Genomic DNA, 72,089 nt, shown 5'->3' on the forward strand with positions numbered 1-72,089 from the left:
CTAAATGTCCTTTACAAATGAAGTAGTAAAATCCATTGGTCCATCATGAAAAAGAATGAAGTTCTTATATATTGATATAGAAAGATTATCAAAACAAATGTCTAAGTGAAAAAAGTTACAGAACAGACTATATTAGGTGGGGGAGAATTTACAAGTATGTATTTACTTAGGTGTTGAATACAGATGGAATTGATAATGCTGGTTACCTCCAGGGAGGAAAACTGGAGTCCTTGGGTGGTTAGGGACAAGTGATAAATTTTTATTATATAAGCCATTGTACCTTTGATATACATATGCATTTACTAATATAAATATATTGCTATTAAAAATTTTTAAAAGAAAAATTAACAGAAATAGAATTCATATGGAAGGGCAAACAATTGGCATAATAAAATCTATTAAGAAAACATTCTGTATCCCACTTTGGAGAGTGGCGTCTGGGGTCTTAAACGCTAGCAAGCAGCCATCTAAGATGCATCAATTGGTCTCAACCCACCTGGTGCAAAGGAAAACGAAGAACACCAAAGACAAGGTAATTATGAGCCCAAGAGGCAGAAAGGGCCACATAAAGCAGAAACTACATTAGCCTGAGACCAGAAGAATAGATGGTGCCTAGCTACAACCAATGACTGTCCTGACAGGAAACACAACAAAAAACCCCTGAGGGAGCAGGAGAGTACTGGGATGCAGACCCCAAATTCTCGTGAAAAGACCAGACTTAATGGGCTGACTGAGACTAGAATGACCCCGGAGGTCATGGTCCCCAGACCTTCTGTTAGCCCAAGACAGGAACCATTCCTAAAGCTAACTCTTCAGACAGGGATTAGACTGGACTATTTTTTTTTTTTTTTTGGGACAGACAATAATGCTGGTGAAGAATGAGCTTCTTGGATCAAGTAGACGCACAAGACTATGTTGGCATCTCCTGTCTGAAGGGGAGATGAGAGGGTAGAGGGGTTCAGAAGGTGGCTCAATGGACAGGAAAAGAGAGGGTGGAAGGAAGGACTGTGCTGTCTCATTATGGGAAGAGCAATTAGGAGTGTATAGCAAGGTGTTTATAAATTTTTGTGTAGAGTCTGACTTGATTTGTAAACTTCCACTTAAAGCACAATAAAAATTAAAAAAAAAAAAAAAAAAGCAAAGGTCCAAACTAGCTAAAAATAATTTGGGGGGAAAGAGGGAGGAACTTCACTGTAACAGATAGCAAGACTTATTTTAAAAAATGGTTAATTAAGACAGAGTGATATTGGCACAAGAGTAGACAAAAATTAATAACTAAACAGAATAGAGAGCCCAGAGACTGACTTCCATATATAGATATGGAGGTCTGATACATAACACAGATGGTATTACAAATCGTGGGTAAAAGACAAGAAGTCTGTGAATGCTACTGGAATAATTAGCTCTATGAAAAACAAAGTAATATCAGATTCCGGTCTCAAACCAAACGTAAATTTCAGGTGTATTTGAGGCCTAAATGCAAACACTTTGAGACGCCTAGAATACAGAAGACTATATCCTCAGGGCTGGGAAAAACTTCTTAAGGGTACAGAAAGTACAAACGATGAAAGTTTGATAAATTTAGAAGTAAAAACCTCTAAAGAATAAAACACATCATAAACAAAATTCTTTAAAAAAAATCAAAGCCTTGCACAAGTTATTTGTGATTGCTGTGTGATTACTTTTGTGGGTCCTTTCTAGCCACGGTCTTGTGACTCCCACCTAGGTGTTAGGTGGGGCCGTGCATATAAGATAATCACAGCCCATGAGGGGATTGGTCGGTTTTGTCTTAAAAGAGAACCAATTCCAGAGCAGAGAGGAGAGCCCACCACCACCAAATAAGAGACCCACAGAGGACAGAGACAGAGTGAGAAAGTTGAGTGCCTTCAGACAGAGACTGAGGGCCAGGGAGAAGTCTATGGCTGACCCACAAATTTGGGACTTGCCAGCCTCCACAACCCCGTGAGCCATTTCCTTTATACGGTTTGTGAGTTCGGTGTGACATTGCAGCTGAAAGACAAGAGGGAGAGTACTGAGGTGAGAGGCAGTAGCTGATGTGAGAGATGATGGGGTGGTACACTGGCTTGGAAAAGTTAGATGTTAGGGACATCTTTAACCTCTGCTTCATAGGAACCAGCTTAGCAATTCTTATAAATTATTTGTTTAATGATGGACATGACCAAAAAATTATAATATCCAGCATACTTAGAGTACTCTTACAAATCAAGAAAAAAGCCCAATGGAAGATGGATAAAGGCTATGAACATGCATTTCACACAAGGCCAGTGAACACATGAAAAAATTCTGATGCTCAGTGGTTATTAAGAAAATGCAATTAAACCACAGATAAAATTCTATTTTACACCCATCAAATTGATAAAATTACAAAATCTATCAACTGTTGGCAAGATTGTGGAACACACGAACTCAGGTACATTGCTATTGGGGGTTTAATTGGCAAAACCAGTCCAAGAGCAATTCTGCATTATCTAGAATAGTTCACTACCACGTCTGTCAGTTTGTCGTACTGCGGTGGCTTCCATGTTGCTGTGATACTGGAAGCTTTGCCACTGGTATTTCAAACACCAGCAGGCTTACCCTTAGTAGACAGTTTCAGCGGAGCTTCCAGACTGAGACAGGCTATGAAGGACCTGGCCGTCTACTTCTGAAAAAATTGGTCAGTAAAAACCTCATGAATAGCAGTGGAACATTGTCTGATACACTGCCGGAAGATGAGGCCATCAGGTTGGAAGGCACTCAAAAGACAACTGGGGAAGAGCTGCCTCCTCAAAGTAGAGTCGAACTTAATGATGTGGATGGAGTCGAGCTTTCGAGACCTTCATTTGCTGATACGGCATGACTCAAAATGATAAGAAATGGCTGTAAACATCCATTAATAACTCGATCGTGGAATACAAGAAGTATGAGTCTAAGAAAATTAGAAGTCATCAAAAATGAAATGGAATGCAAAAAGATCGATATTCTAGGCATTAGTGAGCTGAAATGGACTGGTAATGGCCATTCTGAATCAGACAATCACATGGTCTACTATGTGGGGAATGACAGAAGAGGAATATGTTGCGTTCACCATCGAAAAGAACATTTCAAGATCTATCCTGAAGTACAACGCTGTCAGTGATAGGATAGTATCCATATGCCTACAAGGAAGACTAGTTAATAAGAGTATTATTTGAATTTACATGCCAACCACTAAGGCCAAAGATGAAGAAATTGAAGATTTTTACCCACTTTTGCAGTATGAAATTGACCAAACTTGCAGACAGGACAAGTTGACAACTACTGGTGATTGAAATGTGGAAGTTGGAAACAGAGAAGGAGGATTGGTAGTTGGAAAATAAGGCCTTGGTGGTAGAAATGATGCTGGAGACTCAATGACAGAATTTTGCAAGACCAATGACTTCTTTATTGCACATATCTTTTCTCACCAACATAAACGGAGACTATACATGTGAACCTCTCCAGATGGAGTAAACAGGAGTCAAATCGACTATATCTGTGGAAAGAGATGATGGAAAAGCTCAGTATCATCAGTCAGAACAAGGCAAGGGGCAGACTGTGGAAGAGACCACCAACTGCTCGTGTGCAAGTTGAAGCTGAAGTTGAAGAAAATTAGAACAAGTCCATGAGAGCCAAAGTATCACCTCAAGTATATCCCACCTGAATTTAGAGACCATCTGAAGAACAGATTTGAGCACTGAACACTAATGACCAAAGACCAGATGAGTTGTGGAATGACATCAAGGACATCATACATAAAGAAAGCAAGAAGTCACTAAAAAGATAGGAAAGAAAGAAAAGACCAAAATGGATGTCAGAAGAGACTCTGAAACTTGCTCTTGAACGTCGAGTAGCTAATGCCAAAAGAAGAAATGATAAGAGCTGAACGGAAGATTTCAAAGGGGGGCTCCAGAAGACAAAGTATTATAATGAAGTGTGCAAGACCCAGAATTAGAAAATCAAAAGGGAAGAACATGCTTGGCATATCTCAAGTTGAAAGAACTGAAGAAAAAATTCAAGCCTCGAGTTCTAATATTGAAGGATTCTATAGGGAAAACATTCAATGACGCAGGAAGCATCAAAAGAAGGTGGAAGCAATCACTTTGCCAAAAAGAACTGGTTGACGTTCAGCCACTTCAGGAGGCAGCACATGATCAAGGACCAATGGTACTGAAGGAAGAGATGTAAGACGCACTCAAGGCAACCTGGTGAAAAACAAGGCTCCACGAATTGAGAGAATACCAATTGAGATGTTTCAATAAACGAATGCAGCCCCTGGAGGTGTTCACTTGTCTATGCCAAGAAATTTAGAAGACAGCTACCTGGCCAACCAACTGGAAGAGATCCATATTTGTGCCCATTCCAAAGAAAGGTGATCCAACAGAATGTGGAAATTATCGAACAGTATCATTAATATCACACGCAAGTAAAACTTCACTGCAGATCACCTAAAAGCTGCTGCAGCAGCACATTGACAGGCAACTGCCACAAGCTGGATTTGGAAGAGGGCGTGGAAGAGGGGGTATCATTGCTGATGTCTGACAGACCTTGGCTGAAAGCAGAGAATATGAGAAAGATGTTTACCTGGGTTTTTAGACTATGAAAAGGCATCAACTGTATGGATCATAACAAATTATGGATAACCTTGCAAAAAACGAGAATTCTGGAACACTTAATTGTGCTCACGAGGAACCTGTACATAGACCAAGGGGCAGTAGTTTGAACAGAACAAAGTGATACTTAGCGCGTGGTTTAAAGTTAAGAAAGGTGTGCATCAGGGTTGTATCCTTTCACCGTACTTATTTAATCTGTATGCTGAGCAAATAATCCGAGAAGCTGGACTACACTGCATGAGGACTGGAGGAAGACTCTTAACAATCTGCATTATGCAGATGACACGACCTTGCTTGCTGCAAGTGAAGAGGACTTGAAGCACTTATTGATGAAGATCAAAGACCACAGCCTTCTGTATGGATTACACCGCAACACAGAGAAAACAAAAATCCTCACAACTGGACCAGTAAGTAACATCATGATAAAGGGAGAAAAGACTGAAGTGGTCAAGAATTTCATTTTACTTGGATCCACAATTGACGCCCACGGAAGCAGCAGTAAAGAAATCAAATGATACAATGTACTGGGCAAATCTGCCAGCAAAAGACCTCTTTCAACTGTTAAAAGCAAAGATGTTACCTTGGAGAATAAAGTGAGCCTGACCCAAGCTATGGTGTTTTTTTTTTTATAAGCAGCCTCAATAGCTTTTTTTTTTTTTTTTAATTGTACTTTAGATGGTTTACAGAACTAGTTTCTCAGCAAACAATTAATACACATATTTTGTGACACTGGTTGCCAACCCCACAACATGTCAACTCTCTGCCGTTCTCGACCTTGGATTCCCCGTCACCAGCTTTCCTGTCCCCCCCCCCGCCCCCCAGCCTTCTCATCCTTGCTCCTGGGCTGGTGTGCCCATTTAATCTCGCTTTGTTTTATGGGCCTGTCTAATCTTTAGCTGAAGGGTGAACCTCAGGAGTGACTTCATTACTGGGCCAAAAGGTGTCTAGGGGCCACATTCTTGGGGTTTCTCTAGTCTGTCAGACCATTAAGTCTGGTCTTTTTTTTTTTTTTTTGTCTCAAGCCATGGCGTTTTCAATCACCCCATATGCACATGAAAGCTGGATGACGGATGGAAGACTGAAGAACTGATGCCTTTGAATTACGGTGTTGGTGAGGAATACTGAATACGCCATAGACTGCCAGAAGAATGAACAAATCTGTCTTGGAAGAAGTACAGGCAGAATGATCTTTAGAATCGAGGATGGTGAGACTACTTTTCACATACTTTGGACATGTTATCAGGAAGGATCAGTCCCTGGAGAAGGACATCAAGGGTCATCAAAAAAAAGGAAGATCCTCAATGAGACAGACTGGCATAGTAGCTGCAACAACAGTCTCAAGGATGGCGCAGGACCAGGTAGTGTTTGTACATAGGGTCACTATGAGTTGGAACCGACTTGAAGGCACCTAGCAACAAGAACAGCATAGTCCGAGACCCACACAGCTTATGACTCAACAATGTCACCTTTTGGTACATACACTACAGAAGCTCTTGCACGTGAGCATAAGCAGACACATACAAGGAAGATTACAATGGTAGAAACCTGTGACAAACTCTACATGTCCAACAGCAGGAGAATGACCACATGGTACATATAGTATCCATATAAGTTACTAAAGAATGGATTACTATATAATAGTAGAGCTGCAAGAATCAACTGTATACCACTAAAAAACCATGTGGATTAGAAAAAAACTTCCAAATGACATTTTACATAAAACTCAAAAGCATTTTGCAAAATCATACTACCTATTTTTTATGGCAACATACATTTGTTATAAAGACCATCCAGAATGATACACATCAAAATCAGGATAATGGTTACCTTTGCAAGGAAGAAGGGGCAATGGTAATCAGAAAAAGGTACACAGGGCTCAAACTCTCTCATTACCATTTTATCACTTAGACAAGAATGGGAGCAAATAGGGCAAAATGGTAAGATGTGACTAGTGTTGGGTGGTGGGTATGTGAGAACTCATTATTTTATTTCTCTGTATGCTAGAATTATATAATTGAAAATTAAAGGGGGGGAAAAAAAAAAAGACCAGAAGGAAATTTCTCAGAATGACACCCATTAACTCTTAGTGGTAGGTCTATAATTTCAGGTTTAGTTCTTTTTGCCTATGCACACTGTCTAAATTTTCTATAAAAACTATGCGTGGCTTTTATAATGGCGGAAAAAAGTCAATGCAAGTTATACATTTTAAAACTCACCTGATCAATGCTTAGGGCAGTGGGGCTGTCTGCTGCTACCTTCCTTTGTGTAATTCTGTATATACTTGTTCCTCTCTGAGATCTGGCTGGGAACATGACTGACTCCCCAGCTAGAGACAGTTCCCAGCAGCCCTTGCAGCTAGTGGAGGCTATGTGACTAAATACTTCCTAATTGCATGGGCCCTCCCACCCTCTGGCAAGCCAGCTTCTAACCATGCATAGAAAAACAATACTATCCCTTAGCAGGGTGAAACAAAAGAAACTTTGAGCTTACAACCACTTAATGAAGTGTAGGAGCCCACTCACCCTATACCAGTTGACTTCTTTAATGTGTACAAAGAGAGCAAACAAACTATCTTATTTGGGCCATTTTCTTTTTGAGTTTTCTGTTGGCCCAGATTAGCCAGGATCCTAAATAATAATGGCGGAAAGGACTACTACAGAGCTGTACTTTCCGTCCCTTCTACTGAAGGTACCACTCAGGAATAAAGAAGAGCTCCCAATCTTTTAAAAAGCAACCTAAGCTTACATTAGCAATCAGTAGCTGAACGTCCACAAATTAGTCTATAAATTCAAGGTGATATTCCAATGTAAATCCTAGCAATAATTTTCATGAAACATGGCAAGCTGATGATTAAATTTATATGCAAGAGTAAAGGTGCAAAAATATCCAAGAAAATTTATCAAAAGAACAGTAGAGATTAGCCTTATATCAAAATATATTATAAAACTAAAGTAGTTTAAAGCATGATATTAGTACACAACTGGACATATAAGTAGAACCCATTTCTGAAAAGATGTGTGTATATATATATATATGGCAAGAAGCAAAAGCCATAATGGAAAAAAAAAGCATTAAATTGACAACATAATTAAAAATATCTATGACCAAAAAAAGGAAAGCAAAACAAAAAAACCAACAGTCTACAAAACCACCATGAACAAAATTAACACTAGCAATAAACCGGAAGAAAATATTTACATACAACTGATGATTAGTATACAAAACTATATTTTTTAAAAAGCTAATAAATCAATATAAAGAAATTACCCAATTAAAAAATGAGTAAAGGACACAAACAAGCAATTTACAGGAACTACAAATGACCAATAAACATAGACACTTAACCTTATAATGTATCAAGGAAATGCATATTCAAATGAAGTTTAATTTTTTGCCCATCCAGATGACCAAAAATTAAGTCTGATAATACCAAAAGTTGACAGCGAAAAAAGTCATATTCTCGTACACTATTGGTGGGAGGGGAAATTAGTCCAGCCACTTCGGAGGAATTTGTGTCTATTGAAATAAAAAGAATGCACAGAACCTGTGTGTTCGACCCAGCAATTTCTCAGCATGCAGATCTGCAGAGACACATAAAAGGATGCTCACTGGAGCACCATTGGTAATACCAAAAAACCAGAGGTAACCTAATGCTCAATAACAGAAAAACGGCCAAAGAGGCAATCTCTGGAAGAATACACAGCACATTAAAAGAACACTCTATTTACGAACAGGGAGAATTCCCCAAAACACAATCTGGAATAAAGAAGTTGCAAAATGTAGGCCTTATGAAAAACATGTTTACATTTATGTACCTGCCATGCCAAAGGTGTGCCAATTTCAACTAGAGATATTTAAATTGATGATCTTGCGAAAGGGTAAAAACTTAAAAATTGTATACAAATATCACTGAAGGTAAAAAAATCAAATAGATCCGCATTTGTAATCCCACTTATACTTGCTCATTCCAGAAATAAACTTTGAGGTAACAGTTTGAGTGACAGGGTTGAACTGAGCAATCAGACACAAGCTTTCATTAGTTACGAGAAATGAGTTAACTGTTCCAATCTACAATTTTAGCCCATGAGTTACTGAGTTCAAATGGCAATGACAATTTGGAAAAATCAGTCACTTAGTTTCGTAGTATTGAATTAAGTGCCCTCATCAAGTCACGACTTGCATGCAACATACCAACTGTAAGAGTGCTTTTGCCTTTCATGACAAAAAACCCCAAAACCAAACACTGCCATTGAGTCGATTTCGACTCACAGCAACCCTACAGGACAGAGTAGAACTGCCCCCTAGAGTTTCCAAGGGGCACCTTTTGGTTAGTAGCCATATTCGCTGAGTCAGAATCAACTCAACCGCAATGGGTCTGGGTTATGGAAACCCTGGTGACGTAGTGGTTAAGTGCTACGGCTACTAACCAAAAAGTCAGCAGTTTGAATCCACCAGGCGCTCCTTGGAAACTCTATGGGGCAGTTCTCTGCTTACAGGGTCACTATGAGTCGGAATGGACTCGATGGCAACGGGTTTGGTTTGTAGACTAGGTGGCCTCAGCGGTCAATGTGATGGGCTGCTAATCCACTGTGCTCTCTAAGAGTAGGTTTGAATCCCATCCTCATCAGTCCACAGCTACCGCTGCTTACGTCTGTTCACGACAAAGGAATCAAAATAACAAGCACTTGGAATAATGACAATAAATTTAAAACAGAGGCTTTGAAGGCCAATAATCAACTGTCTTGAAAAACACCCAGTAAGAAAGTTAAATAATCCTAAGCTCAGGTGTGTGAGATACAAGGCCAATGCTAATTACACACATTTTGAAAAGTCAGTGAACAGAAATACAGTATTTACTCTACCCCAAGAAAATATACACGCCCACGTCCCTAGGCTGCTGACATGAGTGGAGCAGCAGCTGGGGATAGATGCAAAAATGGTTATGGTTGGGACTGCTGCACGCTAGGCCCGAATGAGTTATCAGCAATCATTTATTATTCTGAGTTGGTTGCTTCTCCTCTTCCACAAAACAGATGGTCAAGACTCAGCAGCATGGCTTCCAGGGGCGCTCACAGCAGCTCTCCCTTAGCTGTTCTCTGTCTGGCTTCACAGCCCACACAGCAGAAATACGAAGAGATCACCTCCTTTTGTCTACTCCATATTTCTAAGGGGGGGAAAAAACCACCCAAGCCGCCCTGCATTTCAGTAGGGTCAATTCTAAGTAGAACAGTTTCTGGCCCTCCATATCACATGGACTGGGTGCTCCCCTTGTGACTGCTTTGCAACCACCCATTCGGAGTAGGGGCCACCCTTCCGGAGCTATTTTGGATTTTCCAAGCGCACTTCAAGGAACAAGCTACACACACGGCTGTGTAGGGAGACAGTTTATAACGTCATTTTCAATAAGAAAAGTCAGTGCTTTCCTTTTCATCAAGTCTGAGAAAATTTAAATCTGAACTCACTAGGGTACTTCATAGAAGAAACAAAATAATTTGCCAGAATAGTAGTTTGTTGTTTTCTAACTAGATCTTTTCTTAAGCTAGAAAAGGTCATTTAGAACACTTCTTCTTGTCCTACTGAAATAATGAAATACAGTACTCATGCATCAGAGAGCAACTATATTAACGAAACACCAACAAGTTACAGATAAACATTTTAATTGATTAAATATATTATTTCAAGATCTTTTTGAAATCGCACTTGTACTGTACTAATCAACAGCCAAAGGCAATAAAAAAGTTTAAAACCAAAAATGTTCTGACATGACACATGACAGGAACCGCTGCTATGTAAAGTAACATACTGCTCCCAAGAACAATGATATTTTTAGAAGGTAATCCATCTTAACATGTGTAAGGACAAAATCTGTAATTCAAAGCCTGGAAGAAATATATATTAGTGCCTGCTTTTTAAAAGTTTATTTTACATTTTAAATACAGTATTTTTCTTATTAAAAAAAATTGCCAGGAAGTGCCTCGCCCCATGGTTTCTATGCCATATGTACGTCAGAGCTGAGGGACAGCCTGATGGATGTTCTGGAGGCAGCAGTCTGGCTGGACACCTATGAGCTGGGACTACTTCTGAATCAAAATGAAAAAAAAAAAAAAACACAAATTAAGCACTTCTTAGGAGAAAACAATCCAATTTCTGAACAACCAAAAGAGAAAAGAGATATGTATGAAGCCAGGTATTAAAAAACTGAAGGAAAGGCGGTACGTCAGAAACTCAAAACAGCTGATTATGTAGTGAACTGAATATACCGCAGCTAACCAACAGAAACCCTTCTACAAGTGATGTGTGATCTGAACTACAAACACCTAAGTATTGCAGTAACAACATATAACAACGTTAAGTGCATATTGCCATCTTTGTGATTTCTATCTATACCACACTCTCTTCTGAAAACAAGAATCTCTAGACTAGTCAATCACTTAAGACAAAATTTGAGGCAATTAATTCATATTTGTTTTCAGTGAGGAAAACAAAAATGTACCTCTTTCCATCAATAAAGACATAATATAGATTAAAGCTATAAAATTTAAGCATGTGCACGTGTATTTCCAATTTTCTTTAATAAGTAATTCCAAACTGGAATCATGTAGGATCTGTGCCTAACTAGTGACAAAACGAAAACGGACTGTCTCTGGCAGTGATTTCCATACTAGTGTAATGTTATTCCCCATCACTAAATTATATTAAAATGACTGTAAATATTTAAATTCAGTAGGTGCCAATGTAACTACAAAGTCTCAAACTGTATGGCTGTGCAGAAAACGGTTCCAACGTGAGATGATCTATAAAAGCCAAATTAAGACAAAACTAATTTTTCTTTGCTACCAGTAGCCTGGAAAACAGAGAGAGAGAAAACGAGTGAGAGTTTGGGGCCGCTCGCTGAGAAGGGTGCTGGACGTGTTCTATGCATCTGGGCCCTTCGACTGTCAGGTGGGTTTGAACATCCTAGGTCAAGATTATCTCAGGAAGTACTTCTCTGTAGTGTAACTGAACTAACAGCTGCCCCAGAAGCACAAACAATGCAGATTGTTCAGAAGAAGACCAAGTTGAGACCCCTTCTTTTTCTATTTGAATCAGTGAGGTCTTGAGCTTTTAAGGTTGTAAAAATGGTGACCTGCCGTCAAAGCCAGCTGCATCTCACGGAGCCTACTGAACAGAAAGGTGTCAAGTCAGAGGGCAGTGTAAGTAGGGGCTCTCACAGAACAGGCGGCAATGGACTAACCATCAGCCAAGCAGGGTCAGCGCTGGGAAGTTTTATTTTTGAGACTTTAGAGATTTAACACGTCGTTCATGTAACTTCAGCATCCACTAGAGACTCTGCTGGTCAGCACCCAAGGGCTGGATGAGTCTGAGGAATCCCTTTAACCCCGAAGTGTTAATGTTAAAGGGTCTCAGGGAAATCCTGATTCCCAACAAGAGGTCAAAAGCCATCAGACCAGAATCAATCGAGTAAACACTGACTCCAATGCTCCACAGAAGTCAAATGAAATTTCCAAATTAAATGCCATCTTCTGCCCAACCCTAGACTCCAGGCTGTGGCAACATCTTTATCTAGTATAATAGACTCTGTAGTAGACGGATTTTGACCTCCATAAAGAGTAGGAGTTGTCAAACTTGAGGAGATAGACTCCTCTCCCTGGATACTGGTGGCTGCCAGCGTACACTTCTTCATGACAGTCCCGTCGGTACACAGGCACAATCTCATCCAGCAGAGGCTTGTTGGCATTCTTTTTGGCTTTCTCTTCACTATTGATGTTTTCTGTGAGAAAGAATAAGGGAGACGTCAATGAATGGATCCAGGAGAACCATATTTGCAGCAAGCAATTATATGCCATCCTTTCTTTGAGAATGACTCCTTCAGGAATTCTTTTTACTCACTCTGCAACTTACCTGCATGCAAGCATGTGTTTGTTCATGCACGCGTTCATCCACACCCCTGAGCACCTGTTCTGTACCAGCACTGTTCTGGGTCCTGGGAGCCCGGTGGCGGAAACACCTGGCTGTGTTAGCCACCAGCATCCTATCCCTCCCTGCGCTTTGACCACTGCTCCTATTTCTGGGCCCAATTTTTGTTCTTCCTTATTCATTCAATTCCTAATTTTTCCCAATAGGAATAAAACCAAGGAAAATGCTGCTCTGATATTCCCTCTTTTCAACAATAACAGTCCCCCCCCCCCCCAATTTAGGAAGCGGAAAGGAAGTCTCTGAGGACTATTACTTTCTGTGTGTCTGGCATGCAAAGCACAAAACGAGGAAACCACAGGGGAGGCGGGCATTCAGAGACACCATGACAACAGGCACTCGCTAGACCTGTGTAATCCAGAGATGATCCAAGTGGCAAAAAATGAGCTCTGATTATAGGTGTGCCCCGGTTATAGTTTTCTGAATGGTAATGAGATTAGGGAAAAAAAAAAAAATACCTCTAGAAATCTACAGGAGTAACGGGCTAACTATGAGAAAATTATGCACCAGCTTAGAAGTTTCATTTAACGTATGAAACATAAACAGCCTCAAGGAAATAGGTCAAAGGAACATTCAGCACAGAAGAGAAAAGATTTTCAGGTTTGTAACATAGCAGAGTAAATTTTGGTGGCACAAGTCAACTGGGAGATGTCTGTCAACGGTTGCTATCAGGAAACAAGGAAAGTCTGAGAAATTCTCACAGTCCAGAGGCGCTGAAGGAGGTATGGCTACTAACTACAATGTGGTATCCTGGAACAGAAAAAGAACATTAATAAAAACTAAGAAAACCTGAATAAATGCTGACCTTAAGCTAATACTAATAGATCAGTATCGGTTCATTAGGTATGACAAATGTACCCAAGTACAGCGAAACCTGTGAGAGTCAGAACTCGATGGAATTACCTTGTTTTTCCAGGTCTTGCAAGTTTTCCACCTTTGACAGGGTGCAGTCTTACCAGTCTTCTATCATTCTCTATTACCCATTGCTGCTGAGTCAATTCAGACTCACAGCGACCCTAGAGAAGAGAGTAGAACTGCCCCATAGAGCTCCCAAGGCTATAATCTTTATGGAAGCAGACTGTCTCATCTTTCTCCCTCTGAGTGGCTGGTGGGTTTGAACCACCAATTTTTCAGTTAGCAGTTGAACACTTAAGCACTGTGCCACCAGGGCTCCTTATAGCTCTCTATCAGTGTCCTTCTCTGACAGTTTTCCACCTTACACAGGTTCTGGCTTTCGCAGGTTTTACTATACAATGTAAAATGCTAACAATGGGGAAACTGAGTGTTGGGCATACAGAAACTCTGTGCATTTTTGCAACTTTTCTATAAACTATTCTAAAATAAAGGTTTATTGGGAAAAAAAGGGCAGAAAACACTCTTACAAAAGTAGGCTTTACCATGGCAATACCTAAAATTACATGTTGTTCATTGACAAATGAGAGCTATATAATTGTCTATCAGGATATCCATGAAATAGGCTGGTCCATTAATTCAAGACAAAAATTTTGTTCCAAATCTGCAAAACTAAAGGTTACTGCGATAGGTAATAATGCATCTTTCATCAATTTCAACCAAGACTTGAGACTCAGAAACAACAGAGAAAACAAAGAATTAAAACAGAGGAGTCTGGGCTACCATTCATACTGCAGAGAAAAATTCTTCTGTCTACCTTTTAGGACCTAAGACCAAACCAGATCAGAAAACCCCAAACTCTTCTTCCCTCCTAAGTCAAGCCAAAAGGGCTCCTACAATGTGGACAGGATACGGTGGCACAGCAGGCTCTGAAGGGATCTGGGTTTGTCATGCTCCCTCTTAGCAAACAGTTCTGAGGAGCAGTTAAGACCTCACTGTAGATGCTGCTAATACAGAGGTTCTAATGGATTTGTTTCAGTCGCAAATCATTTTATGATAAGGAATGGGTACATAAGCGGGTAAAGTTCTCTTCCATTTTAGGGATACATATTAGGCATAGCAATCAAGAGCTACGAATGCTAACCAAATGGCTGGCAGTTCGATTCTACCAGCCACTCCTTGAAAACCCTATGGGGCAGTTCTACTCTGTCCTATAGGGTCGCTAAGAGTTAGAACGGACTTGGCAGCAATGGATTTGGGTTTTTTTTTTTTTTTTTTTTTTAGGGCTAAGGTCAAGGATATTGAGGTTCCCACCTCTAGATAGGCACTGGACACCAGTCATTTTTATCAGTGCTTGTCCCAGTACAACAGCCCCAAAACTACAACCAACTCAGAGCTTAGACTAGAAAGTACTTCCTTTTAGAAGCTCCCCCAGCTGGCAACCCAGGAAAAATGTATTACCTCAATCCATTTCTCAACAGGGAATTCTTCCATTTACTCACAAAGCTCTTGATAAGTTCAATAATTTGCATACAAAAAATTCTTTCCCAGACATTGACAAATAGCTTGATTTTTTTTTAACTTTTATTGAGCTTCAACTAAACGCTTACAAATCAAGTCAGACTGTCACATATAAGTTTATATACACCTTACTACATACTCCCACTTGCTCTCCCCCTAATAAGTCAGCCCTTCCAGTCTCTCCTTTTGTGACAGTTTTGCCAGCTTCCAACTCTCTCTATCCTTCCATCCCCCCTCCAGACAGGAGATGCCAACACAGTCTCAAGTGTCCACCTGATACAAATAGCTCGCTCTTCATCAGCATCTCTCTCCTACCCACTGTCCAGGCCCTTTCATGTCTGATGAGTTGTCTTCGGGGATGGTTCCGGTCCTGGGCCAACAGAAGGTTTGGGGACCGTGACTGCCGGGATTCCTCTAGTCTCAGTCAGACCATTAAGTCTGGTCTTTTTATGAGAATTTGGGGTCTGCATCCCACTGCTCTCCTGCTCCCTCAGGGGTTCTCTGTTGTGCTCCCTGTCAGGGCAGTCATCGGTTGTGGCCAGGCACCAACTAGTTCTTCTGCTCAAATAGCTTGATTTTAATGAGTCCCTGTAATGTGCTCGGCTGCTAAGCAAAAGGTCAGGAGTTCAAACGTACCAGCTGCTCCTTGGAAACCTTATGGGGCAGTTCTACTGTCTTATAGGGTCACTACGGAGTTGGAATCGACTCGATGCCAACGGGTTTGGTTTTGGTTTTTTGGGATGCATCCAAAAGTCTAGTATGGGATTTGGCAGCTCCTGGTTCTGATGTTGTTGAGGGGCACTTCAGACAATGGTAGTAATGGTTGCCCAGTCTGCTAAAGCCTTCATCTCTTCTCTGTTTTCACTCTTGTATTTTTTCTAATTCAGTCAGTAGTACTTATGGGCAATGCTCTATCATGCTAGTGGTACTCTGAAATAAAGAATGCTGAAAACCAAATGCCATATAAGACAACGCAACTCCTAAATGACACTGGCCCATGGACATGGCTCCACATTTGTCAGCTGAAATCTGGACCTGCGATATAATACCGGATACCTGATCTGTCTCTGGGGTAAGAATCCATCTGCAAGGTGTACTGGCATTTCTGGGATGCTCTAATGAAGATACTGGACAGGTACAGACAGTGGTAGGTAATGGTACAAAAACTGGTTTTGGAGGTAAAAAGCTGATAGTTAAATTAAATACGATGAATACTAAATTAAGTATTAAACTTAATTTCAAGAAATGCTTAAGGCACACCTGCTGTGTTTCCATACACGACACCAGAGGTCCCAAAGTGCTGTATGGTATAGTAAAATGAATGGAATAACTGTGTACCTCAAAATTTGGTTTAGGCTGTCACGGATTGAACTATGTCCCCCCAAAATACGTCAACTTGGCTAGTCCATGATTCCCAGTATTGTGATCTAATATAACTATCCTATGTGTTGTAACTCCTAACCTCTATGATGTAAACAGGAGCCCTGGTAGCACAGTAGCTAAGAGCTTGGCTGCTAGCCAAAAGGTCGGCAGTTTGAATCTACCAGCTGCTCCCTGGAAACCCTATGGGGCAATTCTACGCAGTCCTATAGGGTTGCTATGAGTAGGAATCCACTTAACAACTCAACGGCAATGGTCAATGGGTTTATGATGTTAATGAGGAAGGACTAGAGGCAGTTATGTTAATGAGGCAGGATACGATCTATAAGATTAGACTGTATCTCAAGTCAATCTCCTCAGAGATGTAAGAGAAGCAAGCAGAGAGGTGAGGGACCTCCTACCACCAAGAAAGAAAAGCCGGAAGCAGAGCACATCCGTTGGACTCGAGGTCCCTGCACTGAGAAACTCCCAGCCCCATATGAAGACAAGGACCTTCCCCAAAAGCTGAGAGAGAAAGAAGAACTTCTCCTGCAGCTGGTGCCCTGAATTGGGACTTGTAGCCTCCTAGACTGTGAGAATAAATTTATATTTATTAAAGCCATCCACTTGTGGTTATTTGTTACAGCAGCACTGATAACTAAGACAGGCTCTCTTCACTTCCCTAAACATTACCTCTTTAAATTTATCCCTATATAATCCTTATGGAACTACGACATTATCAACCCTCTTCAAGACTAAGCAGTCTGTTTACAAGCTACCTGAAAGGATGGTCCCAAAGAAGTGTGATGGTGCTTGTTCCATTCCCACAGTTAGGGCACTCCTTCCCTATCACTCCCAATCAAGTCAACAAATAATTTAAATGCTTACTAGCTGTGCAGAAAAGCTTCCAGTTCTGACTTTTCTGAATAACAAAATAAAGGAGACCAACTTCTAAATCACTAAGTGCTACCTTTTGTAACCTACTTATTAGACCAAGACAGTTTCAACTGTCCTTGAAAACACCCAATTTTGTCTATTTATTCAGAGAAAAATAAAAAATTACACTTTGGAATTTCCAAGGAGAAGAGCTGAAGAATTTTTTAGGGTGGGATGTTTTCTGTTTACATAAAAAAAATCTTAGAATAATGACCTAAAGTATATAAATTTAAATAAATTCCAAGGCTGACATAATTTCTTACTTAATCCTTTAAAATTTTTCAAAATGACTTCATACGTTTGTCTTTTCAACACACAAGGTTGAAAGCAAAACCGTTTTCAGAACGTAGTAAAATGACAAACTGCCACTTTCCTGGCATTTAGAAAATTTCACTTTTAGGTCTCATTCCCCTTTCTCAGAACCTTTTTGTTACTTTTTTTAAAAAGACAAAGAAGATCTCTGATCCCATTCCCCATAACCTTTTCAGCCTAAGATTCCACTAATGAAGAGGTTCTTCCCTTTGCAGTAAGAGTTAATCAGGAAGCATTAAAATGGCTGACATCTGAACTGTAGCACCATTTTTGCCAAGACACAGCCTAGCAGCTACTAAATACGGCATATTGGCTTTACCTTCTTCCTCCTCGTCGTCATCGCTGGACTCACTGACATGCACGCTGACAGCAGTGTTTGGAGAGTCTGTCCATTCAAAATACACCCCAAACCCAATGTCATAATTGTCTGTAGCGAACTCCCAAAAGAGATATGATCCCTCCTCGTGGGTAGGTACTCGAACAGTGACCACTTCTCCTCGACCCACTGTAATCACAGAATCCGCGTCCTGCCGAATCTTCTCTTTAAAGTCTTTGATCTGGGGTCGTGTCCACATGGATGGAGCCGCTATTACTGGAAGAGAGTCTAAAGACAACAGGAATTACAGAAGCTAAAGCAGACTAGCCTATACCTGCAGGCAGCAACACCTGCTTTTAGGACCAGCTGCCAGCAGCACTTAGGCACCAAGTGCAATACATCTGGCCTCAGGGCTACAGCTAGTTTAGATCAAGGACTGAAAGGGATATAAAAGCTTCCTCATGGAAGTCTTTCCCAAAACTACTACATTTAACAATATCACAGGCATTCGGAGGTCATGGGAAACCCTGGTGGCGTAGTGGTTAAGTGCTACGGCTGCTAACCAAAGGGTTGGCAGTTCGAATCCGTCAGGCGCTCCTTGGAAACTCTATGGGGCAGTTCTACTCTGTCCTATAGGGTCACTGTGAGTTAGAATCAACTTGAGGGCACTGAGGGTTGGGATACCACCACTTCAAGTAACAAATGCAATCATAATCTTATAAGTCATTTTTTTCAACACTCTAATTGCATGAAGGGATTTCAGAATGGCCTTGTAAACTCCCTAACTGAGCCTAGGGAAACAGTCTAGCAAGGATGAGCGATCTGGACTGTTTGTCATGGCCAAAAAAAACTGGGCTTTGACTTTAGTCTTTATTTTGAAAAAAAGTCTTGACCTCCAAGTATTCCACAGTTCTAGCGGCTATTCTAAAGGAGGTGAAAGAAACAGAAAAACTTGGACAAGACTTAAAAAAGAGTAAAGTCTTATTATCGAGCAGTATCTACATGTCCTAGACTATTCAACAAGTTTCCCAGATTTAGTCACGGGGTCTTTGACAAAAGATTCTTTCATTTGAAAATACTGGTCTAACTCTTGATAGGAGAAAAAAAAAAAGGGGGGGCGGGGGAGGGGGAAAGATAAACCAAGGAAACAGAAGGTTTTTTTTCTGCAGTCATTTTCTGTTACTTGTTTAAAAAGACAAGGAAGATCTCTGAAACCAAATTTCTTATAAACTATACCACCATCCCATCCCTGCTCACTGTCATAAGATGCTCCCTTCCTTCTTACTTAGTTAATTCCTACCCTTGCTTCAGATCTCAGCCAATTGCTCCTTCCTCAGGAAAGCCTCCAGTGACCTCTCTGACTAGGTCAAACGTCCTATATTAGGTGTTCTCAAAGTATAATGTACCTCTTTCTCCATCACAGTATTTATCACAGGTACAATTTACATTTAATGTGTGTTATTTTGCCTAACTACTATATCCCTAGTGCTTAGAAAGCCTTCACCCAATTGCTGAATGAATGAATAAGCTGCCCAAGAAAAACTAGGAGAGCTTTGAAAAACACTCTCTTCTGGGTACCACAGTACTTTGTCTAGAGAAAGAAAAAAAAAAAAAACTGTAATACATAGTAGCTAGCCTCCAAGATGGTGCCCAGTGGTCTTCACCTCCAAGTACTCACATAGTTTATATAGCTCTCACCGACAGTATCAGGATTGGTATGTGTAACCAACAGAATACAGGAGAAGTGACAGTGTATGACTTCCAAGGTAGGGCATCAAAGACATTGCTGCTTCTGCATTGTTCTCTCTTGGACCACGTGCTCTGGGGGAAGCCAGTCACTGTGTCTTGAAGACAGCCCTATAGAAAGGCTTCACTGGGCAAGGAACTGAGGTCTCCTGCCAATGGCCACTACCAAATTGCCAGCCATGTGAGTGAACCACTTTGGATGCAGATCTTGTAGTCCCTGTCAAGCATCCAGACAACTACAGCCCCAGTCAACACCTTGACTGCAACCTCATGAGACCCTGAGCCAGAACCACTGAACTAAGCTGTTCTTGAATTCCTGGCCCAGAGAAATTGTCAGATAATAAATGTTTACTGCTATTTTAAACCACTAAATTTGGATGTAAACTGTTACACAGCAATAGAGAACCAATGTACATTACAAGATAACCCAAAGTGTCCAAAAGACATCTGACTTGCTCTTTTACAGTATTTTAAGGGTTATCAGAAGCACTGAGATCCAGACTAAAAACAGTGAAAACTTGTTCAACTCTCACAAATACGAAACTGCTTTCAAAAGCCAGCTAAGCGGACTTTCCTGACTTTTGCTTTTCACGGAGTCTGAACTAGGACATCTGGATGGGTGAACACATGTGCGCCAAACAGTACCTTTTGGTCCATTTTCCATGGCTTCTTCTGCAGCTTCAGGTTCCAGTTCTTTCTTAGAGCTGTCAGTGTGGGGTTTGGCCTGTCCGTTAATCGACATCCTATCACCTGGTGCAGCTGCATTCACTTTTGATGACGGAGGCACAGAAGCCCCAGCTACTGCTACTTCCTGTTGTTTCTGTAACGCTGCCTACAATTCAAGAAAAAGTAAAGATACAATGACCAGGAGGGCTAACAAGTGGGACAGCTGCATCTGATCCTATGCCTTTGCCTTGCAAAGTGCTCCACTCCAAGGAATCACTAGTAAGTCCGCTAATAATCGCTGGCCGTATAGTGAGCAGCCGAGTGCTTTAACCACTGCGCCACAAGGGCACCTCATATTATCAACACAATATGAAAACAACAGCAAAAATGTCAGACAGTAACAGAGACAAAAAACTGTGACTGAGGATTGCATGTTTTGTGATCTGAGAACACTAGAGAAAAACAAACAAGGCTAGGGAGAAATAATCCAAAATAAAACTATTAAGAGTAAAAGCTGAACACAGTAATATCTATCCTTAAAAATGGAAGAATGAAATACTGATAATAGATAATAAAATATGAATGAGAAATATCACACTTGGTGGAAATGGTCACAGAAGAAAATTCACATGGCAGAAGCTATAATTGGTAAAATCTATATGGACCCCCCCCAAAATAACCAACTGATCAAATATGGACAAAAATAATAAATTAAATTATCTGCATGTCAGCATTCTCCCTTGTGCTCCCTTCAGACACAGGAGTGCCCCAAGGGTAAGACCTAATCTGACTTCTAATACTACAGACTAGTTTTGCTTGTTTTTGAACTTAAATGGAATCATATAGTTTATGTCCTCTTGTATGTATGGCTTCTTTTGTGCAACATTACTTTTGGGAGGTGCATCTACAGGGTCATGAGTGGTTGTAGTTTATTCATTTACATTGTTAAAGGATACTGCACTTTGAAAATATTAAACTTAATTATCCATTCTACTTCTGACGAGCATTTGGGCATTGAAGTACTTTCAAAATTAAAACACAGAAGTAAGCACACATTCACTATGGTTAAAAAAAATCAGAAAACATTGGGAGGAAATGCCTTTATAAAACCACGACCGGGGACTGTCACACATGTTGGCACATCATTCCACTTGTCTCTATGCCTGTCTGTGTCTGTGTCTCATCTAACATCTCGTTTCTAAACCATTCACTGAAAGAAACAGCAACACCTCCCTCTTCCGCTACAGCAGGTTAGTAACAAGTCTTTAGAAGCTCCCAAGGCTGGACTGACCTACTCTCAGTTAACTTTTGCATTAGTTTTCTAGAAAAAGCACATATCATCAAAACAAGGCAGCACGCTCAGAACATCCACTGCATGACAGCAAAGCAAAAGGAACATTCGTGTTCATGTTCAATAGGCCCAGCCCCAACAGTCCCTTTCTTGAAACTCACTCGTGAAAGGACAACTCCTTCTTCCTCTGGGATCCCCACTGCCGGTGCACATGCATCTACAGTGAGCCCTGGAAGAGCTGGAACTGGACAGGGCTGCCTTGTCTTTCTGAGTCGCGCAAGTTTCCCCCTTTGACAGAGTGCCGTCACCATTTTTCTATCTCTATTTAGTGGAAAATATCTGACAGGTTTCTGCCTTACACAGGTTCCCGCTTCCACAGGTTTTACTGTATTATATACAACAGACTGAAGTTATTTCTTTACATAATCTCTTTCCTATACTTTGAGACATTTTTAAAAGCACAGACAAGTACAGGGATAAAATACCAAACACTTATGTAACTAAAAAAAAAAAAACTACACCCCAATATTAACAAGTATTCACATTTTGTCACTTTGCTCAGTATTTCTGTAAAAATTAATACTGTACAGAGCTGAAGTTTCCTTGTTCCTTCCCTAGTTCCTTGCCTTCTCTCTTCCCAGAGACAGCCAATCAATTTGATAAACTGAGGTTGATCATTCTAATCTAAATTATGACACTCTAATTCCATTTCAGAGATTCTTCATTTTGCCCTGTCTGACTTTCTTCTCATTAAGTGACAGCAACCTACAAGCAGAACAGTGGGTATGAGCTATCCTATGAAAACAAAACCCATCGCATTGCCTAACACACAAGCAGGAAAAGGGGAGTGACAGGCTAAAACAGAAACAGGCTTTAGAGGACAGAAGAAATGCCTCAAAAACGCCACTTATTGTCTCGAATAACTCCTGGTTTCAGATCCTTTTCGCCCTCTTACAGATTAACCGAAGCCTGCAGTGCTTTTCAGCTTCTCACTGATGCCAAAGACTTATTTTGACTCATAGTGACCCCATGTTGCTTGAGGATCCATTTAATTTAAAGCACTTTTTATTTTTTTTTAATTTTTATTGTGCTTTAAGTGAAAGTTTACAAATCAAGTCAGTCTCTCACACAAAAATTTATATACACCTAACTGCTCTCCCTCTAATGAGACAGCCCGCTCCTTCCCTCTACTCTCTCTTTTCATGTCCATTCTGCCAGCTTCTGACCCCCTCTGCCCTCTCATCTCCCCCCCAGATAGGAGATGTCAAGAAGCTCACTCTTCACTAGCATCTTTTTCTATCCCATTGTGCAGTCCAATCCCTGTCTGAAGAGTTGGCTTTGGGAATGGTTCCTATCTCGGGCTAACAGAAGTTCTGGGGACCATGACCACCAGGGTCCTTCTAGTCTCAGTCAGACCATTAAGACTAATTTAAAGCATTTTACTTAAATTAAAAAAAAAAAAAAAAAAAACCAAACCCACTGCCGTTGAGTCAGTTCCAACTCATAGCCACCCTATAGGCCAGAGGAGAACTGCCTCATAGGGTTTCCAAGGAGCGTCTGGTGGATTCCAGTTGCCTACCTTCTGGTTAGCAGCCATAGCTTTTAACCACTACACCACCAGGGTTTCCTTAAACTTAAAACCTCCTTTAAAAAGAAACACAAAATACAGCAGAAGTGCCCCCATAGGATTTTCTAGGCTGTAATCTTTACAGAAGCAGACAGCCAGATCCTTTCCCCATGGATTTGCTGGATGGGTTTGAACTGCCAACCTTTTGGTTGGCAGCTGAGCGCGCTTAACTGTTGTATCACCAGGGTTCCTTTCCATTATATTTAAGATACTTTAATTTTTTTTTTTTTAATTATATATTCCATTCTTACAGACTGGAAGAATGGGCAGAAAGATCACGCTAGTAGGTAGCTTGTGATCAAACAAGATAACAGCAAAGCCAGGACAGGATCCAAGTGTATATGACTCCCAGCCCTGTGTTCTTTACCCCCAACCACCCTCTCTTATGTGGAAGCAAAATATTTGGGGGTGGGGAGTTGGAGGAGGAATATTGATGTGTTGTAGGTATGTACTGCCTACTTATGGTCAAAACTACTTAGGGCTACTAATCCTGGGGTACCCTCATTTCCATAACTCCAGGACACCGGGCTCATCTAGCATAAAAGTCAGGATGGACCCAATCTAGCCCTGGAGAACCAGCCTATAGTCATACGGCAGGGGAGTCCTCCCACTGGAAGTTGTCTGGGCCTGTAACTGTGCGCTGCCTGAAGGATGAGCTTAAGCTAAGGCTAGTTTCCCCAGTCATCATGGTTCCGGGTCTACTATCGGGTCTGTGCCAGACTCACTGCAGTGACACTTGGTCCATACCAGCTCTCAAATACCGTACAACAACTGACAGTGGTCGTATCATTTTTTGCTTTAATACATTTTCTTTCATAACTGCCAGCGCAGTGTTAAAATCTGTCCTTAATAATAGTCACCTAAAAGCTACTTTATATCTTAAGAGGCTAGCTAATGCAAAATTTAACAGCAACTGTTAAAAAAAAAAGAAAAGAACACGGGTTCTGATGCACCTAAAAACCCTCTCTAAGGCTGACATCTGGGGTTTTCTATCATACCTGTTGCTGTGCAAGCTGGACCTGGTACAACTGCTGCATATACTGCTGATAGTGCTGCTCCTGCAACTGGCGGATGAGAATCTGCTGCTGTTCGTAGTTCCCTGGGTACTGCTGGGCTGCATACTGCTGGAACTGCACGGCAGTCTGGGAGTTTAAGGCTGCCATTATCTGCTGCCTAAAAACATTAAAAAATATATGCTAGTCTGACTACAGGAGACTGTTCATATAAAATAAAATGTCCTTGTCAATTTATTTTTATAAGCTTACAACTCTTCAAAATGACTCAGCTAGTAATATATACCATCGGCATGTGTCCCAGGCCCAGAAGAAAGATTTAACAAAATAAAATTGGCCTCTAACTTTTTAGTTAGAGTTTTCAAGGAAAATCCTGGATGGAGAGGGAGGATAAGTCTATCGTCATCACCGCCATCATCACCATGAACAGTCACTAACATTCACTGTCCTCACACGTGCCACATGGTGCTGAAGCGCACACACGTACTAACCCATCTCACCCTCACGACACCCATGAGGTAGGGTGTCACACGGGAGGAAGTGGAGGCATTCGGTAACTTGCCCGAGATTACACTGTTAGTAGATGCCAGAGCCAGGATTCAAACCCAGGCAGTTTGCTCCAGAGCCTATACTCTTTAATCACGATGCTGCAAGCCATGATGGTACATTACCTGTGGCAAAGATGGGGTCTTTAACCGTTGGTTATGGCTTTTCTACTTAAATACACAAACGGCAATAAGAGGCAAGAAGAATAGTTAAAAGATGTTACAGGTGGCCCTAGTAAGTATAAGTAAAGCCAGTCAAAACTTGAGGGTCCATTTAATTTAAAGCATTTTATTTAAATTTAAAGCCTGCCTTAAAAAGAAACACTGAAAACAGTATCTGGACACACTTGGTTTTTTTTGTTGTTGTGTGCTGTCACGTTGATTCTGACTCATAGTGACCCTATATGACAGGGCAGAACTAGCCCATAGGGTTTCCTATGCTGCTATCTTTACAGGAGCAGATCACCAGGTCTTCCATCCCACGGAGTCACTGATGGGTTTGTATCGCCAACCTTTTGGTTAGCAGCCAGGTGCTTTAATTGACCACTGCACCTTCAGGGCTCCTTACACTTCGTTTAGAGATACTGATTTCTGCCAACTATTACAATTATTTTTTATATTTTTTCTTAGAGGAACCACATGCTTAACTCAGTTATGTGACCAACCTAACAAAAACTCAAAGTAATCTATTAATGAAGCAAAACCTCACGAACTCCTAAGTAGGGCCTGATACCCTGTCCACCTAGGGCAACCCTCGTGGGGATAGGAAAAAAACAGCATTCATAGTTTCTCTCCAAAGGAGAATGAGGCCCTAGATTAGTTTGAGGCTAGCACTGAAACTTTTTCTGAGGTCCTACCCAGAAATGAGAAGAAATCCATGGACTTCCATGTTCTCTGGTTTAACCTGTCCACCACACCACCCCTAGGGCCCCAGGCCTTCTTCCCACAGTGTTTTATGGTGTTGACCACTTCCTCTTTGTACCCACAGCTCCCTCCTGAAGGATCAGGCCCTTCTGAGACAGCTGCTCTCATTCCCCAGTCCTGTCATAGGCTGGGCCAACTAGATTTTCTCTCCTAGGAATTTCTAACTGGGTCTCACATACTCCAGCTAGTCTCCCTCAGATGCAAGGAAACACAGACCACATAAATCCAGGCTGGGATAGCCTTGCGTATGCCAAAGCAGAGTGACAATTTACAGAGAGGCAGGAAAAACGATGCAGAGACGGGAGCTAAGAGAAGCAAAGACAAAAGGTCACGTGGACTCAGAAACAGAGAGCAGTTAAGCAAGCTCAGCTCTTGCTTCTAGTCCCTGGGCTCTGTGAGCTAATCCCAAATCCTCCCAATATAACTTCCCCTTTTTGCAACCAAATGATGCTTAAGACTAAGCACTCTTTGGTACCAGATAATATTGACCTACTGGGTGGGTCCTTAGGCTTACCAGCGTACAGAACTATTCTAAGGCACGCAAGGGTAAAAAGTTGAGTAATAAGGTGTGGTAGTCCATTTTTCCTTTCAAAGACAGACCACACAATATGCTTACTTCTGCTGTTCCAGCCGAAGCCTCTCTTCTTCTATCTGCCTCCTCTCCTCTTCCTCCCGTCTAAGCCTCTCCTCCTCCTCTTTCCTACGCTTTTCCTCTTCCTTTTGCAGACGTTCTCTTTCTTCCTCTTCACGCCTCTTTCGCTCCTCCTCCTCCTTCCTATAAAGTAAAGAACAGAGGGAATGAACCTTATGTAATGAATTCTGTTTAGAAATAACCTAAGACTTCATTTTCCAGTGAAGACAGACACGGTGTTTCTAGGGAACAATGTGGTAATATCGATCAAATTTGAAACGCATACATTCCACTACTAGAAATCTATCACATGGATCTAATCTCACAACATACAAAACTATGTCAAGAATAACCGCTGCAGCACAGCAACAGAAGGGGTCCCTCAGTAAGACACCACTTCAATCACGCACATACCTGTACCCTGAAGATTCTTCTCTAATATGTGCTAACAGTACCATGAGTCTTTCCTTCACAATATGCTACAGTCAGAATTATACTTGTGTGCTAAGTTTAGTTAATAGTAGGTGCTCCATAAGGGGCAGACAGCACCTTTTTACACTGCTACACCTTCAGGGCTTAGCACAGTGCTGGAAGGAACCGCAAGTCAACTAATGTGCATAACAGATGAAAAACCCATCCTGGAATGTGATGTAGCCAGAAAAAGCGACAGAACTATGTGGGCTAGTATGTAAAGACGCTGAATACATTTGGTTAATGAAAAAAGCAGGTAAATACATAGAAAAGCCATTTATACCGCATATATTTGTATACTGTTTCTGAAATTTTAAAAAAGTTAAAAACTTTTAATTTGAAAAAGCCAAGTGCAGTTTTTGGACACCTAGGTGCTGCCCTCATCCAGCTCTTTTACTCATCCCAACATGCTTCTTTCCAAAAAGAAGAATGCGTCTGTCGCCCTAGGAATGAACACCTTGCGTCTAAGAGTGGTGTGGCGTACAAGCGGGTTAAGATAGGATGAAAGGTAAGATTTCTTTTCTCCCCAAACTCCTGTAAATGATTAACAACGTACCTAAGCCACGGCCAAGGCTCACAATGGAGCAATAACATGACCTCTTTCAATGTGTCACAGCTGGTACAGGGCAAGATGTTCCACAAGTCAGAGCTTACAGTTCAAGAGAGATGAACTCCAGTCTTAAACACTTTAAAAAATTCTACAGGAACTTCACCTCACGACAGAAGTATAGTTTTAAAAGAAAACACGGCAGTTTCATATGTTAAAACGAGTAGTAACTTTTGACAATGCTTAAGAGAAATCTGAATATTTATCACTTAAATAAGAACTCAAAAAAGCAATGTACACACTTCCAAAGACAGCACAGCTACAACTCATTTAGCCAACATGACTGCACAGCAGACTAAAGCACACAAACCCATTTTCCAGTTAAAAGTACCTCATTTCATTCTTACAAGCTTCAACTTTTTTCCTTGGAGAAAAATAATTATCTTCCTCTAGATAAAAATCCAAAAATGTATTAAGCTGTTTCCTATCTTCTTAAACATGGATAAATGACACTTAGTGCTCTCTACCTCTTGATGGCTCAGGGTTTATAACTACAAACATAAAAATTGTCCTGTCATAATATAGTGATGGACAAGCTTGTGCTCATGTTAAATGGCCCCTGACTGCCATTCTTTTAAAATTCTTTTCTATTTTTCACAGTTCCTGTCTTCTCCCTCATTATCAGGCTATTTTCTCTTCTAACCTGTTATTTCTCATCCAGTTTGAGGTGGGAAACCACAGAAATACCTGTTTCTAAAATAAGTATAATGTAATCCGAGGTAAAATTGTTTTTATAGCATCTTTTTGGTTACCTAGAAGTCCTAGATAGTCAAAGTTGCTGAAAGTGTAACCTCTAGATAAATAAGGTGTTAATTATAATTCTGTCGAATTCACAATCACAGCAGAATTTCACAAACGTCAACAGCGCATTTAGCAGCTCTCCTCCTAACCCTGGGAATAACTAACAGGCCACCTGGGAACCAGAGCTAACTATGAATGCCTACATAAGGCCGACCATGTAGTACAGATGACAACCACGAAATGGAGCACGAATACTCTAGAAGGTCAAGGGAGACAGCTGCGAAGGGTGTTTGTGTCAGCCCAGAAGGGTAGGGAAGAGCCAGAGGCTGGGTTCATGGTGGAGTGTGCTCAGAAACTTAGTGTGATTAAGACAAAAGGAATGCGACCATGATGGATGGGCAGGTCCTTTTAAAGGTACAGCCAGAAGGAAGCAGCACCCCTTCCCCCCAAAACTCATAATATAAATACCTGCTCACATCAGGCAGTTTGAACAATTGCCGTTAAGAAGTGGGCGTCCAAGGGAAGTAAGACACCTGGCCTAGAACAGACACCCCATAAAGCAAAAGCATCAAGGTGCTGGGTCGCATAGAGATAAAGTATTCTGTGCTCGCAAACTTCACCTTTTTTTTTCTTGCTCTTCCTTCTCTATTTTGTGGGATGCAACATATGTTGAAAAGAGATGGCAACATCTATTTAGGAGCTTTACAAACTCTACCATGGCATCCTCTTTTGACATGTTTCCCAGGGCCGCCCATTCTCTCCTGTAAATAATAATAAGAAAAGTTATCTAACCTTCTTAACAGAATGAGAATTTAATTTAAACTTAATTACAAACAATTCTCAATTATAACCCAAGCAATCTGATTCTACTATAAGCAGAAGGCTCAAAACTCTTTCAATAAGCATGTAGTGACTTACTAAATTAGGTATGCCACATACAATCCAAGCTTACTGCTGTGAACTGCGAAGAGCTATTTATAACTTCATTCCTTATAACTCCTATGCTAGCAGAAGGGTCTCAAAGTTTTATTCTCCTGATAGCATATTTTAGCCTTAACCGAATAAAATACTCAACGTATTCTTTTTGTCACAACTCTGCATCTGCTTCAATGGGGGGATCAATTACTACTTATTTTAAAAGGCTGCTTTTAACATTGTTCAGGAAGAATCATTCAGCTGTCCTTGTCTTATGGTCATAATCAGATGAGTAATCTTCTTTCGTAATATTTAGTCACAAACATTTCCAAGCCAAAAAGAAACATCTGAAGACTCTAGACACTGCAAGCAGAAATGTTTGTTTCTGTTCTTATTCTAAGCTTGGGAACCAAGTATTTACATCCTAAGCAATTCACTTTGTACCCCTTTCAACACTCCTCGCATTAAATTCATCACACAACAAAACATCGTTACCTCCTATCATTCCCCAACACATCAAAGAATCCAACCTCAGGACAAGTGTCTGGATTATAAGGACCCATGAGAACTTGCTTATGCAGTGCCACCAGTTTTAGTTTTTCTTCATAAGTGGGATGAAATGCTTTTCCATCTTTTTCTATAAGAAAAAGAAAACAATTAGCACTGGAAAAAATAACATCGTTTTCAGCATTACAGTCCAAACTCTTGCTATAAGGTATGTCACAAACCGTGTGTGGCAGATATAAACACTATTACAGTGATTTTTATAGTAATTTATTTCAATTACTAAATTTTCATAGTTGGGAATCTAAGAAACCCTTTATACTAAATTATTAATTTTTAAAAAAAGAAGTACCAATGTTTATGTTAAAACTATTACACAGAAATCTATCAAGCTGCACTGAGATATACATAGACAATTGTACCACTTATCACATTTTACACATATTAAGAACAATGTGAAAGAACCACAGTCTTTTAAAATAAATTTATACTCCTTCTTACACGATCATGCATAACAGATTATATATACTTTGAAGTGCTGTATTCAAAACTTATCCCTCCCACTGAAGCAGTATGATACAGGGGAAGGAATTTTGGAATCAGACAGATCTAGGTTTAAATCTCATCTCAGACATTTCCTAGCTGAGGAACATTTAATAAGTGTCCATTAATAAGTAAAGATTCCGTTTGTACATTAATAAGGTAAGGACTCCACTGCTATCTCACAGATAAGATAATATTACTACTAATAACTATCAGATCCTTTTCCTTTCTTCAAATTATGGTTGGCCTCCGACAAGTTTCCATAAGAGCAATCATGAGCGAAGTCAGCTACACTATAAAGTCTTAACTACCACCAATATTCAAAAGTAATATGAAATTGGGTACTGGTAAAACGGAAATCCTTACAGAGCACAGTTCTGCTTAATGGTAGCATTAATTATGGTTGATTTCAATGATAACAACAGACTAACAAATTTCAAACTTAAAAAAAAAAAAAAGAAAAATAGCATATACTCTTACAAGTTAGTATCATCCATATACACAGTGGTCACCAAAATAAAAATCATTAATGGGATAACGGGAGGTCAGAAGAATATGGGTCAAAGGACATGAACAGGAAATTCAGACAAGAAAAAAAAATACACTTAGCAAATAAGCATCCAAAAAAAATATTCAATCTCACTAGTCATCAGGGAAACGGAAATTAAAACCCTCCATGAGATGGACTGATACAGTGGCTGCGACAATGGGTTCAAACATACCAGAGACTGAGGACGGCACAGGACCAGGCAGTGTTCGGTTCTGCTGTATGCAAGTCCACCACGAGTCGGGGCCAACTCCGCGGCAACTAACCAGGACAAAGCCCTACGACCCAGGGATTCCAGTTCTCATTATCTACCCTTGATATTAAAAATAATAAAATAAACCCCGTGCCATTGATTCAGACTCATGGCGACCCTAAGGACGGGGCAGAACGGCCCCACAGGGTTTCCAAGGCTGTCATCTTCTCAGAAGCAGACTGCCACACATCTTTATCCTGTGAAGCGGCTGGTGGCTACGAGCTGCCTAGTGAGTTCAGGTAGCAGCCAAGTGCTTAACCACTGTGCTATGAGGGCTCTTTACCCTCGAGAAACCAAACCAAACCCACTGCCGTCGAGTCGATTCTGACTCATAGTGACCCTATAGGGCAGAGGAGAACTGCCCCATGGTTTCCAAGGAGCGCCTGGTAGATTCGAACTGCTGACCTTTTAGTTAGCAGCCGTAGCACTTAACCACTACGCCACCAGGGTTTCTACCCTTGAGAAGCGCTCCCAAATATATAGAAGGAGGCAGATACAGTACTGTCTTCTCTTTGTTGGAAAAAAATTAAAAGTTTATCAATAAGGGAATGACTAAATGTGGTCTATTCATTCTGTGGTATAAATGAAGCAATCACAGGAAACGTTGGGAAGTGAAAAAAGTAAATTGCAGAAAACTACATACAATCATAGCACACAATGTACTTCGTCAATCCTGAAAAGTACACACACACACCCTTAATATCTCTAATATCAGTTTAGGTTTTAGAATCTACGCTATCTTATGGTTACAACTGGCAGTTTTTCTCTGTTTATGGTACATAAAATAGAGTCTTAGATTGATGAAATACAACATGTTAAAACACACCCACATATATATACCATGAGTACATTTATATGAATGTAAATGCAAAAAAAAAAAAAAAGATCTGGAAGGAGTCACAACAAAAAAATGAGAATGAGAAATAAGGGAGGGGATTGGGAGTGGTCGTTAAAGAGAACGAAAAGTCTTATTTGCGACATTTTAGTCTTTCGAAGGACAATGTATGGACGGACACACTCTAAACTGTTATCAAGTATTTCTAGGAAGATGGTTGGCAAAATTGGGGGGGTGCTGAAGACGAGTTTCCCGTTTAAATATAACATTTATATAGCTAAATTTTTTCAATAAGAACAAACTAAAGCAGCAACACTTGGAAAAATATTTTAAGAAGACAACATTGTGACACTGACCTTATTTAACAAAAATGGAAACAATTCAGTAACCTCTGAACTTGCCATCTGCCACTGAGCAAACGATACCTCCAAACTATGTAGAACCAGGGGACTTCCCCTAAGCTCTTAGGACTAACATGTTCTGTTTACCAACTAAAATGCAATTCTCAATTCAAAAGTCTAGCTTTTAGAATGCTATTTAATCAGTGATTGATACTACATTAATCTTGTTTTAGTCATTCATTCAATTTAACAAATGCTTATTGAGCCCCTGCATGCAAATCATTGTGCTATCCCCTTTTGACTCAGTACTAAAGTCACTCCTGAGGTTTACTCTTCAGCCAAAGATTACACAGGCCCATAAAACAAACAACACACGTAGCTCGACCATGTACACGAGACTAAATGGGCACGCCAGCTCAAGGGCAAGGGTAAGAAGGCAGGAAGGAACAGGAAAGCTGGATGAATGGAAATGGAGAACCCAGGGTCAAGAAGGGGAGAGTGCTGACATGTTGTGGTGTTGGCAACAAAAGAATATGTGTATTAATTGTTTAGTGAAAAACTAATTTGCTCTGTAAACCTTCATCTATATAGCACACACACACACAAAAAAATCTGTGTGCCACACACTAGGGATTTATTGTCCTCATGAAGTCACGAGCTATTCAGGTCAATTAAAAATTGTAACCTGGACACAGCAAATATGTCTAGGTGCATAGTTCAGGTAAATAAATATATTGCAAACAAATTATAACAAAATTATATTAAGAGGTGAAGAAAAAAATCAAGAGTTTACTTCTGGCCTAGAAAAAATAACATTAGGTCAAAAAGGTGATGAAATAGATTTGCTTCAACTCTGTTAGGCCAATAGTTGTGTTAAATTTGTATGCTAAAAATAAAAATGGATTAGCATTTATTAAAAAACTTTACCTTATTTTTCACATAAAATCCAAAAGCCTAAAAGAATTGTTCTTTATTTCATTCCTTTCCCAATGAAATCTCTCTGAAATACAACTTTGAAAAATTATCTTACTGAGAAAAACAATATTACACATGTTCACTACTGCATTATTTAAATAACTTAAATTATAGTAATCCATTGAATGGATTATACAGCTATTAAAATGACAACTATATGGGCTTATACAGCATTTCAGAGAACAGATTTGTAAAAATAAGCAGAATGCAGAATTATATATTCACTATGTAATGTTTTTTTATGTAATGTTACAACATGACCAAGGACACAAAGGGAAGGTGAAAAGATAAAATTTTAAGAATTTAGATAAATTCAATTCAATCGTAACTTTTAAAAAATATATATATATATTGTAAGCGAGAGGGGTATTCAATAACTAGATAGTAGACAAGAACTATTTCAGGTGATGGGAAAGACAACACACAATACAGGGGAGGTTGGCACAACTGGACTAAACCAAAAGCTAAGAAGTTTCCTGAATACAACCAAATGCTTCGAAAGCCAGACTGGCAGGGTTGGGGGTCTCCGGACCATGGTTTCAGGGGACATCTAGGTTAGTTGGCATAACAAAATGTATTAAGAAAACGTTCTGCATCCCACTTTGGTGAATGGCATCTGGGGTCTTAAACGCTCACAAGCAGCCATCTAAGATGCATCAATTGGTCTCGACCCACCTGAAGGAAAGGATAAAGAAGAACACCAAAGACACAATGTAAATATGAGCCCAAGAGCAGAAAGGGCCACATAAACCAGAGACTGTATCAGCCTCAGATCGGAAGAACTAGATGGTGCCTGGCTACAACCTATGGCTGCCCTGACAGGGAACACAACAGAGAGTTCCCAACATAGCAGGAAAACAGTGGGAGGCAGTCCTCAAATTCTCATAACAAGGCCAGACCTAATGGTCTGACTGAGACTGGAGGGATCCCAGAGGTCATGGCCCCCAGACCCTCTGTTAGCTCAAGACTGGAACCATTCCCAGAGCCAACTCTTCAGACAGGGACTGAACTAGACTATAAGACAGAAATGGATACTGGTGAGGAGAGAGCTTCCTGGCTCAAGTAGACACATCAGACTATGTGGGCAGCTCCTGCCTGGAAGTGAGATGAGAAAGCAGAGGGGACAGGAGCTGGTTTAATGGACACAGGGAATTCAGGGTGGAGAGGAGGAGTGTGCTGTCACATTAAGGGGAAAGCAGCTTGGGTTACATAGCAAAGTATGTAAGTTTTTGTATGAGACTGACTTGAACTGTAAACTTTCACTTAAAACACAGTTAAGATTTTTCTTAGAAAATTGTTGTTGTTAGGTATCATTGAGTCAGTTCCGACTCATGGTGACCCCATGTACAACAGAATGAAACGCTGCCCAGTCCTGTGCTATCCTCACAAACCTTGTTATGCTTGGGCCCATTGCTGCAGCCACTGTGTCAGTCCATTTGGTTGAGGGTCTTTCTCTTTTTTGCTGACTCTCTATTTTACCAAGCATGATGTCCTTCTTTAGGCACTGTCCCCTCCTGAAAACATGTCCAAAGTCCATCACCTTCACTTCTAAGAAGCACGTGGCTGTACTTCCAAGACAGATTTGTTCATTCTTTGGGCAGCTCATTATAGTCAATATTCTTTGCTAACATCGTAATTCAAAGGCATCAATTCTTCTTTAATCTTCCTTATTCATTGTCCAGTTTTCGCATGTATATGAGGTCAGTGAAAACAGTATGGCCTGGTGGTGGAGTGGTTGAGATCAGCTGCTAACCAAAAGGTCAGCAGTTCAAATCCACCAGCTGCTGCTTGGAAACCCTTTGGGACAGTTCTACTCTGTCCTATAGGGTTGCTGTAAGTCGGAATCGATTCTATGGCAATGGATCTTACAAAATTAGCTAGCTAGAATTCTGTATTCTAAGATGTTGTCAGGCTGTTGAAATATGTAATGCAACGGCAGCTACTGTTTGTATTTATACTACTTACCAAAAAGCCTTTTAAAGGTTCCCATAACCTTTCTTTACTATGTACTTAATATTGCACATATTAATCAAACCAAAAGTTTTCTTATGCTAATTATGTCAAGGTGATTATTAGAGAAATATCACCCAGAACTTCCTTCTCACTTTCACCATCCTCAAAAAAGCTCCCCATGCTTATATTATGATGATTTGAAAAACTGCTCCAACTTCAGATTTTAATCCTTTAATTGAAAGATTATTTAGGAGGTTTTATTCTTTAAAATCAAAATGGCAATAACCTATCTTATCTTACCTTGTGCCTTCTAAAAGGGAAATATGCTGCTGGTGATTAAAAAAAAAAAGGTGTGCTGAGCCTGAGAAATAGTTGGGGCAAGGTACACAGATGAAAGAAAACTTCCTTTGAGTTTGTTCAGTTAGTATTTCAGGGGTTTTGCTTGCCTTTTTTTTTTAAGGTATATGCTGGAGGGGAGATGTGAAGGCCAAATGGGATAGAAGCTGGCTGAATGGACATGGAAATACAGGATGGAGAGAAGGAGTGTGCTGTCTCATTAGGCAGAGAGCAACTAGAAGTATATGAGAGACTGACTTGATTTGCAAACTTTCACTTAAAGCACAATAAAAATTAAATAAATAAATAAATAAAAAAGCATATGAATTCTATGAAAGCAGGTGGTTTGACCTAAATGTTTGTTAGTCTTTTAGGTGCCGTCGAGTGGGTTCTGACTCATAGTGGCCCTATGTATAACAGAACGAAACACTGCCGGGTCTTGCACCATCCTCACAAGCATTGCTATATATGAACCCATTGTTGCAGCCACTGACCTAAACAAATGTCAGTAAAGATTTAAATCCCATGGAAACGTTATTCATTGAAAGAACATTTTTCCAATTAATCATATAGCAATGTCTAAACATCCTTTTTTTTTTTGCTGTAGGGAGATGATTCTAAGCTAATAGTTATGACTAGAGGATGTGAAAAAAAGTTTTATCTATGACCACTATTAAGTTATTTGTAAAACACTGCCATTATTTTTTAACTATGGGGGAAGGGTCAATTTCCTACCAAGTGACAAATGTGCTTTATTTCAAACATTTGATAGTGCAAACTAGGGAGACTATGGGAGACGATGAGTAAACAACTATAAGGAAACTGTACCTATGGTTCAGCAAGGTGTTAGTCTAGGCTGGAGCATTGAAAAGGGGGCTCATCAGTAGACAGGGTGAGTTTTAGGGGTTTTAGATGTAAATGTCTGCCCTTTTTACACCTGACAGAGTTAAAAGAATAAATTGTCAACCCATAAAGGATTTTTTAAAAAGAGGACTATCCTTTTAAATTTAAGTCCTGGTCAAGTAGTCAAATCACCCCAAAAAATCTAACTAAAGAAGAAACTGACTTTATGGGTCAATTTCTATGAGAATCAGCAAAACAGCACATCCACTTTTGTGAACTGTACTGTACTGGCATTTTTCATAGAATCGTTTATACACTTACTAGGGTTTTTAGAATTGCCCAATAATCCTTCCTTTATTGAATCTTCAAATTAACCATCACTGTTCTAGTTGTAAAGCCCTGATGGTGCAGTGGCTAATAAGCTTGGCTGCTGATCAAAAGGTCAGCAGTTCAAATCCACCAGCCACTCTTTGGAAACTCTATGGGGCCAGTTCTACTCTGTCCTATATAGGGCTGCTATGGAGTCAGAATGGACTTAACGGCAACGGGTTTGGTTTCACGTTTTGGTTCTAGTTGTAAATCAAATTTGTCTTAAAAAAAATCCAGGAAAAGGAAACATACAGAAATGCTTGCAATAATTATTATTTCTGGAAGACTGAATTATGGATTCATTTTATTTTCTTATTATTTTTTTAAATTTTCCCCAGTAAGCATCGTACTTTTACATCAAACACACACACACCTTTTTTTAAACATACATTTTAAAGAAGTCAAGGCAACTTATCCTTCAGCCTTTGAAGTGAGGTTAACAGATCAATTATTCTCCCATGAGGAAAATACAAAACCCAGGAGGAAATGCTACTCCCAACCACCTTCACTACAGCACAACCAGCATCATGTTGACTTTCTAGGCTTTAGAGAAAACACTGAATGAAAAGCCTTCAGTCCACATCCTGGGCAGAAAACTAGGATTCCAAACCACAGCTACATTGCTCTTACTCTCCAGGTGGCTCTGGTTCACACATCACAAGGTTTCTGTTGGTTTTTTCTTTTTTTAAGTTAAATGAGAATAACTTCCTTCTAAATTATTTCTGGTTCCACTAGCATTAAACATAGTTAGCAAGAAAAAAAGTAATAATTACCATTAATTGCATAAACTGAAAAGGCCATGCTGAAACTGAAAATTCTCTAAGCCATATTCCTAGAGGAAAGTTCTATTTCAGTCCTGGCAGAAAGTAACACAGGCACCATCCTAGGCTCCCACACTCATGGAGTCAATTATTACAAGGTTATTTGATTTAATCAATTTTGGAATTCTACTTTCTCAGCAACAACAAAAAACATACACTTGGCAAGAGGCTACACAGCTATTTTTCAGATTCAAGTGTGAAAATACATTCTTACTACTGTCAATGAAAAATATAAAATGACTACTTGTAGTACCTAGGGAAACATGACTACAAAGTTAAGCCCCCATTGCCCTCAAGTGGATTCAGTCTCATAGCGACCCTACAGGACAGAACTGTCCCCACAGGGTTTCCAAGGAGCAGCTGGTGGATTTGAACGGCCTACTTTTTGGTTACCGGCCAAGCTCTTAACCTCTACACCACCAGGGCTCTGACTACAAAAGTTGCCATTCTCAATTCAACTGTTCTTAAAGATATCACCAGTTGGCATCTGTCCTGCAACAATTACAAGAAAGTTCATTTTCTACAAAACTGAACACCAAAAATAAAAGCGAGGTTAAAAATCAAGTGAGATCACAGACTCCCTGAGGGGCCAAATTACTGGTCTGAGGGCTGTGGGCACCATGGTCTTGAGGAATATCTACCTCAATTGGCATAACACAGTTTATAAAGAAAATGTTCTATATTCTACTTTGGTGAGTAGCATCTGGGGTCTTAAAAGCCTGTGAGCAGCCATCTAAGATACTCTACTGACCTCACCCTTCGGGAGCAAGGGAGAAGAAAACTAAAGACAGAAGGGAAAGATTAGCCCAAAGGACTAAAAGACCACATCTACCACAGCCTCCATCAGACTGAGACCAGTACAACTAGATGGTACCCGGCTGCCACCACTGTCTGCTTTGACAGGGATCACAACAGAGGGTCCTGGAGAGAGCTGGAGAAAAAATTAGAACAAAATTCTAACTCACAAAAAAAGACCAGATTTACTGGCCTGACAGAGACTGCAGAAACCCCAAGACTATGGCCCCAGGCCACCCTTTTAGCTCAGTAATGAAGTCACTCCCGAGGTTCACCATTCATCCAAAGATTAGACAGGCCCAAAAAACACAACAAGACTAAAGGGGCATACCAGCCCAGGGGAAAGGACTAGAAGGCAGAAGAGCGGAGGATAGCTGGTAATAGGGAAACCAAGGTTGAGAAGGAAGAGTGTTGACATGTCATGGGGTTGTTAATCAATGTCATAAAACAATATGTGTACTAACTGTTTAATGAGGAACTAGTTTGTTCTGTAAACCTTCATCTGAAGTACGATGAAAAAATAAAAACTAACCTCAAATGTCTGTAAGTAAAAAATTAAAAAAAATTAAGTGAGATTAAAGGAGATTGACTAAAGCAGGGGGCCGTAAACTGGGCCAACTCCGCCCATAGCCTGTTTTCATAAGTCTGTGAGCTAAGAACGGTTCTAAAGCATTATAAAACAAAACAAAACAAAGCAATAAATTAACAATATTCCTAGAACATTTGCCATCTAGCCCTTTACAGAAAAAGCTTCTTGACCCCTGGACTAGAGGAAAAAGTACACTCAAAAAGTCAAATAATTTCCAAAAAATTTTACAGACGCAAATATAACTAAAAAGACAGAAAATATACATCTAAACATCCAGCTAAACATGGTGCACTGAACATAACACAACACCTCTGATCTCTCATGAAATCTCACTAAGAGGAATAAGGAAACCAATTTAGAGAAACCTGGAAAGGTTCAGTAATTCAAGGCACCAGATTCTTCTAAAAACTGGAGTCTGAATAAAAACAAAACTTCGGTTTAAAGTCTATATAAGAAGCAGGCAGCCACCCTCCCTCCCACTGTATCTAGCAATCCCAAGCAGGCAGATGGCTACCTTGCCCCTAGTTTAGCAGAGGGCTGGATGTCCACTAGAGAAAATGTATCAGAGAAGCTCCCGTTGTGAGGATACCAGACAAAGCAAAGATTGAATTTTAATAGACAGATTGGAAGACAAGAATTGAGCATATTTCCTTAAAAAAAAAAAAAAAAAGACAAAGCTGGAAAATAAGGGAGAAAAGAGAATTAGAAATTCAATCCAGAAACTCCAATGTCTGTACAGTAACAATACCAGAGTGAAAGCAGAGAAAAAGGAGAGGAAATTACCAAAGAAATAATACAAGAAAACTTTCCATAAATGAAGGGCACAAGTTTCCAGACTGAAAGGATTACCAAATGCTCAGCACAATCATTAAAAAAAAAAAAAAGGCGAAAAGGCAATAATTGAAGAAATCCCTGAACAATTGAGATAAAACCTAAAAATTTTCAGAAAGAAAACCAGGTCACACTCATATTCACATCAAGGATCAGAATAACGAGGGTAGAGGGAAGGAGTGTGCTGTCTCATTACAGGGAGAGCAACTAGGAGTATATATAGCAAGGTGTATATAAATTTTTATATGAGACTGACTTGTAAACCTTCACTTAAAGCACAATAAAAATTTAACAACAACAAAAAAATCAGAATAACAACAGACTTCATAAAAGAAATACTGAAAGCTAGAAAACAATGGAATAACACCTTCAAAATTCTGGGCCAAAATTATTTCCAATCTAGACATTTATAGCTAATCAAATAAAGTATAATGGTAAAACAAAGACATTTTTGGAAATGCAACATCTCAAAATTTTTACTTTCCCTGTATTCTCAAGAAGTTATCAGAGAATGTTGTTAGGTGTCATCAAGTCAATTCTGACTCACGGCAACCCCATGTGACAGGGTAGAACTGTCCCATAAGGTTTTCTTGGCTGTAATCTTTACAGAAGCAGATCGCCAGGTCATTCTACAACAGAGCTGCTGGGTGGGTTCAAACCACCAACCTTTCGGTTAGCAGTTGAGCGCCTGAATGTTTGTACCACTAGGGTACAACTAGTATATGCACTTCCAAATAAGGTAATAAACAATAAAAAAAAACAAGGGAAGGAAAAGAGAACACAGAGGAGAGAGGAAAAGATAATTTCCAGGGATGACAACAACTGGGCAACAGACCTTGAAGGCAGAAAGTTAAGGCTGGAACAAGAGTTTAGGGGCATCTAGGAGAGATGTCTTTATATATAAAAAAAAAAAAAGGTTATTTGAAGACAAAGAAAACAAATAATATTCATCTCTAACTAGTCCGCCCAAGAAACAAAATGTAACCAAAATGCACAATCTGTCTCAGCAATGAAGAATACCCACAAACAAAAAGTCAACACTGATTTACCCATAAAATGTGGTATCATAAAAGTAGGAGTTTGGGAAGAGGGAAAAATGAAAAGACAGACACACATAAATTAGAAATATATATATATATATTTAAATCCAAGCAGCAGCAGGAAGATGGAGGTAAATATCAGGGGGGAAAAAAACAGAATAATTGAAAATGGTTTTAGAGATGAGGAAGAATAGAGACAGGGGATGGCTATTTTTCGCTATGAATTTTGAAGTACAACCTGACCTTTTCAATTGCTTAGGCTTCCACTTTGATAAAAACGTAAAAAGAATAAACCCACATGCTCAATTTCAGTAGTTTAAAAGATACTACGACATATATGGGAACCCTGGTGGTGTAGTGGTTAAGAGCTACGGCTGCTAATCAAAAGGTCAGCAGTTTAAATTCACCAGGTGCTCCTTGGAAACCCTATAGGGCAGTTCTACTCTGTCCTATAGAGTTGCCATGAGTCGGAATTGACTTGACAGCAACAGATTTGGGTTTTTGTTTTTTTTAATGGTATGTGGTAGGTGGAAACCCTGGTGGCGTAGTGGTTAAGTGCTATGGCTGCTAACCCAGAGGTCAGCAGTTCAAATCTGCCAGGTGCTCCTTAGAAACTCTATGGAGCAGTTCTCCTCTGTCCTATAGGGTCACTATGAGTCGGAATTGACTCGATGGCAGTGGGTTTTGTTTTTTTTTGGTTATGTGGTAGGTGGAAAAATAGACCCTCAAAGAAATCCACGCCTTAATTCCCGGTACCTATGAACATGTTTGGTTGCATGGAAAAAAGGAAATTAAGGTTACAGGTGGAATTAAGGTTGCAGCTGACCTTAAAATGGGGAGGTTATTCTGGACTACACAGGTGGGCCCAATATAATTACAAAGATCTTTACAAATGGAAGAGGAGGCAGAAGAGCCAGAGAGAGATTTGAAGATGTTATGCTGCTGGCTTTGAGGATGGAGGAAGGGGCCTCTAGAAGCTGGAAAAGGCAAGGAAACAGATTCTCCTCAGAGCCTCCAGAAGGAACGCAGTCCTGATGACACCTTGATTTTAGCCCACTGAGATTCGTGTTAAACTTCTGATCTCCTGAACTGTAAAATAATTAATACATGTAATCCATTACGTTCTGGTAGTTTGTTACACCATCAATAGAAAACTAATACAACACATAAAACACGTTTTCCCAAGCAATTAAAAATAGATATGATAGTTGAAATGGCAAATGAATTTTTTATACATTTTATTGTTGTTAGCTGCTGTCAAGTTGGCACTCAACTCATGATGGCCCCATCCACAACAAAATCAAACACTGCCTGGCCCTGCGGCATTCCCATGATCTAACGCAGATTCGACTGTTGTGATCCATAGGGTTTTCGATGGCTGATTTTCAGAAGTAGATGAGCGGTGACTGTGTGTGAGGTGCGCTAGCTGGAAATCGAATCTGAGTCTCCCAAAGGTAAGGCCTACCTCTAAATCACCACTGCTCCCAACAGCTGTTACCTGAGGCTTGCCTGTTGCCCTTGAGTAGATTCCAACTCACAGTAACCTTACATTCACTCAAAGCCAAGAGGTATATGCTAATTACATATGTTACCGATGAATAACTTACAACTGTATGGTATTTTAAAACATTAATTAAGCCATTTATAAAAGTTCTTATATAAACCTGTATTTAAGTAAGACTACAGGAAAATGAGCCATTTCAGGATTTCCATATGATTGCCTCTCTGCTGTTAGTAATGTAACAAGTGTAATCAACAGCAATGCTAGTGGAAACATATTAGCTATTTCATAAAGAAACAGTCCAAGATTTAAGTCTCTCCAAACCCAACTACAGCTTCCTTTTACCTTCATGTATCATGCCATCAAACATTACCGCCACCCCGCCACACACACCCTAGATCCGGCTACTGAAAAGGCTAGAAACAATGACCAATTCAGCAGCAATGAGCACCGACCCCCCAGTACCCAGACTATGGCTCTTCGAATGCCATTTCCTGCTAAAACAAACCATGGCTCCTTGGAAAAATGACCGATTCCCGGTCTGAGGTAGGAAATGTGCAAGATAAACCTGCAACATCTTATACCAGATAGCAAGGAAGCTCGGAGACTGATAAGTCACGTCAAAGGACCTCAGGATCCAACTTAAAGAGGCTCCCATTCACCAATGATTTTACAATCTGGGCATCAATAATAACAGCAAGAATCAAAACAAAAAATCATCAAATATGTTTAAAGCATGAATTCAGAATGATATTTAAAAAATAAAACACAAATGTGTCACCTTTTGAGGCTGCTGGGGAAACAACTCATTGTTTTGAAAACTAGTAAAAAGAGAAAGAAGCATTTATCTTTCCTTTCCTATCTGAGCTGCACTTCAGAGAAACCAAATGGTAGATGAGGAAAAGCATTCTGGCGAAGAAAAGACAATTAGAGTATCACCATTTTTCAATTCCTAATGAATTAACAGATTCAGACATTAATCATCAATGGCTCCTAACGTCACTAAAAGAGAAACAACCCAAAGTTATCTGCCTCATGGATGGAAGAATACAGCATGAAGAAGTCTTGCAAAAAAAAAAAAAAGAACCTGAACCTGATCATGTCTTTAGATCCAACTACAGAAATACAGATTATCAGAGCAGTATGTTAAACCACAGGGATGCAATCAGCAAAATCTAACAAAAAACAACCCAACTGCCAACGCAAAAAAAAAAAAGAGAGAAGCATATCAATTGCAATCTGTAGATCTTATTTGGATCCTTATTTAAACGAGCTATTTAAAAAAATATATATGACACAAACCCGGAAATGTCAAGCTACCCACTGGGAGACTGTCTTCAGAAATCACATAGCCATTAAGAATTTAATAACCAAATACAGGTATGCGTAGCTTAGTGTCCACAACACATTCTGTGAAACAGGACGCTACGTGATTTGGATGTTGCACGAACACCATCCTATATACGGGAAAGAGGAGCTCAGGGGGGACACTGGTCGGGCTGCCTGCGGGCCCAGGGACTTCGTAAACTTCGGCTCCACTGCTGGCCCCTGCGGTCGCACCTGGTCTCCCAGAGCTGCGCACACATGCACTCAATGTCCAGCCGGCAGGCTCCTGGCCCCTAGCATCACCAGCTCCCTCCCTTCCTCTGTGCTTGCCTCCCCTATCTTCCCTAACAGGCTTTAAACTCTTCCAGCCCCGTCCACCAGGGCACATGTGCAGGGCACCTGGCCAGGTGGGGCAGCGGCCTCAAGGGGCATTTCCCTTGGCAGCTCAGATGGCGTATGCATGTCCCCCACCTGTGGCAAGCGCAGTGGGACAGGCAGCCTCGGACAGGCGTCAGGATCCCCTCCCCCTGCCGCCCCAGAGCTGGGGCAGACAAGACACAGATCCATCTCCTGATTCCAATATAGCAAAGTAAGTCTCCTATGCACTGTTCTCCAATTGGGATACCCTTATGGGACCAAACAAGCATAGGCAGTCAGACACTGCCCAAACAGATGTTAAGTGGCACATATCTCTCTATATAAAGAACTTCTACAACTTACCAAAAAGACAAATAACCCAATCATAAAATGGACAAAGGACTTATAGGCATTTCACCAATGAGGACATAGGAATGGCCACCAAACACATAAAAGATGCTCAAAGTCATTAGCCATCAGAGAGATGAAAATCAAAACCACAATGAGATCTCATTTCACCCCCACGAGGATGGCTAAGATTAAAGCAAACAAAAACATAAAATAACAAATGTTTCTCAGGATGTGGGGAAACTGGAACCCTTACCCACTGCTGGTAGGAATGCAGAATGGTACAGCTGTTGTGGTAAACAGTGTGGCAGCTCCTCAAAAAACTAAAAATAGCACTACCATATGAGCCAGCAATTCCACTCCTAGGTATAAACACACAAGGCTTGAAAACAGAAACCGGAAAAGACTTGTACACCAATGTTCACTGCAGCACTATTCACAACAGCCAAAAGTAGAAACCACCTAAATGCCCATCAACTGATGAATGGATAAACAAAATGTGGTACCTACATACAACGGAATACTACTCAGCCAGTAAGGGAAATGATATCTTGATATATGCTACAATATAGATGGAGCTTGAAGACGTTATGCTGAGCCAAATAAGTCAATCACAAAAGAACAAATATTGTATGACCTCACTTCCATAAAAAGATGAACAGGCAAATGTATAGAGACCAAAGTTTCTTAGTGATTACCAGGCACAGGGTTTTTTTTTTTTTAAACCAGGTGAAGGATACAGGGAGAAAGGGAGGGGGGTATTGCTTATGGAGTATGAGTTTCAGTTTACTATGATGGAAAAATAGCACTGATTAAGGGTAGGGTTGCAAGCCAATTAATGTAATTGCTGTCAATAAGTTATAAAACTGTAAGAAGTTGAATTAGCAAAAGTTGTGTGATAGATATATTTACAACAACAATATACACACACAAAGAATAGATGCTGCTTATGTACACCCAAACACCTCATGGCATTTAGTTCCTTGGTTTGGAGGCTTAGGGTCATGGTTTCACGGGACATCCCAATTAATTGGTTTAATGTCATGTTTAGGGTTTCTGTTCTACCTCCTAGTTCATTGTCCAGCACATGGGGTCTTAAAAGCTTGCAAGTGGCCATCTAAGGCACAAATAATTGGTCTCTATTCACCTGGATCAACAGAAGAAGAAAGAGTCAGGAATAAGAGGAGAAAATGCAATGTGTGGCTAACTGCCTCCATGAACAGCTGCCTCCTTTGCCATGAGACTGAAAGAACTGGATGGTGCCCGGCTACCATTACTGAACATTTTGATAGAAGACTCCACAGAAGAATCCTGACCAAGATGGGGAAAATGCAGAAGAGAATTTCAAATTCTTACAGAATGCAGTTTTTCTGGGGCCACGGAGGCTGGATGAACCCCTGGAACTACCGCCCTAAGTAGTTTACAGAGTAAATTAGTTTCTCATTAAATCAAAAACAGTCCCTGATGTCTCCTTAAAACCAAACAATAGTTTATCTTAACTAGTAAAAAGAGTCTGTCTTGAGTGTTGTGCTCTTTTAAGACTATCTATATGTGAACAAATTGACAATAGCAACTCGAAAAATAAGACAGGCAACTTAAGAGTGTGGTGAGTCTATGTTAATGGGGAAGGAACAATTTGGAAAAGGAGGCTGAGAGTGCTTGTGCAATGTGAAGAACATAATCAATGTCACTGAATTGTACATGTGGAAATTGGTGTATGTTCTGTAAAAAAAAAAATTTTTTTCTGCTGTGTATACTCTCAACAAAAATAAAACACAATATAAAAAAAGAAAAAAACTGGAAATGTGATCACTTGACTAGACACTTGATACTAATGAATTATTATGTAGTTTTAATTTCTCTAAGTGTGATAATGGTATTGTCATTTTAGAAAAAAAAGAGTTCTCATCTTTTAAAGATACACGTGATATATTTACAGATGACTTGGGAAGTGGGTGGAGTGCATCTAGCTTGGTAACGGCTACATGGAAGTTCGCTGCACTATTCAGTTTTCATGCATGTTCAAAATTCTTCATAATAAAAATTTATAATTTTTAAACTTAAAAAAAAATTGTTTAATTGTGCTTTAGATGAAGGTTTAGAGAGTAAATTAATTTCTCATTAAACAATATACATATTGTTTTGTGACACTGGTTGCCAACCTTGCAACATGTCAACACTCTCCCCTTCTTGACCTTGGGGTCCCTATTTCCATTTGTCCAGCTTTCTTGTCCCCTCCTGCCTTCTTGTCCTTGCCCCTGGGCTCGTATGCTCATTTAAGTCTTGTATACATGGTTGGGAAACCCTTTGGGAAACTCTGGTGGCATAGTGGTTAAGTGCTACGGCTGCTAACCAAGAGGTTGGCAGTTCAAATCCGCCAAGTGCTCCTTGGAAACTCTATCGGGCAGTTCTACTCTGTCCTATAGGGCTACTATGAGTCAGAATCAACTTGACGGCAGTGGGTTTGGTTTGTGTTTGATACATGGTTGAGCTACATGTGTTGTTTGTTTTATGGGCCTGTCTAATCTTTGGCTGAAGAGTGAACCTCAGAAGTGGCTTCAGTACTGAGTTAAAAAGGTGTCCAGGAGCCATACTCTCAGGGTTTCTCCAGTCTCTGTCAGAACAATAAGTCTGCTCTTTTTTTGTGAGTTAGAATTTTGTTCTACATTTTTCTCCAGCTCTGTCCAGGACTTTCTATTGTGATCCTTGTCAGGGCAGTCGGTGGTGGTAGCCGGCCACCATCTAGTTGTGCTGGACTGTCTGGTGGAGGCTGTGGTAGTTGTGGCCCATTAGTCCTTTGGACTAATCTTTCCTCTGCCTTTGGTTTCGTCTAAAAAATTTTCCACACCCAGAGTAAAAAAGTGACACAAACAATGACTGCACTGGCTGAATGCTGGCCTCCCAAAGGATGAGATTAACTTGTTGCAGAGGAGGTCTAATTTTGTATTAGTAGCAATGGAATTTTGAATCCCTGGGTGGTCCAAACAGTTAATGTACTCAGATGCCAACAAAAGTTGCAGGTTTGAGTCTGCTCAGATGCACCTCAGAACAAATGCCTGGTGATCCACTCTGAAAAGTCACCCACTGACAACCCCGCGGAGCACAGTCCTCCTCTGACACACACAGGGTCGCCACGCGTCGGGGTCACCTCAGGGGTGGAATTCAGCATATCAATCTTTTTGATGAGCACATTTATTTCAGTCCTTTAGAGGGGATTTTACCATGATATTAAAAATTTCAAACCTGATAGCAATGTTATGCAGCAATTCAGAGTAGTTCTCTCATCCACATTTTCTTTTCCCAGGTATCTAAAGAGACTCAATAAAGTGATCATACTTAGAAATACTTAATCAACTTGAATCATTCCATTATCCCTTACTATTTTCAAGTAAATAAAAGTTCCAACTGTGATAAGAACAGAGTAGGTAGCTTTTAATTATTTTCCTAAGAACACCATCAGAATACACAGGGTTCCTCCTGTAGTGGGAAGAGCTATCCTTTGGATTCTGGACTAGCTGAGAACCAACCCTGCCTCTCACTAATAAAAACTGAATAGTCTTGGGCAGGTTCTGCAACTAAGATATGGAGACAATACCCTCACTAAAGAACTGGTGGAGGATTAAACAAAATAGTATATATTCAGCTTTCAGCACAGTACCTGACGTTTAGTGAACATCTGCTCAATAACTGGCGGCAATTATTACTCTGGAAATTTGAAGTAATGCAGCCAACCACCAGCTTATTAAGGCAATGAATACTTAAGAAAGAAATATTTACCCCCAAGAATACTAAAAACCAAAATACAACTCCCCAGGTTAACTCTATCCAAGACATATGAAGACTATAATAAAACCAACACATTGGGCCCTTAGCCCAAGGAGAGAAGAAAATCCATACACTTCAACTTAAATTGCTAAACTAGAACTGGGTCACTTTGCTCCTCCCTTTAAAAACTTTCAACACTTCCCCACTGTCTACTGAATAAAAGGCCAAACTATTTACAATAGCCTGCCACGATCTGTCTCCACCTTACTTTTCTAGCTCTCTCGGTCAAGTATTTCCTATTTGCCATTTTCTGGACAGGTATTGCTTGCCCTTTCAGATCTTCATTGCTCTTGGCTTTCCTTCTCTCTGGAGTGGCATCTGCCTCCTCAGTTTTGCACTGCAGCTGTCACTTGGTGTTTATTTCCTCTTTTGGACTCAAAGATCCTTAATGGCAAGAGGAATGTACAATTTACCTATACACCTGGACCTGCTGCCACTGAGTCAGTTGCAACTCATAGTGACCCTATACAGCAGAGTAGAACTGCCCCACATGGTTTTCAAGGAGTGGCTGGTAGATTCGAACTGCCAACCTCTGGGTTAGCAGCCTGAGCTGTTAACCACTGCACCATTAAAACCAAAAATCCAGTGCCGTCGAGTTGATTCCGGCTCATAGCGACCCTACAGGACAGAGGAGAACTGTCCCATAGAGTTTCCAAGGAGCGCCTGGCGGATTCGAACTGCTGACCGTTTGTTTAACAGCCGTAGCACTTAACCACTACGCCACCAGGGTTTCCACTGCACCATCAGGGCTCCCTACTTAACTATAGTGCTAACCTAATATAACACTTCATCTATAATGAGGATTCAGCAAACGTCTACTGAACAAAGTTTAGATGGTAAAATACCATTATGGACTGAACTGTGCTCCCAAAAAGATGTATGAAGTCCTTGTCCCTGTCCCTGTACATATGACCCTGTTTGGAAACAGGGGTTTCTGTTGTCATGTTAATGAGGTCATGGCAGAGTAGGGCAGGTCCTAAACCTAATCCCTTCTGTGTTGTGTCAGAATAGATAGAATGAGGGTGGGGTGGTTGGGATCTACATGCAAAGAAACACCAAGGAATGCCAGCAGACACTAGAAACTATGACAGAGAGTCACAAAAGGAATTGACAGGGCCAAGACCCTGATTTGGACTTTTAGCCTCCAAACTGTGAGAGAATATTTTTTGTTATGACAGCACTGGATAATTAAGACACTTACATTTACCTACATTTTCATCTGTTATTTTACTTTTATTTTCACAAAATTAAGAGGGTAGGGAGTTGACATAATGGGTTCAGTCAGTGGCCTATGACCACTGTCACAGGGCTGGAATGAAGAACGGGGTCCCTATTTTCAATGGAAAAGATATTCATGTTTTTAAGATTCATATTTACGCCACAGGAGAAGAGAATACGTCATTTTATTTTTAATTCTTGTAAGCTATTGGTACAAAACCACAAAATAATGATCTACTAGAAATCCTTGCAAGACTGATTAAAGCACAAGGATTTCACTAGAAAAATTCACACATTAAAACAAATGCAGCAACACTTGGCTTACCCCACTTCCCATAATTCTGAGTGCTTTTGTATCCCTACTTTTCTTTTTCCCCTCAATTAGGCATCTCCTACAGTAACAGCCTCTTCATTGCTAGATGATGTAATGAGCCACGCAGAAGGGTAGCTTTTAATTGCTCCTGTGCTATTTCTCCCTCTGATATACTGAATACTGGAAAAATAAGTTCTAAGAATAAAAATTTAAGGTAGAATATAATTATATAAATTGTATAGAAACCACTAGATTTTTATAAACATGGTAATATATCATCACCACAGCAAACTTTAAATTCAAGCCGGTGACCTACAGGTCAAGTATCCAAAACCCACTAGCCATTACCAATTCCCCAAGCTAGCTAGTGCTCAGAGGGCTGAACTTCTTGTGCAATGACAAGAAATATCTCAAAGGGAAATTTTTAAATAAAAAAAATGCAATGTATATGGAATGATCAAATGTGCTGGAAAATTTCCTAAGGGACATTTTCCATAGCTTGCACAATTTAAGTTATATTTCAAGGAAAAAACTTGAAGATTTGAACTACTCAACTTCAACTAGTAAATATGTACTCAAAAAGGTACTCCCTCCAGGAATCGTGTCATGAATATGCTGTTCTGGAATATATACAGAACCTAGCAGCCACTTTAAAAGTCTCATTTGCACATTATCTCTTCCTACCCATACACCCCATGAGATCTAAGTATCTCTAAGAATCAAACCAACGACGTCTTACCAGTTTTTCCCACTGAAAAAATCATGTGACTATCACCATCATTTGACTAAGTGAATCAGCCAATAGAAAAAATCACACACTACAGTCTTGCTCTAAGAAAAAAGACATTTTTTCAATTAATTCTGCTAGAAGCACAGAAGGTACTTTTATGCCTTACTCTGAGAATTCACTCTTCCAAATTGCTTACAAGGTAAAAATTTAACCTTCCAGAAGCTGCTAGAACACAGTGGACATCCCTTCTCTTTTGAGTCTGAACAGCCGAAGGGGATGTATTGGCTTAATATTTTACTTCCTTCTCCCTGGCACATTATCGCTGCCAGGTGATTAAGTGCTATTCGACTTTATGGTTCCCCAGAATGGCTGGAGAGAGCATGTACGGAACCTATAGAAAGACTTCTCCCGCTATGGGGAATGAGGAAAACTCGGCGAGGTCTGATATCCATGCCATGGGAAACAGGAGAACGGTGAAAAGGCAACCCCAAAATGGGATCTCTGGGAGAGACAGCGCAAGGGCTTACAAAGAGGTACCTTGGCTCGTGGAAATCCGAAGAATTAAATCAGGTAAAATGCCCTGCTAACCTCGGGGAGGCGGGATTCGGGAGTGCCAAAGCAAGGTTCCAGGCCACTCAGGGGCGTGACCTGGTGGTCGAGCGGATAGTGACAAGCTTCAGGTAGCCCCAGGGGCGGAACCCTGCTCCGGTCACCGCAGTGGGTGCGGGTGAGGCTGGCCCAATCACCCCGGTGGACACAGCCCGGGTCGGGCTTCCAGCGCCAGGAAGAGGAGGGCGAGCGGCCGGCCCGGCTCACCTTTGAAGAAGCGGAGGGCCAGGCCGTACAGCTCCTCCAGGCCAAAGCCCCAGTGCAGCTCCAGCCGCCGCGCCTCCTCCGCCGCGCCCCCAGCCGCCGTCTCCCCGGGCTCCGGCTGCTCCCCTGCGGCGCCCGGGCCCCGGCCCGACCCCGGAGGCGAGGGTGGCGGCAGCGGCGGTGGCAGCAGCGGGGCGCCCTCCGCACCAGGCCGCTCCTCCGGGTCTGGGCTTAGCGTGAGGCCGTCGACAGACACCTCCAGTCGCTCTGCGTTCAGCACCGCCGCCATCTCCGGCTGCTGCGCCTCCTCGGCGGGGACAGGCGGCGGCCACGTATCGACTTCCTGCTGACCTCCGACCTCCACTCACCGACACCGGAACTTCCGCTGCTGAGGAGGCTCAAGGGCTCTGGGAGAGGGTCTGATGCCTGGTGCCCCGCCCCTCCGGGGCCATAAGCCCCGCCCCCGCGACCACCCGCCCCGCCCCGCCCCTTAGGTCCCGCCCACGGGGGAAACCCCCCGCCCCGGCGCCTTCACCGTGTCCTCTCTGACCTTAGCTCCTTGCGGTTGGCAAGTGCTCCGTCCCAACGCCCCCCATCCCGGCCGCCCTCTGGACTGCGTTCTACCCCGCGACTGTCGGTGTCCGGCAGGGCCGAGGTCAGGAGAGCCCGCTGGGGTCGGTGCGCGGAGGACAAGGATTCAGGCAAGCACCCTGCCCTTCGGGTCCTAGGACCTTCACGTTCGTGAGCAGTTGTGTGGTTTGCAGAACTCTCTTGCCCACCAGTTTCGTTTGTTCTTCACAGCATCTTTGAGGGATGCAGGGCAAATGCCTTTTTTTTTTTAAGAGGCAACTGAGGCTGCAGAGAAAGTCGGTGACTTCTTTGAAGTGGTTGTAGACAGGGGCAGGTTCTAGTTTTGCAGTAACTGAAGCTCATACAACCTGTGGGGCCCTCTTTAACATAAAAAATACAAAAATTACAAACAGAAATGTAGGTAGGAAAGTGAGTATAGATTTAGTGAGAAAGAAATCACAAATGACATTTTTAAACATCTTCCAGATCAGACATCTAACCCTGTTGCTAATAGTTTTAAAAGTTAAAATCCACAAACAGCACACACACACTGTCTTAGTCATCTAGTGCTGCTGTAACAGAAATACCACAAGTGGATGGCTTTAATAAAGAAATTTATTTCCTCACGGTAAAGTAGGCTGAAAGTCCAAATTCAGGGTGTCATTTCTAGGGGAATGCTTTGTCTCACTGTCGGCTCTGGAGGAAGGTCCTTGTCCTCGATCTTCCCCTGGTCAAGGAACCCTGGGTCCAAAAGACAAGCTCTGCTCCCTGCACTGCTTTTTTGTTGGTCTGAGGTCCCCCCTCTGTGCGCGCTTCCCTTTCCTTTTTATCTCTTAAGAGATAAAAGGTGGTGCAGGCCACACCCCAGGGAAACTCTCTTTACATTGAATTAGGGATGTGACCTAGGTAAGGGTGTTACAATCCTACCCTAATCCTTTTTAACATAGAATTACAATCACAAAATGGAGAACCACACAGTACTGAGAATCATGGCCTAACCAAGTTGACACATATTTTGGGGGGACACAATTCAATCCGTGACACACACACAACCATAAAATTTTTATTAACTGCCTGATACACTTCTATAGGGTGTTTATAAAGTCTGAAAGCATAATTTTTTCATTCTGTTTGTTTTAAATATTAAAGATGTCCTTGATGACATTATGTTCATCTGTGTTTCCAGACCTCATGGACACCCTTTATAATAACTTTTCCTACATTTTTGGCTGCATATTGGATCACCTTTTCCTATGGTAATTATTTTGTAATATTGTATTAAAAAAAAATACAAAGATCAATATCTTTTGTCTAGAGTGGCCAATCAATATTTTTTATTTTTAATTGTTTATAAGTTACTTTCAACTTCACAACTCAATACTGATACTGTCATGTTTAGGGTTTTGGTCAAAACTGGGAAACTACTGAGTTTCTCTCATATATGAGCTATAATATTTCAGGGCCATTTGACTACTTCAGTGGCAGTTTTGCATGCAGTTTTTACTGGAACCCCAGAGTTTTTCAGGACAAAATTTGTCTATTGCATTAAGGCATCATCTGACCTGTGCGGATAAATAAAACATGTGACTTCACATATAGACAGGCTCACTATAGTACAACTACAACTTTGTGCCCTGTAAACACAGGAGTTCTAATATATTCCATTTTGCATGATTTCCATTAAAAAGAGGTATGGTACATTTATAATTGTATGTATGACATTACTTAGTAGATTCTGTGATGAGGGAGAACCTCCGTTTTGATTAGGCATTGACAGAAGTGATCCCTCCACTTACTAATTTACTTCTGATAGTTGGAAGAGTTTTCTATGGTCTAGCTTCTCAGTCCTTTTATTTCAAACCTTATTTCTCTTCTATTACCCATGTACTTACTGTACCAGGCACCACAGAAGTTCTTTGCCCTCGGGCTCTGCACCTTGGTGACATAGTGCTGGCTGAGTTGGCATAATGGGTAGCAGGTGTATTCCAGAAAGCCATTTTTACACCCACAGTGAGCAATATTTTTAACAGTACCCGGAAGTGACTGTGAACCACATAAATGCATGCCACTAAACTCAAATTAAATGTGTCCCTTATTTAATCATCGTCCCCTAGACAGATCCCCCAAAAGTCTGGGGTCATTCTGATACCACCTAACACAGAGAGGAGTGATGGAAGGGAAGCCAGAATGCAAAGAGAGAGTGACCTTAAATATCTTACTTTTCAAATTAAAAAAAAATATTGGACCACGTGAATATACTGGTAGGGCCCCTATGAGGGCCTTGGTAAACCCACTTCTGAGTTGTAGGGGACTCAAAATTAATTCTACTACTCTAAGTCCAGTGGTTTTTCTACTTAGCTTTGATCTCTAGATTTAGCTTTAATTCATTTTAAAATAGACACATTACAAGGCCTACCCTCTAAGAAGTCATAAATATATTACCTTGCTGTGTCTAGCTCAGCATTCTACCTTTACTTACCAATAACTGTTGAAGGTGAAAATGAGATGGTAAATATACCTCTACTTCTGTTTTCCAAGTTGTCTGCAATAACCATTTCATTTGCAATCAGGAAAAAAAAGTTATTTTTAAAAACAGTATAAATATTAAAACTTAATATAATCAGGAAGATGGATAGGTAAAACACACTATGTTTTTGGAATTTAACGTACTGAATATTCTTGAAGAACGTGAACCATCTAGCTAATAGAATCATCAGGGACATACTCTAGGTAGTTGGCTCTTAAAAAAAACCAAACCCAGTGCCATCAAGTCGATTCCAACTCATAGCAACCCTATAGGACGGAGTAGAACTGCCCCATAGAGTTTCCAAGGAGTACCTGGCAGATTCCAACTGCTGACCCTTTGATTAGGAGCCATAGCATTTAACCACTGTGCCACCAGGGTTGCTCTTAGAGACCTAAAAAAAGATTAGCAAATAGAACTCCCTTTTACGAACCCATTGTGGGAGATGAGTTCTAGACATTCAGTATAGTAAGAGGTCGAAATTTTTTTTTATATATAATTTTTATTGCGCTTTAAGTGAAAGTTTACAAATCAAGTCAGTCTCTCATACAAAAACTTATATACACCTTGCTACACACTCCCAATTACTTTCCCCCTACTGAGACAGCCCGCTCTCTCCCACCACTCTCTCTTTTCGTGTCCATTTCACCAGCTTCTAACCCCCTCCACCCTCTCGTCTCTCCTCCAGGCAGGAGATGCCAACATAGTCTCAAGTGTCTACCTGATCCAAGAAGCTCACTCCTCACCAGCATCCCTCTCCAACCCATTGCCCAGTCCAATCCATGTCTGAGGAGTTGACTTCGGGAACGGTTCCTGTCCTGGGGCAACAGAAGGTCTGGGGGCCAAGACCACCAGGGTCCTTCTAGTCTCAGTCAGACCATTAAGTTTGGTCTTTTTTATGAGAATTTGGGGTCTGCATCCCACTGCTCTCCTGCTCCAAGAGGTCAAACTTTAATATGCATAGGAATTACCTGAGGATTTTGTTAAACTACAGATTCTGACTCAGTAGGTCTGGAAAGGTCCCTGAGAGTCTGCATTTCTGATAAGCTTTCTGGTGATGCTGCTGTCTGTAGACAACACTTTGAATAGCAGGATTTGAGAAAATGTTTTCACAACTTTGTTGTCGTTGTTAGCTGCTGTCAAGTTAGCCCCTGACTCATGGTGACCCCATGAGTAACACCGACCAGTTCTGCACCATCCACCACGATCGGTTGCAGAATGGACCATTGTGATCCATACGGTTTTCACTGGCTGATTTTCAGAAGTAAATCGCGATCCAGGCTTTCCTTCGTTTTGTCCGTCTTAGTCTGGAGGCCCCTCTAAAACCTGTTCAGCGTCATAGCAACACGCAAGCCTCCACTGACAGACAGTTGGGTGGTAGCTGTGCATGGTGCACTGACCAGAAATTGAACCCCAGTCTCACACATGGAAGGTGAAAATTCTATCACTGAACCACACTTACTGAGGTATAATTGATGTACAAATAAACTGCAAATTAAAGTTTACAGTGAGTTTTGATGTGTGTATATACCTGTAAAACTATTACCACAATTAACAAACATATCCATCATCCATTTTATAGCCCCTCCCCAAAACTTTTCAATAGACGTTTGCTATGATACGCCTGTCACTGTAGCAACAAGATAAATAAGGTAGTATTGGATTATAACCCAAAGTATAAACATCCACCAGTTTCTACTGATATAGATAAATGACTGTGTAAATAAATAAATGGGGGAAAGACACAAATCTCCCTTCCAAAGAATTTCAAATAATTTATGTAGATACTCTGCCCTCAAGCAGGTAGAGCGTAACTCTCCACTTCTTAGTGAGGGCTGCATGTAGTGACTTCCTTCCAAAGAGTACAGTATGAAAACCCAAAACAAAACCCACTGCTGTCGAGTCGATTCCAACTCATAGTGACCCTATAGGACAGGGTAGAACTGCCTCATAGGGTTTCCAAGGCTGTAAATCCTTACAGAAGCAGACTGGCATATCTTTGTCCCTCAGAGTGGCTTGTGAGTTCGAACTGCTGACATTTTGGTTAGCAGCTGAGCTCTTTAACCACTGTGCCACCAGGACTCCTCCAGTATGGAAGGCGGGGTGGAAGAGAGTAACTTTACAGTGGAGAAACTTGACAAACACTGCCTCATCCAGGTGGTCAAGGTGAACATCAGCAGTGATAAATCATCTTGATAGTATACACCTGTATTAGTCTCCTGGGCTGCCATAACAAAGTCCCACAAAGTGGGTGGCTTTTAAAAATGGAAATTTATTATCTCAGGGTTCTGGAGGCTGGAAGCCCAAATCAACATTTCAGGCAGGTGACACTCCCTCAGAAATCTCTAGGTTCCTTCCTCTTCTCTCCCAGCTTCTGGTATCCCCAGGCGCACCTTGGCTTGCAGATGCATTTCACATGGCCATCCTTCCTCTGTGTGTCTCTGTGTCTTTTATCCTATAAGGACACCACTCAGATTTGATCAGGACCCACCCTTCTCCTGTAGGACCTCCTGTTAACTGATAGCATCTTCAAAGACTGAATTTCCAAACAAGGTCATGTTCACAGGAACCGAGAGTAAGGAATTTGTTACGCAGTTGGGGTCCATGCCCTGAAGCAGTCAAGCCAATGAAACGTACTCCAAGTCGGAAAGAGAGAGGAAGTTTATTAGTAGGTGACATCAATGGAAACTTCAACAGCAACTCAAGCTGTCTTTATGGAGTCCTGAAAAGCAATTTTTACATCAGAGCTTATATATCATTTTGGCAAGGATTACCCACCTAATGGTTTTAAGCACATAGCCCACAGATGGTCGTATACATCACAAAACAACTACAAGAAACTCTTTATTAAACTAAAGATATGCATGCCAGACATCTGGACTCTAATCTTTATGTTTGTAACAGGCAAAAAAAACTTATATAAAAATCTCCCACCTAGTGGACCAGGTCTGCCAATTTTACTCTGACCGAAATAAGGAGCAAGAAGGAAAGTTGGAGACCAAAAGCACCAGGCAGCCTCCCTAGCTGCTGTCTTGCAGGCTAAAGGCCATCTCTCAAGAGAACAAAGGAGAGGAGAGTGACCAAGGCCGCAAGAGCCAAGAAAGCCCCGAACCCCATTGGAAAGAGACCAGTGCAGCTGGTGCAAAAAAAAAAACTTATAGGTTACTTAAAGCATCATTATGGCCTTAGTTATGTCAAGCTCTCAATCACCATTCTGAAAAAGAGAAAACGTGAGGTATTAGGGTCACAACTTCAACATATCCTTTTGGGGGAAATAATTCACAACAGTACCTTTGATTTGATGTGACGAAAATGACACTTTACCTCTTTGTCTTTCTCCCAAAAATTCATAACCCTTTCTGGAGCCATGGAGCCTGGATGAACCCCTGAAACTAATTGCCCTGAGATAATCTTTAAACCTTAAACAAAAAATATCCCTTGAAGTCTTCTTAAAACCAAACAATAGTTTAGCTTAACTAGTAAAGAATGTCTGTCTTGAGCACTGTGCTTTTTTAAGATCTATCTATATGGATCCACAACCAAAACCCATGAAAGCAGCAGCCAAGAAATCAAACAATGCATTGCATTGGGCAAATCTGCTGCAAAAGACCTCTTTACAGTGTTAAGAAACAAGGATGTCACTTTGAAGACTAAGGTGCACCTGACCCAAACCATGGTATTTTCAGTTGCCCCATATGCATGTGAAAGCTGAACAATGAATAAGAATTGATACCTTTGAATTATGGTGTTGGCAAAGAATTTTGAATATACCGTGGACTGCCAAAAGAACAAAAAAATCTGTCTTGAAAGAAATACAGCTAGAGTGCTCCTTAGAAGTCAGGATGGTGAGACTTTGTCTCATATATTTTAGACACATTATCAGGAGGGACCAGTCCCTGGAGAAGGACATCATGCTTGGTAAGGTAGAGGGTCAGCAAAAAAAAAAGGAAGACCTTCACAGAGATGGATTGACAGAGTGGCTGATACAATGGGCTCAAACATAGCAACAATTGTGAGGATGGCACAGGACCAGTGTTTTGTTCTGTTGTACATAGGGTCACTATGAATTGGAACCAACTCAACAGCACCTAACAACAGCAATAACAACAAATGGGATCAAACTGACAACAGCAACTGGAAAGTTTAGCTCTGATTCTTTGGGGGCAGTGAGTTTATGTTAATGGAAGAGGAACAATTCAGAAAAGGAGGATGAGAATGGTTGCACAACTCAAAGAATGTAATCAATGTCACTGAATTGTACGTGTAGAAATTGTTGATTTGGTTTTTGTTCTGCTAAGCATATTCCAAACAACAAAAATAAAATAAATTATAAAAAATAAACAATCCCATAACCCCAGTCCAATCGAGAGAAAAACAGTAGACAAATTCTAACAAAGGAGCATCCTATAAAGTACTTGACCAGGACTCCTTGAAACTGTTAAGTTCATTAAAAACAAAGTCTGAGAAACTGTCACAGTCAAGATGAGTCTAAGGAGGCATGATGACTAGGTATAATACGGTATCCTGGGTGGGATGCAGGAACACGAAAAGGACAATAGGTAAAATTAAGAATATTTGAATAAACCATGGACTTTAGTTAATAATAATGTATCAGCATTGGTTCATTAATTGTGATAAATGTAGCATAATAAAGTTAAGATGGTACTAATAAGGGAAACCGAATGCAGTGTATATGGGAACTCTCCATACTCTCATCTCAATTTTTCTGTAAACCTGAAATTATCCTAAAAAAATAGTCTATTAAAAAAAAAAGTGGAAGAAGGGGGCAGCAGAGGAGAGTCAGAGGGAGATGTGACTATGGAAAAATGGTTGGCGAGATGGAATGTTGCTAGTGTCAAAGATGGGGAAAGGGGCCACCAACCAAGGAATGTGGGCAGCCTCTAGAAGCTGGAAAAGGCAAGAAAATAATTTCTCCTCTAGAGCCTCCAGAAGAAAGGCAGCCCTGCCAACACCTTGATTTTAGTACAGCGAGGCCTGTGTCAGACTTCTAACTTACAGGACTTTAAGGTAGTAAGTTTGTGTTGTTTCGAGCCACTGAATTTGTGGAAATTTGTTACAACAGCTATAGAAAACAAATACATCCGCCAATACCTGTTCTCTCCTACAGTAATGGAACCTCTGATTTTTATCTAGGCACATAGTCATCAAGTCTCCCTTACAGCTGGCTGTGGTCATGTGACTTGTTCTGACCAATGGGATGGGTATCACTTCCAGGAAGTGTCTTTACCCTCCCTTTTTGTACTTCTTCCTGGCTGGAATGTGAGCCTGATGGCTGAGTAGGAGAAGCCATATTAGACTGTAAGGTGGATGCCATAGTCAGTTAAAGGAGCCTGAATCCCTGATGAAAGTGAAATTGCCATACTAGTCCTGGGCTGCCTTATCATTTCTAATTAAATTGTTATTTGGGTTTCTGAGATTTGAACCAAATCTAACAGCCAAGGGTAACTGATAAGATGGTGTACCACGAAGGCTGGCAAAATGAGGGAAAGAATAAATCTGGCGGAAGAACAGCAGCGGAAGTGCTGCATTGGGATTTGGAACACGTTAAATTTGAAATTTAACCTCAAGAACACAAAAGCAAATATTTCCTGATGAGGGATGGAGACTATCTGAAGCCCTGAGGTGAACAGGGAGTTCAGGCTCTGTACCTTTATAAAACAAGTACTATATGGATAATCAAAGTTTGAAACACTCTACTTTTTAACTCTTTTACAGTACTTTGAGATCCGTACTGAATTATGACTTAGAGCCATGAAACTATTCTTTAACAAATCAGAACTCCAGCCATGTGCAGTGACAGTCCAGGGACTATTTATTCAGCCTTTAATCTTGGCTGATTGTAAAGTGTTGACTAAACTTCTGTGAAGCTACATTTCAGCAACTTTTAGGACGTTGTCCAAAGAACAGCTGAATCTCATAAATTCACTATTCCACAAAGTGGAAACGGATATTTTAGGAAGTACTAGGGTGAGAGTATGAGTTGGAATCAACCTGATGGCAGTGGGCTTGGTTTTGGTTTAGGTCAGGGCGAGAGTGAGTCCCTGAGTAGGGCAAAGGGTTAAGCCCTTGCTTAATGGTTTGAGTCCACCTAGAGGTACCTGGGAAGAAAGGCCTGGTGATCTAAGTCCAAAAAAATCAGCCATTGAAAACCCTATGGAATAGGAGTTAGTGTGGAAGGGGTACTGAGTTTGTTTGGGGTGCTGTAAAACTTTTGAAAATGGATAGTGGTGATGCTGACACAGCGTTGTGAATGTAATTAATGTCACTGAATTGTTCACTTAAGAATGTTTAATATAACATTCCACATCCCACTTTGGAGAGTGGCGCCTGGGGTTTTAAATGCTAGCAAGCAGCCATCTAAGATGCATCAATTGGTCTCAACCCACCTGGAGCAAGGAATAATGAAGAACACCAAAGACACAAGGTAATTATGAGCCTAAGGGACAGAAAGGACCACATAAATCAGAGACTATATCAGCCTGAGACCAGAAGAACTAGTTGGTGTCCGGCCATAACCAATGACTGCTCTGACAGGGAACACAACAGAGAACCTCTAAGGAAGCAAGAGAGCAGTGGGATGCAGACCCCAAATTCTCGTAAAAAGACCAGATTTAATGGTCAGGCCAGGACTAGAAGGACCCCGGAGACCATGGTCCCCAGACCTTCTGTTACCCCAAGACAGAAACCATTCCCAAAGCCAACTCTTCAGACAGGGATTGGTCTGGAATATGGGTTGGAAAATGATACTGGTGAAGAACGAGCTTCTTGGATCAAGTAGACACATGATACTATGTTGGCATCTCCTGCCTGGAGGGGCGATGAGAGGGCAGGGGGGCCAGAAGCTGGCAGAGAGAGTGGAGGGAAGAACTGTGCTATCTCATTAGAGGGAGAGCAATTAGGAGTGTATAGCAAGGCGTATGTAAATTTTTGTATGAGAGACTGACCTGATTTATAAACGTTCACTTAAAGCACAATAAAAATTAATTAAAAAAAAGAATGTTTAATATAGCCAATGTTTTGTTACATATATTTTGCCACAGTAAAATTAAAAAAAAAAATGGCAAAGTAAAAAAAAAAACCAAAAAACGCAGTGGAGCTCAATTCTACTCTGATACACATGGGGTTTCCAGGAGTAGGAATCCAGACAAGGGCAACTGGTTTTTTATTTATTTTTTTTAATTGTTAATTAGGTGAAAGTTTATAGAGGAAATTAGTTTCTCATCAAACAGTTAATACAAGAATTGCTTTTTGACTTTGGATGCCAACCCCTGGATGTGCCAAAACTCTCCCCTTCTCCACCCCAGTTTCCCAGTTTCCATTCATCCAGTTTTCCTGTCCCTTCCTGCCTTCTCATCTTTGCTTTTGGGTTGCTGTGCCCATTTAGTCTCATATACATGATCGAACTATGAATACATCCCTAATGTGTGTTATTGTTGGCCCTATTAAAAAAAAACAACAAAAAACTAAACCCGTTGCCATGACAATCTCTATAACCCACTGCCATCCAGTCGATTCTGACTCATAGCGACCCTAGAGGACGGAGTAGAACTGCCCCATAGAATTTCCAAAGAGGGGATGGCGACTTTGAACTGCTGACGTTTTGGTTAGCAGCCTTAACACTTAACCACTTATAGTCCTGACTAATCTTTGGCTGAAAGATGAACCTCAGGGATGACTTCAGTACTGAGTAAAAGAGTGTCCAGGGACCATACTCTCAGGGTTTTCTCCTGTCTGTCAGACCAGCAAGCCTGGTCTTTTGTGTGTGTGTGAATTTGAATTTTGTTCTATACTTTACCCCCGTTCTGTCCGGGATCCTCTATTGTGATTCCTGCCAGAGCAGTCAGTAGTGGTAACTAGGCACCATCTAGTTGTTCTGGACTCAGTCTGGTGGGGGCTGTGGTAGTTGTCGTCCATTAGTCCTTTGGACTAATCTTTCCCTTGTGTCTTTGGTCTTCTTCATTCTCCCTTGTTCCAGCTGGGATGGGACCAGTAGATGTATCTTAGATGGCTGCTCACAGGCCTTTAAGACCCCAGTTGCTACTCACCACAGTTGGATGTAGAACATTTTCTTTATTGACTATGTTACGCCAATTGAGCTAGATGTCCCGGGAGACCATGCCCCCCAGTGGTTTGGTTTTTTGAGGTGAGAGCTAATGGAATCTAGAAACATCATTTGTCATAAACATCTAGCACTGAGAGGCAACGTAGAGTAGTAAAAAGGACTGAATCTTCCTCTTTTTAGCTGTATCTGTATGAATTTAGGCAAATTACTTTATCTTCCTGGGCCTCCAGCTCCTTATCTGTACTAGATAGGAACTTTCTCTGCCTTGGTTGCATTGCAAGGTGCTGATAGGCCTAACTTAGCTAATCTCTGTGAGACTGCTTTAGAAACTATAAAATGCCATAAATAGATAAGACAGGACTCTTCCCGCTGCCTTCAGGCTCATACCACCCTTATGGACCACTGTCCATTATGAAATTATGTGTATTTCTTCAGATCGAAAAGTAAAAATGATGGCAACAAATCAAACATTTATAGAAATTTGTATTTTAAAACACAAAAGTCTGTCTCCCTTAATCCCATCATTGAGAGGTAACCAATGTTAACAGTGTGGGCATATTCTTCCATTTGTCTCTCAAATATTAATACTCATATAATACTGATAACTATCATTAAGTAATAATCTCCAACTTTTTTTTTTTTTTTTTTTTTTATGGTAAGAAGAGGTGAAGGGTCTAGGAAAGGAAGCCCCTGATTCATTCCTGTTGAGATGTCCTCGGAGCCCATTTGACGTCAATTGGTTTTTCACTCAGGCGCTCCTTGGAAACTCTATGGGGCAGTTCTACTCTGTCCTACAGGGTCTCTCTGAGTCGGAATCGACTGGACAGCACTGGGTTTGATTTTTTGGTTTTGGTTTGGTTTTTCAATAGAGGTTAAACTTCAGAGCTCCTGACCCCCACCTGCTGGTGGAAGGTGGTATCGCTGCCCAGCTGGGCTCGTGGTCTACATCAGGCCCTCCTCACGTCTGCCCTGGACCTGGCCCACCATCTGGATCCTTCCCTTGGCCACAGGGTCCGGGAAGCTGTGGATCAAGTGCTGCTGTCACCCAGGGCCACCTCATGGGTAAGAAGAGAGGAGTAGGTGGATGGGGGAAAAGATGTACGGCCACTGTGGTCCCACCTGGGAGCTGCAGACCCGCTGCAAAGGCTTGGTCCTGGGTGCACCTGCCCCAGGTGTGACAAGGTAGAGGACAGAACTTTTCTAAATGTTCAGTATAAAAGATAAAGTTTCAATCAGCTATGCTAGAGGAAAGACTGAATTATCTTTCTATTATTTCCGTCTTAGTCATCTAGTGCTGCTATAACAGAAATACCACAAGTAGATGGCTTTAACAAATAGAAGTTTATTCTATCACAGCCTAGTACGCTGGAAGTCCAAATTCAGGGCATCAGCTCCAGGGGAAGGCTTTCTTCGTCAGTTCTAGAGGAAGGTCCTTGTCATCAGTATTCCCCTGGACGAGGAGCTTCTCCGAGCAGGAACCCTGGATCCAAAGGATGCGTTCTGCTCCAGGTGCTGTTTTCTTGGTGGTGTGAGGTCCCCATCTCTCTGCTCACTTGTCTCTTTTATAACTCAAAAAAGATTGGCTCACGATACAATCCAATTTTGTAGATTGAGTCCTGCCTCATTAACATAACTGCCCACCTTGTTAACATCATAGAGGTAGAATTTACAACACATAGGAAAATCACATCACATGAAAAAATGGTGGACAATCACACAATACTGGGAATCGTGGCCTAGACAAATTGATACACGTATTTTGGGGGGACACAATTCAATCCATGACAATCTGTGTAACCCACTGCCATCTAGTCTATTCTGATTCATAGTGACCCTACAGGACAGAGCAGAACTGCTCCATAGGGTTTCCGAGGCTGTAGTCTTTATGGAAGCAGACTGTCACGTCATTCTTCTGCAGAGTGGCTGGTGGGTTTGAATCTCTGACCTTTTGGTAAGCAGCCAAGTGCTTAACCACTGTGTCACCAGGGCTCCTTATTGTCCCTATAAAAAAAATTGTCCCTATAGGAAATTACAAAATTGTTATCATATGAAGAGGAGACCAAGAAGTAGGCAGCCAAAAATTGTAGGAAGAAAAGTACTATAAAGGGGTATCAGGAAGCCAATTAATAATGACAACATATTAATAAGTATTAATAATATAAGTAATTAATGATAAGTATAATTATTGTGGTATTTGAATTTTGTGGTATTTTTCAGCTTTTTAACATTTTTCAATTTGTTGTGGTTTCTCATTCTAAATAAACATTCATTTTTGTACCTACTTCTGTGTTACTTTACCTAAAAATCCCCAGTTCTCCCCATAATTGGCTAAGCTTTGGGCCCCACAAAGTCTGAATGTGCCATTACTTGAGGATCTGCAAGGGCTGCTCTTGAAAGAGCACAGAACTAAAACCAGGAGACCCAGCTTCTAGGATGGCCCAGTTACTGGCCCTGTAATTTGGAGCCAATCCAAGCTTTCTGCCAGTTTCAAGAGGCACTCTTACGCATACAGCTCACCCTTCTTGTACTTGTACTTGAGCTCCCTAATGGCCAAGCTGAAGACTGACCAACGTCCCCTGGAGAATACCAGTTGTAGCTTAGGAAGGCTGTCTTCTACTTCTTTACAAAGTGCCTGAGAGTCTAAATCACACTCCAGAAAAGTATGAACACACCAGAAAATTGGCAAGTGGAAACAAATAGGAAGAGTGGAAACTGGGTCCCCAAGTGCTGACAGGATGACCAGAACGGTATGATCCAAGTTACTTAGTGCAATTTGGGAAGGCTTTTGAAGGAGGGGTATTTTTGAGTCTTAATTAAAACTGACAATCAACACGAGGCAATAAGAGCAGCTAGATGGATTGGGGAGAAGGAGGGTATACCTGGAAAAGAGGTGTGTGAAGGAAGCCAGCACAGCCATTTTACTAATTCCAATGACTCACGCTGGGGAGAGGGACTTATCCTGTACATCAGACTGGTCTTTATTCTCAGGGTGCTCACAGAGCTGGCCTAGGCCTTGGCACACAGCAGATGTCCAATCAACGTTTGTTGAATGACTGAAAGAGTTTACAGATTTCACAGCAATTCGAGGAAGTTACAGGAGACTGATTTCAGCTCAATAAGAGGAAGAACTTTGTAACAATTAGAACCTTAAGAGTGCCAATAATACCTACTGAACACTTCAAATATGCCAGGGACTAAGCTAAACCCTTTACATATATTATCTCATTTAAGCCTCGTAATAGCTGTTTGAAATAAGTATTATTGTCCACATTTAAACACGAGGAAACTAAGTCACACAGATTTAGCAACGTGCACAGGGAGACACACCCTTGCCCAGAGCAGGTGGAGGAGCCTGGGTGTGTACCCAGGTGTGCTGGATGCCAGACACCTCCTGATGGCCTGACAGGGCCTCTAGCTCCATCTAAGCTTCCTTCATGGGACTTGCTGACCCATAACCCTTGTATTTCATAAGCAGAATATACTCGGCCTTTCCCCCAAGGAGGCCCTGCCAGGTAAGATCAGAACCCAGTATCCTTGTGTTTGGATATTGCAAACACAGCTTCTCTCGTGTGCTTTAAACATTGCTGCTATGGAGCCCAAGCCACCATAAGGCATAATTTTCCCTCCGCAGAGCTGATCAAGAACATTTCTCAAGGGAGTTTGTCCTTGTAAGACCAGGGTCCACAGATAAAGGGTCTACAGACAATGCACCCTGGAACCCTCATTCTGGCAAACAGGGGCTCCTGGGATATCGATAATGGTCTGCATAATTTATTTTCCACATACTATGCCCCAGGTAGCCCTGGTGGCACAGTGGTTAAGAGCTACATCCGCAGTGCAGATCCACCAGCCGCTCAGTGGTAATGATAAGGGGCAGTTCTACTCTGTCCTATGAGGTAGCTATGAGTCAGAATCGACTCGAAGGCACTGGGTTTGGTTTTTTGAATGCCCCAGGTGCTTCACATATTTTAGTTCATTTATTTCTCAAAAAACTTTCCTGAACTAGGTGTTATGACCCCTTTTTACAGAAGAGGTAACAGAGGGTCAGGAATTCGGGTGTATAGAACATTATTTAATGGAGAGGCGAGAGTGTAGTGTGAAGTACACAGACTCTAGACCTAATCTATGCAATTTTGGAGCCTGTTCTATCACTGTCCTAGCTGTGTGATCTTGGAAATGTTACAGAACCGCTCCATGCCTCGGTTTCTACATCTGCAAAAAGGGACCATAATAAAGTACCTAATCAGAGCATTGTTATAACGATGAAATGACTTCACACATGTAAGCCACTTAGAATAGTGACCAGCACAATAATTCTCTATAAATACCAGACACAACCTTGCTTGCTGAAAGTGAAGAGGACTTGAAGCACTTACTAATGAAGATCAAAGACCACAGCCTTCAGTATGGATTACACCTCAACATAAAGAAAACAAAAATCCTCACAACTGGACCAATGAGCAACATCATGATAAACGGAGAAAAGACTGAAGTTGTCAAGGATTTCATTTTACTTGGATCCACAATCAACAGCCATGGAAGCAGCAGTCAAAAAATCAAAAGACGCATTGCATTGGGCAAATCTGCTGGAAAGGACCTCTTTAAAATGTTGAAGAGCAAAGATGTCACCTTGAAGACTAAGGTGCACCTGACCCAAGCCATGGTATTTTCTTTTTAAATAATTTTTATTGTGCTTTAAGTGAAAGTTTACAAGTCAAGTCAGTCTGTCACATATAAACTTATATACACCTTACCACATACTCCCATTTACTCTCCCCCTAATGAGTCAGCCCGCTCCCTCCTTCCAGTCTCTCCTTTCGTGACCATTTTGCCAGTTTCTAACCCTCTCTACCCTCCCATTTCCCCTCCAGACAGGAGATGCCAACACAGTCTCAAGTGTCCACCTGATACAAGTAGCTCACTCTTCATCAGCATCTCTCTCCAACCCATTGTCCAGTCCCTTCCATGTCTGATGAGTTGTCTTCGGGAACGGTCCCTGTCCGCCATGGTATTTTAAATCACATCATATGCATGTGAAAGCTGGACAATGAATAAGGAAAACCGAAGAAGAGTTGACGCCTTTGAATTGTGGTGTTGGCGAAAAATATTGAATATACCATGGACTGCGAAAAGAACGAACAATCTGTCTTAGAAGAAGTACAACCAGAACGCTCCTTAGGAGCAAGGATGGTGAGACTGCGTCTTACATACTTTGGACATGTTGTCAGGAGGGATCAGTCCCTGGAGAAGGACATCATGCTTGGCAGAGTACAGGTTCAGTGGAAAAGAGGAAGACCCTCAACGAGGTGGATTGACACAGTGGCTGCAACAATGAGCTCAAGCATAACAACGATTGTAAGGATGGCGCAGGACCGGGCAGTGTTTCGTTCTGTTGTGCATAGAGTCGCTATGAGTCGAACTGACTCGATGGCACCTAACAACAACAACAACATTGTATGATTTCCATTTTTATAGAACCCGCACGGAGTCCTGAGTCAACAAGTAGGTAAGAAAGATCCTGTCACCAAACCCCAAAACACGGTGAGGGACCCCAGCTCTCACCCTCCATCTGGGCTGCTGTAGGTGAAGCCCCTTCAAGGGACCCTTTGGAGAAGAGATTCCGGCCTCCCTCCAGGGTGTGCCATAAACTATTGAAAATAAAATCTAGTTTTTGTTTGTTTCCTTACTGTTAATGTACATGTTTGTTGTAGAAAATTTTGTCCACATAGAATAATATAAATTCATGCAGAATTTTGCCACCCAGAGAGCCCATTATTAACAGAACCTATTGTTAACACAGGTCCTGTTAACACTGTTGGAGTTCCGGGGTGGTGCAAATGGCTAATAACTGAAAGCTTGGAGGTTCAAATCCACCCAGAGGCCCCTTGGGAGATGGGTCTGGAGACCTACTACAGAAAAATCAGCTTTGAAAGTCCTCAGGAGCACAGCTCTGCTCTGATGATACGGGTTTGCCATAAGCCAGAATCAACTCCATAGCACCTTTTTTTTTTTTATTTATTAACACTACTTCCAAAGGTATGCTTTCCTCTCCCAGCCCAGCAGAGGTTGCTGTTTGAGAGATGAAACCTCCTCCCACGCCCCTCTCTGCCTGGGGCTGGCCAGGCAAGGACAAGATTTGAATCCATTCTCTTAGTGAGGGGAGCCCAGGGTTCCTCAAAGAGTGCCAAGATACAGACACAGGGAAGTTTGGTACAAAAATGTCTATAAGAGAAAAAAATGAGAAGCAATCAAAGTGCTCATCAATGAGAACCAAATGACATACGTAAACAATGGTGCATCCAGTCAATGGAGTTCTAGTAACAGTGAAAAAGGGTGACCTAATATGGAAAGGGAGCCCTGGTGGCACAGTGGTTAAGATCTACAGCTGCTAACTGAAAGAGTTGGCTGTTCCAATCCACCAGCTGCTCCTTGGAAACCCTATGGGGCAGTTCTTTGTCTTATAGAGTCGCTATGAGTTGGAATCGACTCAGTGACAATGGGTTTGGTTTTTGATATGGAAAGATCTCAAAAATACATTACTGTGTCACAAAAGGAGGCCTGGTGGCTCAGTGATTAAGAGCTTGGCTGCTAAGCAAAATGTGGGCCGTTCGGATTCACCAGCTGCTCCTTGGAAACCCTATGGGGCCATTCCACTCTGTCCTATATAGTCACCATGAGTCAAAATCAACTCGTCGGCAATGGGTTTTTTATGTTACAAAAGCTAGTTATAGAACCATACTTATGGTATGGTTCTTTTGGGTTAAAATATTTACATAAATAAAGATATAAATAAATACATATGGAATATACAAACACAAGGGAGGCTTTAATCTTATACAGGTATTATTTTATTTTATTTTTTAAATAATTTTTATTGCGCTTTAAGTGAAAGTTTACAAATCAAGTCAGTCTCTCACATATAAACTTATATACAGCTTACTACATATTCCCATTTACTCTCCTCCTAATGAGTCAGCCCGCTCCCTTCTTCCAGTCTTTCTTGACCATTTTGCCAGTTTCTAGCCCTCTCTACCCTCCCATCTCCCCTCTAGACAGGAGATGCCAACACAGTCTCAAGTGTCCACCTGATACAAGTAGCTCACTCCTCATCAGCATCTCTCTCCAGCCCATTGTCCAGTCCAATCCATGTCTGATGAGTTGTCTTCGGGCATGGTTCCTGTCCTGGGCTAACAGAAGGTTTGGGGATCATGACCGCCGGGATACGTGTATTATTTTTTAAATATTAATGGGGATTATTTGGAAAGGAAGATTGTAAAAACTATCGTGGGCACTTTTGTATTAAAAAAAGCTTAATCTTTCTTCAAATCTATTGCAGGGATGTTTGAGGGCTCAGTTGCCATTTCTACTGCAGCTGCCTCTCCCCCTAGTACCTGGCCCGTAGTAGATACTGAATAAACGTTTGCTCATGGAGTCCATAAATATGAAGTATTTCTTTCTTATCTTTATTTCCCTGCAGAGAATATTCCCGGAGTTAAACTCACTGCAACCCTAGACCTCAGTCTCTCAGCCTTCCCACAATCCCTGAAGAGTTGGTTAAGTGACAAGAGTTGGTCGAATGCCCCAAATTAACCATTTTCACACATTCATTTAAGAAATATCCATCAGTTATTTACTATGTGCATTGGACCGTGCAAAGGGTTGGCGTTAACTTCCCCGAAATATTTCCTAGTGAAGTTATTCATTTGATAAATATGAATTGAGCATCTACCATAGAACCCAGGTGAGGGGATGAAAGGTGTACAGAACAGACATGGACCCTGCTGTAGTGTACCTTGGGGGCCGGGTGTCACGGATCTAAGCCCTATCAGACCCAAGGCCTCCCCGTAAAACAGATCGTTTTTAGCATCCCTTGTATTATCTGAAAGAAATTCATAGATTAAGAAATATATCTACACGTGGCTTTGTAAGTGTCCTAATTGTCATCTAAGGGGGAAAACAACTGATGCTAACACTGTGAGTGTTCAAGCAGGACTGCCAGGCCAATAAGGAAGCGGTCAGATGCTTGCATCTATCCTTGGAACCATCAGGAAAACGTCTGCTGCAAATGCACACTAAGAGTGGTGTTATTGTTGGTGGTATGATTTTTTAAATTATGAACAACATTTAAGAAAAAAAATTAGCTTATGCAGCAGGTACGTTTCTGGAAAATTTGTTGTTGTTAACTGCCATCAAGTTAGCCCCTAACTCATGGTGACCCCATGCACAATGGAAGAATAAGCTGCCTGGTCTTGCACCATCTCCACGATCAGCTGGGGGTCAGACCATTGTAATCCATACGGTTTTCATTGGCTGATTTTTGGAAGTAGATTGCCAGACCTTTCTTCCTAATCTGTCGTAGTCTGGAAGCTCTGCTGAAATCTCCTCAGCATCATAAAAACACACAAGTTCCACTGACAGACGGGTGGGGGTGGCTGTGCATGAGATGCAGTGTGCAAAATTTCAGTGTTGATTTGTAAAATGCGAGTTCTGTGCTCAGATAAGGAGCTCCTGGGTGGAGCAAACAGCTAAGCACTGGACTTCTAGCCAAAAGGTTGGCGGTCTGAAGCCACCCAGAGGCACTTTGGAAGATAGGCCTGGAGATCTGCTGCTGAAAGGTCATAGCCTTGAAAACCTTACGGAGCACAGTCCTACTCTGCACACCTGGGGCCACCACATGTTGGAATGACTCAATAGCAGCTAACAGCAATAACATGCTCAGGTAATTGCAAGCTGGCTTTTTGTCGCCATCACTGTCCAGGGGGACATGGGACGCTGGGTGGCACTTACCCTGCATGTGGGACATCTAGGTTTCCTGGCCCCGCCCACCAAGCTCCAGGCCTGTAGCCCCCATCACTGAGCAAAGCAGAAATGGCTTGGGAGGGGGCGGTGATATCATGCCCCTCGAGAAACCTGGGACTTGAGGAAGCCATGTGAGGCTTCCGAAGCTGCACCATGGAAAGTCAGGACCAGCCTAGTCACACTGCATATCTCCCAACAGCTGGAAGTCCTGACACCCAGGGAAAATGTGGTGTGCAAGCCCAGACCAGGGACAGGTGTCAGCTTTCCAGGTGCCAGACAGCATGATTCTGGCTGAGTCAGATATAAGGTGATAATCAAATAAAAACCCTGTTATACAGGTCCTTAAAATAAGTAACCAGAGCCAAAGGTCAGCCACGCCCTCCCCCATGGCATGATGCTGGGTGCCAGGCTATATGGATTTATTAGAAAAAAAATTTAAGCTACTAGGGAAGCAGGGCTCTGGGAGCTGTTGTGTCAGGGAGAGAGCCCAGGGAACATATTCAATCATCAACAGCCAGACGGTGGGACTAGGCAGCTTTGTCTTCTAATTATTTGAAAAAATTATTGTTTTTCTCATTAACTTTTTAAAACTATTTTATTGCAGTAAAATATGTATAACAAAATTTGCCTTTTAAGTAAATTTAGGTGTACTATTCGGTGACATGAATTACATTTACAATATTGTGGAACCGTCACCACTATTTCCAAAACTTTTTCATCACCCCAAACAGAAGCCCAGTCCCCCTCATTTGTCTCCACCCCCAGCCCTCGGTAGTCGTTAATCAACTTCTTCTCTACGCATTTGCCTATTCTAAGTATTTCACGTAAGTGGGATCATACAGTATTTGTTTTTTTATGTCTAACTTATTTCACTCAAAGTAATGTTTTCAAGGTTCATCCATGTCATACCGCATATCAGAATTTCAATTCTCTTTACTGTTGTTGTTAGGTGTCACCGAATCTCTCCTGGCTACTAGAAACCCTACATACAACAGAACAAAACACTGCCTGGATCTACGCCATCCTCAA

General features: G+C 41.2%; 1 protein-coding gene across 1 annotated transcript; it reads right to left on the reverse strand.

Moving 5' to 3' along the window:
- Positions 1-10,718: 10,718 nt before the first annotated feature.
- Positions 10,719-51,451, reverse strand: ACBD3 (acyl-CoA binding domain containing 3). The gene is made up of 8 exons (XM_049868222.1): positions 51,088-51,451; positions 29,574-29,715; positions 28,784-28,924; positions 26,330-26,488; positions 24,230-24,404; positions 20,293-20,479; positions 17,905-18,189; positions 10,719-12,402 (listed from the first exon to the last, which is right to left on the reverse strand). The coding sequence occupies exons 1-8, from the start codon at positions 51,371-51,373 to the stop codon at positions 12,191-12,193; spliced, it is 1,587 nt and encodes a 528-aa protein (XP_049724179.1). The 5' UTR covers positions 51,374-51,451; the 3' UTR covers positions 10,719-12,190.
- Between the last annotated feature and the right edge of the window lie 20,638 nt (positions 51,452-72,089).

This window comes from Elephas maximus, chromosome 24 (genome assembly GCF_024166365.1).
Source record: "Elephas maximus indicus isolate mEleMax1 chromosome 24, mEleMax1 primary haplotype, whole genome shotgun sequence".
Lineage (NCBI taxonomy): Eukaryota > Metazoa > Chordata > Mammalia > Proboscidea > Elephantidae > Elephas > Elephas maximus.

Coding starts and splice junctions, on each gene's coding strand:
- ACBD3 (XM_049868222.1), bottom strand. CDS start 51,373: ATGGCGGCGGTGCTGAACGCAGAGCGACTGGAGGTGTCTGTCGACGGC. Junction 28,925..29,573: donor GTGTTGGGGAATGATAGGAG/GTAACGATGTTT, acceptor TATTATTTACAG/GAGAGAATGGGCGGCCCTGG. Junction 24,405..26,329: donor CTTCGGCTGGAACAGCAGAA/GTAAGCATATTG, acceptor TAATGTTTTTAG/GCAGCAGATAATGGCAGCCT.